The sequence below is a fragment of the Fonsecaea nubica genome, assembly GCF_001646965.1.
Source record: "Fonsecaea nubica strain CBS 269.64 chromosome Unknown Scaff6, whole genome shotgun sequence".
In the NCBI taxonomy this organism is placed as follows: domain Eukaryota; kingdom Fungi; phylum Ascomycota; class Eurotiomycetes; order Chaetothyriales; family Herpotrichiellaceae; genus Fonsecaea; species Fonsecaea nubica.
In genome coordinates, this window is record NW_019173679.1 from 572280 (window position 1) to 636932 (window position 64653).

Below are 64653 nucleotides of genomic sequence, written 5' to 3' on the forward strand. Positions count from 1 at the left end.
CTGTCCTACGAATGACGATGGACTGTTCCGTTACTGAGCTGGACGATTTGGATGAACTGGTCCAGCTCCGACTTTCCAACCTTCTTTAAAAGGTGAGAGGAGACGCGTAAACACAGACTGCCATCTGGCGCGACCTTTTCATTCTTGTTCTTTCGGCCGTGTTTCTCGGGGTTTGTCGAGACTACCTAGATATTTTCGTCAACGTTTGTGCTCTTTCGATCCTCTCGTGGTGTCGAGAAGAAGTGAGTTTGTCACTCGCGCAGAAATGTCCTGGAAACCCTTCTTCACATGCGTGCTGCTCGCAAGCACCGCCCTCGCAGCTCCAGGCTATAATTTCAAGGCACTGCAGCAGTGTGTCAGCGGTGCTCTGGCCGCAGGGGGAAATGTCGCGCAGCGTGTACAATCGCCCGCAAACGCGACCTGGGACGATGCCTATGTCGGTGGCATCATGTGCGTATCTCAAAAGGTTCTTCGTGCAGGAAACTGCTGACTTACCGTCTTCTAAAGCAAGCCAGAAACTCCCGCCATGATTGCCTTCGCCCAGAGTTTCACAGAGGTGGGCGCCTTGATGGGCTGCGCCAACAGCACTGGGTACCAGGCCGTTCCTCGATCAGGACGACACCAGTAAGCACCGTCAAACTCTTACTGCCCACTCTTTCTGATTGGTCGATGCAGTTTCGAAGGCTGGTCGGCACTCAATGGCTCTCTGGTCATCGATGTCTCGTCTCTCAGCTATGTCAATGTCTCCAGTGACCTCAGTAACGCGACAATCGGGGCCGGCACAAACCTTGGCCAAATATACACCGAGTTGAGCGTGGTGAACAAGACGTTTCTCGGGGGCATCTGTCCCACTGTGGCTCTCGGAGGATATCTCGGTGTGGGAGGATACAGCCTTCAGCATCGAGCCCTGGGGATTGCGGTCGATCAGGTGCTCTCATTTAAGGCCATCTTGGCCAGCGGCGAGCTTGTCACCGTCTCCCCCACCTCCCATCCAGATCTGTGGTTCGCTGCCCGCGGTGGTGGCCAGTATGCCTTCATCGTCGAGGCCACCGTCAAGATTCTCACCCTGCCACGATCTGCCATGGTCGTGGGGTTTTATAACAACTCCGATACCCGTTATGAGGTGGCTAGGAAATGGCTGGACTGGGCTCCGACTGCGCCAAAGGAACTCACCACCCAGTTGAACGTCTATAACAACCGCACCCACCTGATCGGCTGGTACCTGGGCGGTTCTACCCAACAACTCCGAACGGCTCTGAACACGTCGGGTCTTTTGGATGTCGCCGACGGTGTCGTGTCCATCGACGGGAATTGCAGCACGGCAAACTCGCGAATGTACTGGCAGGACTCTTCGACCAGGTGCACCGACGATGCATCAGCATACCAAGCATTCCTCAAGGTCTACAATACCGAGTCGATCAACCTCGCACCGATCCAGCCGGCTTTTCGCCTGGACAATACGCCAGCCATACCGTCGGAGCCTGTGGCGGTGCCGTGGCCCCGCTTTGGTGTCATCAGCAAGACATATTTCACCCAGAAGAGCAGGCCCATCACAAACGACACTTTGAAGGAGCTCATCAACAGATCCGCGGCGCTGAGTGACGACGCTGGTTTCTGGGGCGAATGGACCAGCTTCGGCGTCGCGGACCCGACCACATCTTCCTCGTTTCCCTGGTTGAAAGAGGCACAGGCTCTGCTGCGGATCGAGATGAACTCGCCAAAGAACGTCTCCGCGTACAACCAGAACCGGGCCTGGCTGCTGGACTTTGAAAAGTTCCTGCGCCCCAAAGTAGGGTACGTATCTGTTTTCCAGTCGACAAACTCGCGGTGTATCGTTTCAAAAGGGACTCAACTGACTTTCTTGATTCTCGTGCAGAAACGCGAGCTATTCTGGATATGTCGACGTCGACATCAGCATCAATCCGCTGACGGCATTCTACGGCAACAACACCTGTCGGTTGATCAGCATCAAGAAGAAATATGATCCCAGCAACTTCTTCCGAAACCCGTTCTCGATCCCAACAAAGGTACCCAAGGGCATATCGTGCTGAGCTTGGAAGCCGCCACGGTCAAGGTATGCTGGATGTGACAGTGATTTGGCCCTGTAAGATAGCCAATTTGAAATCATGAGGAACAGGCGAAAACGGTCGAGGGTAGACAAGTCAGAATGCAAACTCTGGTGAGATGACAGAAATGCGCACTCAGAATGGCCTTCATGAATCGCCTTGACTTGTGAGACTTCTGCCCCGAACACAAAGCAGAAGCGAGTAGACTCCTGATTTTTAGACCAAGGGAGCTGCTGTTCGTCTACTGTGCAGGTCATTCGTAAAACGGTATCACCGGCTGGGTAGCACGGTCGAAAGAAGGCATCGGGCAATCACCGTGCGGTATGCGCGAAAAAAAAAGCCGTCAGATCGAGGTGAAGCAGTTCCATGTAGCAGGACAACTCCTCACGGCGAGGCTCTCTGATGTCGGCAAAACGTCAATCTCAACAGCGGACCAGTGGCGGATCGAACCAATGGCAATACCAAATGTGCCACAAGGCTTCGGTCACCGTGTAGTGTTTCGGTCAGAAGCTGCCCATGAGACACTGAAGCCAAGAGGCCGTCCATTCTTACAGATTGAAGATATCATAAATATGCCAATGACATCAGCTCCATTCGGACATGAAACTTTGGGATATATCACCGTCAAAATCTCAACTTGAAGTTATCTTTCAGCAAGTCTTTTTCGAGACAGGCACGAGACCATTGTCTTGATTTGTTGATCTTCACCATGACCGACTTCTGGCCCAAGAAACCCTTCTCCATCGCCATTGTTGGCGGAGGTCTTGCCGGCCTCAGCCTGGCTCGGGGCCTCCTCCGCCGTGGCATCAGCTGTCAAGTCTTTGAGGCTGCACCCGCCTTCGCTGATATCGGAGCGGGTCTCAGCTTTGCTCTCAATTCCCTGGAGGCACTAAAGGCCGTCGATCCTGACTCTTACGAATGTTTTCTCAAGCGGTGCAGCGAAATGTCAGAGAAGAAGGACGTGTACATGACGTACCGAGATGGGAACGCAGAAGACAACCACGCGCTCACGACACTGTACTGCAAAGGTTCTGGGCAGCAGGCCGTGCACCGTACCCTGCTGGTCAAGGTCTGGACCAACTTCACACAAACAAGACTGACAAATATTCTGATAAAATTTTAGGACATGGTGTCCCTAATGCCCGATGGTACGTGGCACATGGACAAAAGGCTGACCACCATCGAGGAGAATCTTTCCGGCGGTGTTACCTTGAGCTTCGAGGACGGCACAATGTTTGACGCCGATGCTGTGGTCGGTGCGGACGGAATCAAATCCAAGACTCGCCAAATCCTCTTGGGGCCAGACAATCCCGACGCTAAGCCGAAGTATTCGGGAGAGTTCGGTTACCGCAGCCTCGTGCCCATGGAAAAGGCTGTAGAAGTTCTTGGGGAGGACTTTGCAAAGAACGGCAATGTTAATATCTCCGATGGTGCCCTCACAACTACATACCCCGTCGAAAAGGGGACGATGCTCAATGTTGTAGCAGCACGGAACCAGCCGACCTGGGACGATCCCAACTGGGTCATTCCAGCAAACAAGGAGACGGTCGAGGAAGAATTCAAGGGAACGGGACCACAGATGCAGAAAGTGGTGTCGCTATTGGAGAATCCGCAGAAATGGTCCCTTTGGCACCACCCAGAGGCCGCGACCTTCTATCGTGGTCGATTTTGTATTATTGGCGATGCTGCACACGCGGCCACTCCTCACCAAGGCGCAGGTGCCGGGCAAGCATTCGAAGATGCTTTAGTTCTCGCTCGGCTGTTGGCGGATGACAACATCAAAACAGCTGATGACATTGAGACCGCATTTGCCGCATTCGACGCCATCCGCCGCCCACGGACTTTAAAGATCGTCGATACCAGCAGGGAAAACGGCATGATCTGCATGAAGAAGGGTGAGAAAACCGGCACCGACCTCGAGAAGATCAAGAAGAATTTAGACCACAGATTTGATTGGATCTGGTACGACGACCTCGAAAGGCAGGTCGACGAAGCCAAAGAAAAAGTGAAGGAACTGAAAGGTGCGGAATTCGAGGTAGACAAAAGATCTCCCTCCCAGCGCGAGGCTCTTGACGAGTCGTCTCTGGAAGCCTCCTACCGTCCTGCGATTCTCAGAAATGAGAGCCTTTCGCTGCTTGGGTTTCCGGCAGCAACAGCGGTCAAGGTGTGATTTGGAAAGATTCCATGAAGCCGAGGATTTGTTCTCGATCAGCCTTGAGGGGTTGAGGTCGTTTGGGAAACCATTAGCCATGCCATAGCCACCTCCAAAAGCCCTAGATAGACAATTCGAGATGTCGGACTGGTAACAGATCTTCCCTTTCCCTGACAATGGTCTCATCTCTCTTGCCGAAAGCCAGGCGTCGAATCTCGATATAGGAGCGAAGCCGAGCAAAGTCCAGAATGGCCGAAACCACCCGCTCAAGAAACATGGAGGGCCTGGACCGTAGGATCCGTCATTTTGCTCTAGTCTTGAGCTCAACCCTTACATGCGAAGATATGCCATCAAATCTCGATCCCCAGAGAGCCATCTAGAATGGCAAAAGAGATCGCAGATGTGCATTTCCAAGCATTTGGGATGGATTTGTTCGCCCACACGAATCAAAAAGCCCATGTGTGAGCAGTCACAATGCTGAGAATTGACCGGCGAGCGAAGTTCGGTGGATATTGGGAGTTGCTCGAAATGACAACGATCCACAGGGGGACGAGAGCCCATGAACCACAGTATCTGCGATCCTGGTGGCGGCATTCGGTGTCGTCATATTCTAGATTCGCCGGACAGTAAACACACCGGACGCTTTTCACCTCTGCTTCGGTCCTCTTTGGATGGTTCGCCTGACGTGCTGCATGTGCCATACGCGAGAGATTGTGGAGAAGGTATGCACCTGAGCATTGCTTGAAGACCTCACGAAGTTCATCGATAGGGTAAGTGTCTGCGAAAAGACCAACGGCATGAGACGTCATCGTAGAATGCCCGCTCTTACATTTCCCTGCTCCCCTTGCTGTCTTTTGTCTCCAGTGTTATCGGTGGCCGATAAATCGTAGACTCAGTAGGTTTCGAGGGCTGTTGTGTGAGGCTCCGTCAGTAGAAAAACAGGCTGAAGACGCTCTCTACTCCCATCCCTAATTGTATTCAGCCTTCAGATCATCTGGATTCACTGTCCCCCACAAATGTGTCTGCCATTCTCGCGTGCAGACCTTCCGACCACGATGGGACAGGACATCAAGGTCCTCCTGTTCGGAGACCAGTCGGAAGAAAGATTCGACGAGCTGCGCGAAATAGTCACAGTTACCGACAATCCTCTTCTGAGCGCTTTCATCGAAAAGGCATATTTGGTTTTACGAGACGAGGTTACCCATCTCCCTTCGGTGACGCGGGGCCTGCCTGGCTTCACGAGCATCGAGACGTTGCTGTGGCGGTATAAGGAGGCCGGCGTTCGACATCCAGCGATCGAAAGTGCCTTGGTGTGCATCCATCAGATTGGTACTGTGTTGAGGTATGTACATGACATCCAATTGCTTGAAAGGTTGGAAGTTGTCGTGTTGTGATTTTCGCTCCTCAGGAGGCACGTGACATGCCAAGCCTGACTCGGGTTGAAGCGCAGTTCGGGCTGCGCCTCAAGCAAGAATCATGTTGTTTCATCTTCCTCCACATCAGCCACACTTCTCTCAATGGAATCTCCACTAATCTCTCCCTCAGATACTACGGCGATGGATCAGAAATCTATCCCAAGCCCGAAGATACCAGACTTGTGGCCTCCTGTACCGGGCTGCTCTCTGCTGCCGCCGTCAGTTGCGCCCATACCTATAGCGAGCTTGTCTCTGTCGGCCTCGAGGCTCTCAAGCTTGCATTCCGTGTGGGATCCCAGGTGACCCAGGCGTGTGATGAGATTGATCAGACGTCGCTGCCAAGCAGTTGGGCAGCCATCTTCCCTGGGGTAGGAAAAGAATCAGCTTATTTAGCCCTTGACGACTATTACAAGAAAACGGTAAGCCAATGCAATGCCGCCCCTTCGTGTTGTGACTCGTTTCCTGAACAAAGACTCCTGCTGCAGAACATCCCGCCAACCAGCCGACCTTATGTGTCTGCTACCAGCACCAACTCGGTCACCATCAGCGCTCCTCCAGGAGACTTGGAGAGACTGATTGAAGCTCGCATCTTCAAATCTTGTCGACCCATTCGGCTGCCCATTTTTGGGCCCTATCATGCGCCTCATTTCTACGGTCACGAGACGGTGACCTCTTTGGCTGCTTCGATCGATGATGCGAGTGCCAGTGAGTGGAACGTGCGAATTCCCATCATCAACAATGGCAAAGAGTATGCCTACGAGGCGTCCAATTTCCGCCAGCTTATCGAAGATGTCCTAGAAGACATCCTTCTGAAACCTCTGCATTGGGACAGGCTGTGTACCAATTGTGTAGCCAGCGTCTCCTCGGCGGAACCAGAGCAATGCCGCGTCGTACCAGTAGGCGCGAAGAATGCCTCCGCCAGCCTGGTCAATGCCCTGAACCATAAGGCTTCATTCAAAATCGTGGTTGATACCCGCAAGACGGAAGCCGCCGACAAAACCACGGAACCCAGGCCAATTGGAGGTCTAGGCAAATCCAAGATTGCCATTGTTGGAATGTCCGGCAGATTCCCCGATGCCATGAGCCCGAGCTTATTCTGGGACCTCTTGAAGAAAGGTCTTGACGTTCACCGTGAAGTGCCGCCCGACCGATTTGATGCCCAAGCACACTACGATCCAAGTGGCAAGCGCAAAAACACAACCCACACACCATATGGTTGCTTCATCGAGCACCCTGGCTTGTTTGACGCCCGCTTCTTCAACATGAGTCCTAAAGAAGCAGCTCAGACAGATCCCATGCACCGATTGGCTCTACTGACCGCTTACGAGGCGCTCGAAATGTCCGGCTTTGTTCCTAATAGAACCCCTTCAACGAGGGTTGACAGGGTTGGGACATTTTTTGGCCAGACTTCTGATGACTGGCGAGAGATTCAAGATGGACAAAACATCCAAACATATTTTATTCCTGGTTGGTTCTGTTCTCTCTTTGTTTCGGTATTTGCCCGTTCTAACCCCATACAGGAGGTGTGAGAGCTTTTGCACCCGGAAGAATCAACTATCATTTTGGCTTTTCGGGGCCCAGCTTCAGCGTCGATACAGCATGCTCTTCTAGTCTTGCTGCAATCAATATTGCTTGCAACTCCCTATGGCTTGGAGACTGCGATACCGCCCTTGCCGGTGGTCTGAATGTGTTAACTAACCCAGATATCTTCTCCGGTCTGTCCCGTGGCCAGTTCTTGTCCAAAACGGGCAACTGCAAAACATTCGATGATGCAGCGGACGGCTATTGTCGTGGAGACGGGGCCGGCACGGTCATCCTGAAACGTTTGGAAGATGCTGAAGCGGACAATGATCCAATTCTTGCAGTCATCCTTGGTACAGGTACCAACCACTCTGCTAATGCAGTCTCCATCACCCACCCTCATGCGGGAGCTCAGGAGTATCTCTTCAAGAAGGTTCTCACGGAGTCTAACCTTGATCCTCATGATATTTCCTATGTCGAAATGCACGGTACCGGGACTCAAGCAGGTGACGCCATCGAAATGGAGTCGGTCCTAAATTCATTCGCCCCAGCGGATCGACAGCGTCCTCCAGACCGCCCACTCTATCTAGGCAGTGTGAAAGCGAATGTTGGACATGGAGAGGTATTCTAGAATACTCTTTCCGATGGAAATGATGCTGATTTTATGGGTAGGCTGCTTCGGGTATCACTGCCCTCGTCAAAATCCTCCTCATGCTTGAGCATGGTCTCATCCCACCCCATTGCGGTATCAAGGGCAGTATCAATCATAACTTTCCCGATCTTGGGGCTCGCAATGTACACATTTCTCTCGGTCGTGAGACACCCTGGAAGCGACCGCAAGGTGGCAAACGGAGGATGTTCTTGAACAACTTCAGTGCCGCAGGAGGGAACACCTCGCTTCTCATGGAGGACGGAGCTCTACCTACTTTGGATGGCGAAGATCCTCGCTCCACTGCCGTCGTTGCGGTTACTGGAAAGACCAAGAAAGCTTTAGTGGACAACACAAGAAACCTGATCGAGTATATATCCGACGAAACTGTAGATCTCCCATGTTTGTCCTACACCACGACAGCCAGAAGAGTCCACTACTCCTACAGAACAAGTGTTGCTGGCTCCGATCTGACTGGAATTCTGTCAGGACTTCGAAAATCCTTGGAGTCTGAGCCAACCCCTGTTCCTTCCGGTGTCCAGATGGTGTTTGCCTTCACTGGGCAAGGCTCACACTACACTGCTATGGGCAAAGAGCTCTACGAAACCAACAACCAATTCCAAACCGATCTTCAACGCTTCGATCTTCTAGCTCGAAACCAAGGACTGCCTGCCATCTTACCCCTGGTCGATGGGAGCACTGAAATCGAGAAGCTTAGCCCGGTGGTGGTACAGACTGGAGCGGTCTGTGTTCAAATGGCGCTTGTTCGATTATGGCAATCCTGGGGTATCGAAGCAGCCGCAGTCGTTGGCCACAGCCTCGGAGAATATGCAGCCTTGCAAGCATCTGGTATTTTGTCAATCAACGATGCTATTTTCCTAGCGGGCACAAGGGCGAAATGCCTCGAGCAACATTGTACGATGAACACGCACGCCATGCTGTCTGTTGCTGCCTCAGTCCAGGAACTGGAGGGAGTCGTGGACGGTAAGACACTTGAGATCGCCTGCATCAATGGACCAAAGGCAACAGTGATCAGTGGAGAATCATCCAACATTGACAAGCTCAAGGAACATCTGTCCTCCAAAGGCATGAAATGTACCAAACTAGCAGTGCCTTTCGCATTTCACTCCACGCAGGTGGAACCTGCTCTGGGTGACTTCGAAGCTGCCGCCGCTGGAGTTACCTACAATGCTCCAAAGATACCGCTCATTGCTCCGCTGCTGGGCACCGTGGTCAACGAGAAAGGAATCGTCAACGCAAAGTATTTAAGACGTCACTGCCGTGAGCCGGTAAATTTCCTAGGTTGCATCCGAGCTGCAAAGGACAAGGGGATTATCAAGGATAAGACCCAGTGTCTCGAAATTGGCAGCCACCCAATCTGTGGTGGTTTGGTCAAATCAATCTTGAGCCCGACCACTGTGGCTCTTCCGTCATTAAAACGGGATGAGGATGTTTACAAGACTTTAGCAACGACCCTCTGTGGTCTCCATCAGGCTGGTCTCACAATCAACTGGAATTGCTACCACGAAAGCTTCCCTCGTTGTCAACAGACCCTGAAGTTGCCAGCCTATGCTTGGGACGCATCCAATTACTGGATTGAATACGAGAACAACTGGACGCTCAGCAAGCCTGGCATGGCGCAGATCCCTGAGGGTGAACAGTCCAAGAAGCTGAGCACAACCACAGTCCAGCGTGTCGTGGAAGAGAAATTTCAGGGTCAAACTGGCACTCTTACCACCGAAACCGACATTTCGAAGCCAGAATTGGAGGAAACGATCAATGGTCACCTTGTGAATGGCTCTGCCTTGACCTCTAGTGCAGTTTACGCAGACATGGCACTGACCATTGGTGACTATGTTCACCGCAAGTTGCAGCCCGAACTCGAGAATTTCGCGTTGAACTGTGCCAACATGGTTGTGGAGAAGCCTCTCATCTTCAAGGGTGGCGAGCAACTTCTCCGCGTCGACTGCAAGGCAGATCTTACCCAGGGTGTCTGCTACCTCACCTTCTACAGCGTTGGTCCCAAAGGACAAAAGCTCATGGAGCACGCCCATTGTGAAGTTCAATATGGCGATGTGGAGAGATGGTCTACCGATCTGGCTCGACAGAAGTACCTCGTGCAGAGCCAGATTGACCGGCTGTTGCAGATGGGCCAAACTGGTGCCCTCAGCCGACTCCAGCGAAAGATGGCCTACAAGCTGTTCTCTGTCCTAGTTGACTACCGGAACGCTTATAAAGGCATGGCCGAAGTCATTCTTGACAGTCCATTGCGTGAAGGCACCGCCAGAATTGAACTTCAGACGGGCAGTGCTGGCACATTTTACATGGCACCGTATCACATCGACTGCCTCTGCCATCTTGCGGGGTTCATTATGAATGCAAATGACGAACTGGATTCTTCACAAACCCTCTACGTCAATCATGGATGGGACTCTTTGCGCTTCTTTGAGAAGCCGTCACCGTCGAAGCGTTACCGTTCCTATGTCAGGATGCAACCTACAGGCCCTGGCTCCAAGGACTACTCCGGGGATGTGTACGTCTTCGACGAGGAGGGCAACATTGTTGGCCAGATTGGCGGCTTGACCTTCCAATACTTGCCCAAACAGGTACTTGATCGAGTTCTGCCACCAGCTAGTGATGCAAAGGCCGCTGCTTCAACCAAGGCAATCACCGGTGAGCCAAAGAAAGCCGCCCCCAAATCTGCTCCCAAGGCAGAGGCAGCTCCTAGCGAGCCAAGTGTCATGAGCCGGGCATTGGACATCATGGCCGAAGAGCTCGGTGTCCCTGTCGCAGACCTGACCGATGATACTGATCTCAGTGCCCTTGGTGTCGACTCGTTGATGAGTCTGACCATCTCAGGCAAGTTCCGCGAAGGATTGGACATCGAAATCCCGTCAACCTTGCTAGCCAATTCAGAAACATTCAAACAGGTCAAGGACCTTTTGTCTCAATTCGAGTCCCAGGATGCCACGCCGCTATCGCCATCTACAGTGTCCTCGGTGGGGTCGACTGAACCGTCGGGAAGTTCGACTCCGACCCAACTTGATACCAACTCCACGATATCGGACCCACAGAGTGATGAGAAACAAGCTGGAAAGGACGGTGAGAAGCTTGAGGCCATCCGTGTTGCCATTGCCGAAGAAACTGGTATAGACCCCAGCGAAATCACTTCCGACATGGACCTGGAAGCCGTCGGCATCGATTCTTTGATGTCCCTTCAGATCTTGGGCTCCTTGCGTGAAGACAAGGGTATCGACCTGCCGCCCTCGTTCTTCACTGACCACAGCACCTTTGGTGACGTTGAAAAGGCGCTGGGTGGAGGTAAAGAGGCTGCGAAGCCCAGGCTCCCGGCCAAATCCGAAGAAATGTCGACAGAACAGGTGGTTGCGGAAATGCAAATAAACAAGGGCCACAAGCTGGCTGAGCCGTCAAAGGAGCGGTTGCGCACTCCGGCCTCTGGCGCCAACAAGGCTTTCAAAGCATCATCGGTCCTGTTGCAGGGAAATCCGAAGACTGCCACCAAGACTGTGTTCATGTTCCCGGACGGTTCGGGCTCGGCGATCAGCTACGCTACGATCCCTCAGATCTCACCGAAGGATGTTGCTCTAATTGCCCTCAACTGCCCGTACATGAAGGAGCCAGAGGCCTTTGAGGGAGGTATTCCGGGAGTCACAGCACTGTATCTGGAGGAAATCCGTCGCCGCCAGCCCAAGGGTCCTTATATCCTGGGGGGTTGGTCAGCTGGAGGCATCTGTGCCTATGAAGCCTGCTTGCAGCTCTCCGCTGTGGGTGAGAGTGTTGAAAAACTCATCTTCCTCGATGTACCGTGTCCTTTGCCACCACAAGCGCTGCCATCTCGCTTGCATCACTTCTTTGACTCGATCGGACTGCTGGGCCAGGAAGGCGAAGCGCCGGGCTGGCTTATCCCGCACTTCACGGCGACCATCGAAGCGCTGAGTAGCTACCGACCGCGCCTCATGGACCCTGCAAAAGAAAAGATTCCAACCGTATACACCATCTACGCGCAAGATGGTGTGTGCAAGAATGACAACGACCCGCGGCCCCAGCTGACCCCGGATGACCCGCCACACATGAACTGGCTGCTCTTCAACCGCAAGGACTTTGGACCTATTGGGTGGGAGCAGCTGTTTGGCGGTTCCGACAACATCATCGCCCTTGACCCTGTCCCTGGTGTCAACCACTTCACCATGATGCGCGAGCCCATGGTCGAAGAGCTACCTAGTCGCATTCAGAAGGCCCTGGGTGTGACTGGCGAGTGATGCTCATATCACAGGCACGTCACTACCAGGGCGAAGGGTCCCTTTGTAAGTAAAGGTGCCAGAAAGAGAAATGATTTCAAAGAAGAAAATCCACGAAAAGAGGAAAAGCAAAACAGATGTAATCAGAGCACCCCTGGCTTGGATTGACTTGAGACTGCAAGAGCATGTCGTGGGTCCAGCTGAGTTAAGACCAAGTCAGCCATTGCCCACCTCTCCTCATTAACCCGGGGACTCTCACGGTTTATTCAGGGTTTAGAATTTTGGCACTGGGAAAGCCATGGCGGTCGCAACAGCAAACGAAAAGATTGCCATTTTTTGACACAGTTGGCGCTGGAGAAGGAGTCGTTCGGTATGGGAAGGAAACGAAGCTGGTATCTTTCTTCCTTTTCTCAGCCTCATCCCATCTTTTTTTGGGGGGGGGGGGCCTTTCTTCCCTCGCTTTACTTTGTTATACTCTCATCCTTCCCCATCCCCTCACTTTAAAGGCACTGGGTGCATCTTGGCTAGACACCACATGTCCTCTCCTCGGCAGTATATGGTCAGATTGCGCAGTTAGTTGAGTCGAGTCGAGTCGAGTTGACAGATGGCTTTCGGGTTTTATTTCTGCTTTTTTTTTTCTTCGGGACACTTTCGATAGAATTTGGAGAGAATTTCAACGAAACGTTGGGAATTGAATTCGTTCTTTTCGTCCTTTGACTTTCTAAAGAGCTTTTGACCCTCGACTTCTGACTTGACTTGACCTGACTTGACTTGACTATCAATGATGGAACCTGTTCACATCCATGCATGACCTCGTCCCACATTCACGTCCACTGACGCACCCACTTAGCACAAAAAAAAAAAAAAGAAAAAGAAAAAAAACTCACAGAACTCACGCATTGCACGAAAAGTTTTCGGAGTCGAGGATGTATGCAGGATACGATGTACGATATGCAGTACACAGTACACAGTGTGAGTGGGAGCTCGTATTCGTATTTCGGTCATGGCAGTGATGGTGATGGTGATGATGACTGTGATGTTAATGGTGACAGCAGAGGGAGTAGTGTAGTGTAGTGCAGTGTAATGCACTGGCGGGGGGAGATCATCTTGTATAGCATACGAGTACGAGCAACGAGTTACAGGCTAGATGCGATGAGGGATCAAAACCAAACATGGCATCTATCCAAACAATGGAAAACTGTCGGCAGACACGACAGCCTGTCCGTTGGTCCATCTTCCATCTGTCCTTCGATCCCTCCAACCCTCAATCAGTCGACCAGACGGACATCGCTGTACGGATCAATTCCCCGCGAGAAATGAGGTCTTAAAATCCAGAAGAGGAAAGGAAGAAAGAGGGAAAGGGAAAGGTGGTCACAATCCACGGAAAAACAGGCTTCGTTGTCATGGAATACACGACGAGAGACAGACAGAGAGAGGGCAGCCGCGGCGTCCAGGACGACAAGCATTTGAATCCAACTGTCCGGCCTTGTCGTGGTCGTTTACCTTTGCTTTTTTCCCTCTCTTGGCATTTCAGGGCAGCATACGACGTTGGGTCAGGAGTTCTTGGTCTGGGCGATGGCAGCTGTGAAAGAGAGCATCATATCAGCATCAAACAAGAAGATGGTCGGTGACACGCCACGGGGTGTGTCCTACCCAAGAACCGGATGGACCCAAGTCGCTCTCAAAAATATCTGATATCGTGGGTAGCCAGGGATTCAAGGCGTACGAGGTATTCCAGTGCATATCCCGAGGAGAGAGAGCGAGATGCCTGTACCGGAATGAGTACCGAGTATACCTTTCGATTCACATCGCCCAATGAGACCACACGTGCCTCAGTGCTGTCGGGTGGGAGGAAGAGGAGATAACAAGACCCAAAGCCCTTTTGACATGTGAAATTGACCATCGGAGGCATCTCCTGGTTGATCCCACTCCGATCAAGCCTGGCACCAAGCTTCCTCAAGGCCCAGAGAATCCTTCGCGCATTCTCCATCTCAAGAATACAAGAATAAAGGCAGGAATATGCCATTCCGGTAGCAGCAGGAGGAGTAGATTGGGGAGGATCGTTGGAGGCGGGGTTGACCACCTCGACTGGCCGTGAGGTACGTGGGTACATTGGAGCGAGGAGGCGCCGGGGAATTGGCGGACAGTTTTCATACCCCTGTCTAGACAATGGGGTCTCTGTTCTCTGTGCGAATGTGGCTGACCTCTCGAGATGTTGTGTCGGCTTTCCTCCTCACAGATCGAAGCAGCCCGCTACTTACACAGGCATAGTAATGGTCGCCCCTGTCAATGCTCTGCAACGGATGTGTTGCTGCTCCTGACTGCCGACGGAAGAACACCATCGCTTATTCGGTTGATGGTCGCTGCTAGTATGCCTGATCATCGTGTCCTACCGGGAATCCTGACAGCCTATCCACGTCGGTTAGACTGGTCCCTGTCATCGAGTCAGTCCTTAGTCAGGGCTGGTAGTGACTGGGTTCGACACAGGGTGGAAGCGACTTTCTGTCGTGTCCTGTGTCCACATATCATCTATTGATCGATAGACCTCGTTAATATAAAGTTCCAGGCGTGTCCTTGTCGAACCGATCACAAACAAACTGTGAGCGGCCCTAATCCTCCGGCAATCATGGGTGTCGGTAACTGTTTCATGGTGGAATCATCCGTCGTACAGGCACAAGGCGCTATTCCGAGAGAGCATGGCTATCTCCAAAGACCTAATCTAGGTATGATCTGCACCACCAGGACAGCGTGCGGCCGCGGGGGGTTTTCTGGACCCTTGGCGAACGTGGGATATTCGCTAAAATATTGCCCTGATTTGTGGATCGGCCTTCAAAGTTGTCATTCCTTCTGACGACGTCCTGCTACTCGTTCCGGTTTCTCGAGCTGTGTGCTGTGTGACGACTCGAGCAATGCTGGATCGCCGGCGACCAAGGTGTCTCAATTAGAAGTCATGTCTGGTCGCTTTTTCCTTCGGGATCGTCTCACTGATCTTCTAACCGGACGATCATCCACTGGTTGTTCTGCAACCTACGCGTGCCTTAGCATAGGACTTTCTAGGGCAGCGAAGAGCATCCAAGCGCAACTGTGGGACTCGTAACCCATGAAACATATGTCATGCTGATCCCGGTGCTGTCCTCGTATCTTCTGTCATACAGCAAGGCGTTGCGTCAGGTCACTGCCTTTTCCTTGGTGTTCCTGGTGGTACAAAGCTTCCGGCCTGATGACGCTACCTGGTGGCCTTCGGTGAGATCCTTGTGCTGTCCCAGCGCTCCAGAACGATCTGGCAAAGGCTTTCGGGACCTCGATCCAGAAGTAGCTATGAGCGTGAATCCCGATAACCAACGCAAAGCTAGCCCAGTCACTAGTAAACTTTATTACTTTGCCTTTGGGTAAAGCTCACATATGTCGGTCGCACTGAATGGGATTTGAACAAACTGCTAGCCTCAATTACCTGCATGACGATAGTCTGTCCTCAAAAGAGTGTTGCTTCCTCAAGAGCTCGGGCCCAATTCGCCGTAGCATGGGCGCCAGGGATGACCGGCTCTCTCTTGCCGGGGGTGGGCCAGTCCTCTAGAGCCGATACATCGTCCACTTGCTGGGGGCTGCCCCCCCTGGTGGAAGGAATTTGTTCATAGTTCTCCCCAAATCGATGTTAGGCCCCATGTTGTTAATAATTTTAACCATGTAGGGTGCTGAGGTGAGCTCCGAGAGAGAAATCAATAATGGTGACAAGGTTCTGCGCATACCATTCGCATTTTTGTGTATGTTGGAAAGATCTTCGAGGTTGCTGCTGCGAGCGAGGTTTGGACGGGCATACCTCGTACAATTCCCCATCTCCCTTCGATAGCAGGCCCAAAAGTCATGGGCAGCACGGTCAAAATCGTTGGGCAAGGCATCCATGCACGACACTTTGGCTTGCATGGCATCCAGATGAAAAGCATATGCAAAGCATGGACACTCACACTCGTCGTTCACCACCAGCCTATCGTACCTGCTCACTTATCAGTTCACTAGACCAGACCGGTTACGATCGACGAGGCGCATGTTCGCCGACCCTGTCCAGTGGATCCCTGAGGCTCGCCAATGCTGCAGTTTAATGGAAGTTAGTTGTACCCCCATCGCCAGGTACTCCAACAAAAGTAGATTCGTGTTGCCTGAGTCTTGTTTATGTCGAGTTTCTTCTTGGACCAACAACTTGAGCTCTTCACCCAGGTGCCCAGGGTATAGCGGAAACGGAGCAAAGGGTACGGTCTCTGTGGTATGCCGCAGCTCATCCGGCTCTCCCCTCGGCTTATTCCTCCACAACAGTGTAGGTTTAAGACAGAGCTTGGTGGAGCCTTGTTCCAACTGGGAAGCACCTCCTGCAGCCCCCAAATGTGCGCCAGTTGTGGGCAACTGTGGGAAAGTGGCGGCCGTTAGGAACTCTCCGGAGTCTATTTTCGGGTGCGTTGTCTGCTTCGCTCGCTTTGGACCCCAGGAAACGTGGTCTATGCCAGCGTCCTGCCTCGACATTTGGTTGTTGTTGTTGTCGTTCAGCCACCAAGTTTGCGGACCACGGTCAAGGCAGATTGAAAGCTAGCTTGACAGAAGAAAGCGTTTGTATCCGTATTTTCCGTACTGGCAGCAATCCACAAGCCGAACCACTGCAGCCAGACCGTTTGAGATGCACGTCAGACGGTCCTAAGCCTCTTATATGTAACGCCCAGCGCTGATGGCTTTCTGCCCGTTCAAGGTTGTCCACCACAAAAGCAATTGCCCACCCTCCGGCTCCTTTGGCCGCAACGCCTGATTGACGGAGGATGATGTATGAGACTTCCGGTTGCGATTCAGAGGCAAGAGCCGGCCCTCGGCGACCACTCGCCACAATAAGAGCCTAAGCGGTTGATCGACATTGTGGTGGCACAGTAGGCCTCGTAAGCAGAGCGAGGACCACAGGCAGCCAAAACATCGGTGCACTTTTACATAAGAAAGTTTCTTGTGAGACGTCTCGAGAGGCTTTGTTTCTGTCAGATGCTGGGAGGGCAGAGATTAGTGGCCACATCCGAATCTGGCAGTTTCGGCATGAATTAAGCACTGCCTGAATCGTAGCGCTTCAATTTGGTAACTCAGGGGGAGTATTTGCCATTGACACATATCAAGCTGACCAACATTGGTGGGCAGATCTGAAGGAACCCCTGGTCATCCAATGGACTCGACCAATTGAGTTTGATCATCAGAGCAGGCACAGCTGTTTTGAGGACAGTTGACGTGATACTAGCCCCCCCGGTGAGATCAGTAGTTATCTCCCCTGTTACCCGTCGAGGAGCTTCCGGATACAGGCTGAGTGGTTGAACCACTTTTCTTTTCTTCTTGGACACAGGATGGCATTGCAACTCTATCACGGAGTCGGTGCCAATTTGGCTGCCAAAGCTTCGCGCTGGACAAGTCTGAGAGGATGTTGGCGGCACATTGGACAGAGGCCGACAGGAATTGGCACAAAGGCACCCAAGCGCTGCCCATACATAGGCCGATGGCAATTTCGATTTGTGGCGATATCTCTCCCAGCTGGTGTCCCTTACCCCAGAGAATGGTGGGGAAGGAGGTGCATGTCTGGTCTGCAATACGTGGCTCCGTTCAGCTGCCCATGTGGCTCAAGCTGAACGACGACCATGGTCGTCCTGCAATGTCGCTCGTCATGCACATGGTACTTGCTTCGCCATCCCATGAAAAGGATGCTTGTCAAGTTGCATACAGGTTTTGCCGATCAAGGCCTAGCTCGCCAATCGCCATGATATACGATTGCCCGAGGGGCCCCGAGTTGACCGTTTGGCTCAACAACCACTTCACTTTTTCTGCATCCTTCGCGAATCCTTTACTCCATATCGCTCTGATAGTGAAGTCTGCCGCAGGCACCCCAAATAACTGATCGAATTTCACTTTTGCATGCACTCAGCCAAGATTGGGCATCCTCGAGCAGGCCCGGTCTTCATTCTCAGCACATGTTACCTCCCAAGGACATGTGCGAGGCTGGATATTTCAAGCCCAACACACAGGCTGAGAATGGAACCACCTCCCTCGCGAGTCCCAAGACGATGGACACCAGAGGAAGATGCGGTCCTGCGGACAGAGGCAACCTACCAATGTAAGTTGGGACGTTCGCATCTGATTGGCCACGAGACCCTGGAAGCTGATAGAAGACCAGTAATCGCTGCTGGCTCAGTTAGAGATTGGAACAGAATTGCAACCAAACTTCCAGGTCGGATGAACAAGGACTGCCGCAAGAGATGGAGCAAGATATCGGAGAATGTGAGGAAGGGTAACTGGTGTGTATCGCAAGATTCGACGCCAGCACCCGTACTGTACTAACACTGTCGTTTAGGGCAGCAGCTGAAGATGCGAAACTCAGAGACGCTGTTGCTGCAATCGGAACAAGGTTCGCAAGACTCGATGTCCACCCACAAATATCTCTCCGCTAAAAGGTGTCGACAGATGGACTCAAGTCGCAGAAATGGTTGGTACTCGACATGCTGATCGTAGGTCGCCTTCCATCTCTAAAGTCGGCTCCAATGTTGAAGCACGAACATTGACGACTAAAACCTCACAGAATGTGCCAAGCGCTGGACCCAATGCCTTGATCCTTCCATCGACCACAGTGACTGGAGAGAAGAGGAAGATAATAGGCTGCTAGCAGAGGTCGCTGCTTCTGGTCGAAACTGGAGGAAGATTGCAGAGTTGTTCCCTGGCCGTACCAAGTTGGCACTCAAGAATCGGTGTGACCAAGACTGCCCCTTCAATTGGCTCTTCACTTGTGCCTGCGACTAATTCACTCCTGCAGGTACACGGCTCTCAGACGAAAGCAGCACACTCAACAGATAGCAAGCAATAGCCAGAGTCCTCAGCCGCACCCAAGTTTTTCCTCCCAGGTCCATCGATCAGGGAGAGACGAATTGATGCAATTATCGGACGAACTTCCTTCGAGTGAGGAAGAGATCTGTTCTTCGATGGGATCGACGAGGCCGCCATCGCGGTCCTCGAACCACAGCAAGAAATCTCAAGGCCAGGCTGACAATTTCAATATGGCCATGGATCCGTTATCGGGTCTGACCACTCCGGCTAGCCATACCGACTCAAGCGAGTTATTTCAGTACATGCCGCACACTCCGAATCAGAACTTCGGGTTTCAACATCGCCAAAGCATCGACCATTCGCTTCTGGACTCAAGCAACTTTTCACCCTTGAATATGTCGATGAGCGAGCCTATGTTGACACCTCGACCTGAATACATGCCAACGTCCATGCTCGATGCCACGTACCCGGTGCATGCTTCAAGTCTCCCAAATGAGTGGCTTTCAGGAGGTCCGGCGTCGAACCAACACATCCATGGCTTTCCATTCCCCGAATCTTTTGATATTTCGTCCATGAGTGGTAGCGATCGACATTATATACCTCAACAAACATCTTCGAGGAAGACTACCATTGTGCTCGAGGATATCGAGGAGACCACGTTGAGCAAGGTCATGAATATCCTTATCCAAGAGAAAGCAAAAGTGAGGATGGAGACAACGCACTCGGACCGATCTTTAGAACGCAGGTAAGGAGAGGAGGGCACATGGTGTGACGAGGATTCATTGTAACATGATCAAGTTGCTTCAAGCCCACTTTTGGGTGAAATAAAGTCGAGCGTCGGCGTTTGGGAGCATTGCGAATTGCCAAACGGCAGTCGGATATATGTGTATCCCTGGGTTCTTAGTGGATTGAAACTCGGACTGACGTCGTCAAGACCAAATCGGATTGCTGGGGGGTCGGAAGACATGCAGCTTGCTAGTCAACATGGCAATTCAATGATCTGCCGTGATACCAGGATATTGATGCTGTGACACATCCGACTTGAGGTCAAACAAGGACGTGGTGATCCCGACAAAGGGCTTAATAGGTTTGCTCCAGAACAACCCGTGTGCCACAAAGCAACGAAATAGGTGGCTAGTTGTTGACATGACTGACCATGGATTGCCGGCAATGGTCCGAAACCCGGTTTCCAGACAGACTTGTACTTCAGTTGCATTGAGTGGAAGCCGTGGAAGCTTTAGCCAGGCAGACCGGGGTCAATTCGACTCACTGTTGAAGGTACACACAAGTTGACAGGGATCACAGCATGTCGGCCAGGATATTCGGACAGGGAGCGCAAGAAGCCAACCTAAGTCTGTTTGGGTCTATTCCCGAGGAAGGCTGATAGATACCAATGGTCGGAACAAGACGCGGCACTTGTCCAGAGTCCGCTATTATGGAGGAAGGCATCTTCATCTTCTTCTTTCAGTAATCTCCAAGCGAGGCAAGGAAGAGGCCTGAGCACTCCTTGTCGAAGATGAAAATGCTCCTGTCCTATCAAATGTTGAATGTTGAGCTTGTCTATGCTGTAGACCTCATCGCAGCGAGGCTGCACTCCACAAAACGAAGGGCGTCTCAGAATTTATATCTCCGCTTTCACGAGATGGTGGCAGTACAGATGACGAAATCGGACAAAATGTACTCTGTAGGTACTCATTGACCATACGGGACCCTTTTTTTGGTGAGTCTTGTCGCATCGCATCGACCAGTTTTCGAGCAGGGTTTTGTCGATGCGAGCGGCGCTTGCTCGAGTCAAGATTCAACTGTCTTCAAGGACGATGTTCAAGTGCAAAGTCTCCAAGGAAAGCGACACTGGGTTTCCTCCGCAGGTGTTCGAGGACCGTTTCTGGTAGATAATCCGGATCTGATGAGAGGCTTGAGATGGGTTTGTGGGGAAGACGCCAGTCAACTATTAACTAGCTCGGCTCGCCAGCCAGATGGAGTGGTGGAGTGAATAAACGGTCGAAGGAAGAGAGAGGGCTCAGGTCCCGTGTGGTGTGGATATGGAGGTCATCGCGATTCACAAGCAGTTGTGCATTTCTTGAAAGCGGATTGTCAGCAATGCCCATAGGGAGGAAGGGCGATCTAATACATGAGTGGTGGTGGTGGTGGTGGTGGGTGATGGGTGATGGATGGTGATGGATGGTGATGAATGAGCCCCCCCTGGTGGTGGTGATGGGGCGTGGCTGCACATCAACTGCTGGAGGATGCGATCACGTGCGGACCTCGACCGTTGAACCCCTCCCGTCCACCAGCCTCGCTCTGTGGATGCTTTCAAAAACGACCTTGGAAAACAAAGACAATGTCATACGGGATACAGACACCAATCAAGGGAGGAGAGTATGTACTATATATTTACGGATTGCGTACGATTTGGGTTTACGCCAGTCCAAGGCGCCTAGAACTCTCCTTGCATGCGTGGAAAGAAGGGGGACACAGAAGAACAATTCGTGGGAAACAGTTGATTGATAGGGGCAAGTCAAATACCCCTGCTGGTCTAGCTTGGCTATGGCTATCTCTCGCTGGATAGAAGCAACACAATGCCACTGACCACCACACCAAGTGCCGAGAGCTCCATGGCTGCTGATCATGTTTGTCACCACCTGCTCGTCGGTGGAATACATATTCGACCTCGCAGTCCCACTTTCTGCCTCATGGATCCAGCTCTCATGCTGCGCAGCAGTTCAGGCTCCAGACCACTGACGAGGCAAATCTCAACCTCGATTACGACAACATATAGAGCAAGTATTGTGGCGCTGAAAGTGATCGACTCGGGGCTGTGCAATTCCAAAGCAGGGGAAACGGGTACTTTGCACCAACAGACGCCTTGTCCAAGGGTTCAGCATCTTGTTGCCCGAGAACCGCAATCTGCTGGGTCAGATGATGGGAAAGAATCCAAACTCCGGTTGTCTGCAGGGCTCGCCGATCTCTGGTCAGTGACATGCCTCTGACTGGAGAGCCTGCAGTTTGTGCCGCCTCTGCTAGAATAACCGGTCTTCGCATAGTTTGGACGCGCTGAGAAATCCAAACAGGCACCACAAACTTCGGAGCTCACTCAGGCCGAGAGTCGGGCCCCCGCAACTTCCGCGTCCCCTTTTTCGTTCTCGTCAATTGAAAATCATGCCTCCACTGACATGGAAGAGCTGGCCCGTGACGAATTCGGCCTCTGGACTCGCGATGAAGCTGATCATGTGGGCGATATCTTTCGGCTGACCGTACCGCTTCACGCATTGCTTTTCCATGGCCTTGTCAAATATGGGTTTCGCGTGAGGAGAGCTCCAGGTGGTCTCTGTCATGACGAGGCCTGGAGACACGACATTGGCCGTCACCCCCGGACCGGCCTCGGCAGCGGTGGCCCGTGTAAAGGCAACAAGGGCACTCTTGGATGCCGCGTAGGCCGCCAGGCCAGGTTCCGGGTGCGAAACGGTGCCAGAGGCTATGTTGACGATCCGCCCATAGCCTGCTTTCTGCATGTGTGGAAGCACCGCGCGTGTCAGATAGAAGCAGCTGTCCATGTTGACCATCATGACCTTTTTGTACTCTTGCGTCGATTGCTCCAGGAGGGGGCAAAACGGGTAGATGCCAGCGATGTGCACGAGGACATGGATTCCGCCCAGTGAGGAGACCACTTCGCCGATCATGGAGCTGACTTGTTCTTCCAACGCCAGATTGGCGACCCGATAGGTCACATTCTTGCCTTCAGAGATGAAGTCTGTCTCGACCTTTTTGAGCTGTTGCTCATCCAGGTCGCCAAGCACCACATTCGCTCCCTGGTTGGCAAAGAGGGCCGCAGTAGCGTGTCCTATCCCATGCGCTGATCCGGTCACAAGCACCACCTGGTCGGTGTATTTGTCGCCGTAAATTTTAGACGGTGGTATATTAGCTCCCTGTTGTTCCATGTTGGCTAGCACTTCCTCAGGTTTTGAAGGTCAAGTTCCAGCTCGTCCTTGGTAATTCGAGAGATTTGCGAGTTCCATTGTGCCACATGTCCTTCTGCAGCGACCTCATATTGCAAAAGTATGCCGCCGTCGGTGACCGAGGCTGGAGGATCGTGCTGCTCGTGCTGCTCGTTTGGGTCATCGCCACCTCTTTCGTCATCTCCTGGACATGCATCTGGACCGACAAGTCCCTGTTGTCGTTTATGAAGGCCGCTGAGTCTGGGATTCGATGGATCAGAGGTTGGTACTCGGTACAGAGACACTTTTGGCGGTTAGTCGGCGAAGTGATCTGCGAGGGAGTGTTTGCTTGGCGCAGGATTGTTGGTTACTAGCCATGAGCCTTAAGAGAGTCCAGACCCATTCGGGGCTTTTTGTTATTAAGCCATCGACCTCTGGGGGGGCTACCTTGGGTGCTTCCAGCAGGGCAATAGCCGCGACTCCAGGTGGAAACATTGCCGAACCTCTTCCCTCTGGGTGCCCTCAAATGTTATGTGCTGTTTTACTCGGACGTAGGTCGGGCAGATTCAGCCTCGTCCTGTGAGAGGCCGACCGGACTGATGTCCATTTGTATAGATGCATCCTATACATGCTCTCAATAATGGATACAGGAAGCTCCTAAAAGGGCCTTGACATATGCAGCCAAATTGATTTGGTCACCTAGCTGTCATTCATTTCATGCATTTTTACGGCTGACAAACCCTTCAACAAGCCCAAAAACTACCGAGTACATTGCCCGCCCCCTACAACTGCTCATTCACAAACAGACCTGCCATACCCTGTCCCGTGCCGATACACATGCTGGTGACGAGGATCTTCTTCTTGGTCCGTCTGGCCTCGCTCAATATCGTGCAGATCTGTCGCGCTCCCGTGGCGCCCAAGGGGTGACCCAGGGCAATGGCGCCACCACGGGGATTCATCTTCTCGTGCTCGAGGCCGAGTGTGTTGAGACAGTAGACGGCCATCGAGGCAAATGCCTCGTTGATCTCGAAGATGTCAATGTCGTCCTTTGTCAGGTGGAATTTGCTGAGCAGTTTGGGGATAGCGGCCGTGGGTCCGATACCCATGATCCGTGGGGGAACGCCAGCGACGGTGGCGCCGCAGAATTTGGCCATAATGGGTTGACCGAGTTCGAGAGCTTTGGAGCGTTTCATGAGGAGGATGGCGGCAGCTGGTTTTGTCCCAGATCACGTCAGTCTCTAATTCACCCGTCCTATCGTAGGGATATCAAACGTGGGAAATGCTTACCTCCATCCGTGACCTGACTGGCATTTCCACCGGAGGTCTTGTCGCCGAATTGCGGCATGGCGGGACGAATCTTCAACAGACTGTCGAGCGTGGTGCCGTATCTGGGACCTTCGTCCTTGGTCAAGGTGATCTCATGGACCTCTCCCGTCTTGGGATCCTTGACCTTTGTCGTGATGGGCACGATCTCATCCTCGAACCAGCCGGCCTTCTGGGCGACCTCGGCCCTCCGGAAACTCTCGCAGGCGTACTCGTCCTGCATTCTGCGCGAGATGTTGAAGTCGTTGCCGACGTTTTCCGACGTCTGGATCATGGGCTGTGTGCAGTCGGCGGCTTCCTGGTTCGCCATGATCTCGGGGGAGAAGGGGGTGTCCTTGCCAGCGGCGTTGCTCATGGACTCACCGCCCATGGCGATGCCGATGTCGATCGACCCATTGGAGATCTGGTTGGCGATGTCCTGCACAGCCTTGAGGCCCGAGGAGCAGAACCGGTTGACGCTCGAGGCGGCGGCGGTATGGGGGAATCCTGCGGCCAACATGGCAGCACGGACCTTGTATGCAGCGCGCGGGTCGCCGACCTGTGCATCACGAAAACGGTGTCAGCCTTCTACTCTTCTTCTGTTCACCCATTTCCCGGATTTTTCCTGGGTTGTCATCTCTTACATTTCCCAAGCAGATATCCTCGACAATGGCAGGGTCGATTTTGCTCTTCGCAACGACTTCCTTCAGCAGCGCCCAGACAATGTAGTCGAGGTCGGTGTCCTTGAAGCCGCCCTTCTTGCCCTTTGCGAGGGGTGTCCGGATGGCGAGGGTGATGACAATGTCATCGGGGTTCTTCTGGGTGCTGCATGTTGACAAAAGCGCCACTGTCAGCGACTGCACAATCAGAGAAGCTACACAGGTAGCTCCAGAGCTGAGTTGGGTTGGACTGGACTGGACTTACATAGCAGCCACACCGGTCTTTGAGGAGGAGAGGTGCGAGAAGATGGAACCGAGTCTCTGTGTCGCCATTGTGATTTTCTTGCTCTGGATATACAGCTACAGGAGCAGTTTCAGATATGGAAGAGCAAGTAAGGAAGGATATGGAGAGGGAGAGGAAGAAGAAAAGGGAAAGAAGATGACAAAAAACGGTGACTTGACTGATTTGATGATTATGATCCCCAACTTTCAACTTGTCCTCCTCCTCCTACTCTTGACATTTATCGCCGGTGGACGATGTTTGCCCCAGATTATCGCCGCCACTTGACAACTTGAACCTCGGCATTATGTTCGATTATTTACTACTTGGGCCCTCCCAGACTCTTTGTCTGTTGTTACGCCCCGCCCCGGGGGTGTCGGGAAGGCCTAGTGGGCATTATACATGCCTAACATCGCCTAGGGGGCTGTCTGTCCTGTAACTACGAGTACGAAGGACCTTACCACTCACCTCGTATTCCGTAGGTACCTGCCGAGTACTTGCAGTTGCTCGTCCTGGTAACCCATCGTTGCCTGCCGCTTTATCCACACCACTCCGACCTCTCAAGATCCGGTGGAATCGGGACCCCGGTCTGATCACAAATCTCAAACATCTACCACCACCACTCATACACCGTCCTGTCAAGACGTTTGTACTGTAGACCTTCGTGCGTAAGAAAAAAGTAAGAAGCCGGGACAAGGGCGGCCACCGGTGCTGCCGAAGTCAACCCCTCCGTAGATACCATATGTACCTTGGTTAAATTACTTCCTTCAGTCTTCTCTGGCTACTGCTCGGCAATATCCCCCTCTCTCTCTGTGTGTAAAAACTTCCATTTCATGTCTTCGGTATGGTTTCTCATTGGTCAATCTATCATTTCGTGTTTCATTCTAGTTTGCAGATGTTCTTCATGGGAAAGAAAAAAGGACAACTTCTGGCAAAACGAGACACATCCCCAGTTGATCACGCTGTCTAGTATTGGTATTGACTCGCCCTGAGGCTTTCTTTCCATCCCCAACGCCTGAAAAGAAGATCGTTTTCCCATTCGCTATGCATGACACGTTCCACGTACGTCCATCCATCCCTCATAAAAGCCGGTGGCCCAGGGTCCATGCCCGTAGACGTGGATGGGCCATCCCATCTATGATTAACCCGCGTCCCAAGTCGCGTGCGAAGACAAGATGCTGTATTCCGCCCAGAATCGGTCCGACATTCTATTTCTCCTCAACGCTGTCGGGCTTGATGGCCTCGCCGTCTGCATCTTTCATCTCGGTATCTTTGGGCTCGTCTGATGGTGCATCCGCCCCTTTCTTGGCCTCCTCTTCCGCCTTCTTCTTGGCTTCAGCCTCTGCTCTCTTTTTAGCCGCCTCCTCCTCTTGCGCTTTGAGAATTGCTTGTCGCTCCTCTTCGATCTTGTCTTGGTAGCGTTGGATCACGGGACCTGCAACGAATCGGATGTCGTCCATCTTGGCCACGTACTGTGCCTTGGTGGCATCATCCCCTTCATCGTACAGCCAATCCTGGCAGAAGTTAGCAACAAGTTCGGCTTCACAACGAAGCGCACCGGACGGGAGGGGGGAAATGCTTACCTCTGTCTGCTCCAGCTTCTCTCGGATCTTGTCCTTCTCTTCTTGGCTGGCAAAGTCGGCGTATTGTTCTTCGATCTTGCCCCGGAGCTCATAGATGAATGCCTCCAGCTCGTTCTTCTTGTCTTCAGTATCTGTCACGAGCTTGTCTTCCATGTACATGGCATTTTCCAATTCACCAAGTCGAGTCTTGGCTGCCTCATCCAGCGACGCAGTTCCTGCGACCAGCTGCAGCTCGCCTTTGCGCACTTGCTTCTTGACCTTACGCATCTTGGGCTTGGCCTGTTCGGCAGAGCCGTTGGGTTGATCTGTCTCCATGGCGTCGCCGTCTTTCTTTGCTTCCGGCTCAGGTTCCTCCACTTCGACATCCTCCACGTAGTAACCGCTTTCGAGGTTGAGGATGCCGTGCAGGTTCAGCCGCGCCTTGAGTTTGCACACCATGAAATCGTCCTTTTCGTCAGCCTTGACTCCTTTGACGGAGAAGCGCCCGATCCAGGGGTTGATCTTTCCGGGAAGCAATTCCGGCTTGGCGTACCGAGCTTCCAGATCGAAGGGCTGTTTGCGGTAGAAGGTTAGGATCTTGGTCGAGGGCATGACGTTGCCCTTGTTAAAGACGGTCAAGCTCGTATCTTCATCCGGAATATCCGGTGATTGCTCCCAGGTGAACTCGATGGGGTAGGTGACGATGTCGTGGACCGAGAAGTCTCGGACACGGAAGACAGGTGAGAGGATGGCGCAACTGAATGCACAGCCCCGAGCGATAGCTTCGTCCTGATTGAGAGTGAACGAGAGAGGCTTGCCAAAGAATTTGCTGATTCGGTCCTTGATGGACGGAACGCGAGTGCACCCACCCACCATCTCAATGGCATCGATATCTTCGATCTTTACCTTGGCTTCGGCCAGGGCCTGTTCAAGCGGGGCAGTAACTCGATCGAGAAGTGGCTTAATCAATTCCTCCAATTCGTCACGCTTCAACATGGCTCGGACATCCTTGTCATCCATCAGAGACTCGATGCTGAGAGGGGCCTGGGCATTGGCGGAAAGGATCTTCTTCAGCTTCTCGGCAGCCGCGGCGACACGGGTGATGGCCTTTGGATTGCTGGTGATGTCGAGCTTGAACTTCTCTTTGAATTCCGCCGCAAAATGGTCTACGAGGGCTTTGTCGATGTTGCGTCCACCGAAATGCCGGTCAAAGGTGGTGGCCTTGACAGCCAGCTCACCCTTGCGGAATTCGACAATGGAGCAGGTGTAGTCGCTGTAGCCAATGTCCACAAAGCACACTCGACGTGGCTTAGCCTCACCGTCAGGAAGGTCGGATTTTGTGATACCGTAACCCAGGGCGATGGCCGTATTGTCGTTGATGAGGCGGAGGAGTTTGAGGTTGGCAATCTCGGCGGCATCGAGCATGGCTCTTCGCTGGGTATCGGTGAACCATGGCGGGCAGCTGATGACCACGTCCGAGACGGGAAGTTTTAGTTCCTTGCTGGCCGTGTCTCTGATCTTCCCCAGATACATGGCAATCAATTGGACAGCCGTGAATTTTTGCTTCTCCCCGCGGTATGTGACTTCGGCTCCCACCTGGCCATTGACATCCACCAAAGGTGCAGTAATGTACTGCTGCTCGATGGCGATCTCAGGGTCATTTATGGTCCGGCCGGCGAGGCGTTTCAGCGACGAGATGGTGTTTTTGAGATTCGAGATTTCCTGGGTCTTTGCGGCTTCGCCCAGGTATCGACTCTTCGGACCAAAGCCAACCAAGGATCTAAAAGGGCGGAAGTCAGTCTCTGCAGTCGCCTTCACGGTAAGGCTAGGTCCAGGGTACTTACGGTGTAGATCGGTTCGACGTCTCATTTGTGATCTGGTGAGCAGGTGGGTTAGTTATTTGTGTTTACAATTTGAGACTGGTCTTCTCGAGAACAGGGCAAAGGACAAGAACTTACAATGTCGATACCTTTGTTGCGCGCGACACCAATCTTGGTGCTCTGGGCCCCAAAGTCAACGCCGACGACGCTCATTGTCAATGGCGCCTCAGTTCAAAGTAGAGGGGGGGAAAGGTTTCTCGAGGTATCTGTGTTGGTTGCGGTGATGTGATGGGAGGGATTTTGAGAGGAAGTGAAATCGTGGGAGACGAAACAGGGTAGAATTAAGCAAAGAAGAGGGATGGTGATAAAGCCACTGTCTTCTTTCAACAGAAAGACGGCGACAGCAATTGACCTAGAGGACAGATACAAATCAGACCAAAAATTTCACCCGCCCAAAGGGACCATTTTTCGCAAAGGGCCAAACAGCAGCCTGCCTTGTCCAGCCGCCAACCGCCTCCCGCCCTCCAGCCAACGACGAGCCAGTGAGCCAGGAGCACCAGTAGCTTCGCGCAGCTTCGATGGTTGTCTTTTTCCCTTGCAGCCAAGCCCGCGGACGTCACTCTCCCACCCGCCGCTGGTGCCGCAGCCCACAAGCACCGCATCTGGCAATCTGGCATCTGGCATCTGGCCCGCCATTTGCCATTTTGCACACAAACTGCGCCCACCGCAGCGACCAGTAGCCTCCAGCAAACATCGTCCAGCAATCCTTGGCCGGGGCCTGGTGAGGCTGGCTCAACGGGTAACGCCTTATCCATTGTCTCCCAACCCAACCCCGGCTTCCTTCAAATCATCCTCAGACACGACATCCGCTGGGCAGCAATTGCGCTTTACCATGACTTCATCTCCGAGATAAACCCAACTCCCAGATCGAGAAAATGAGGCGTCAGTCAGCGTATCCCCTCGATCCCGACATGGTGGCGTGAGGTGGAAAACATCAAGGATGCTTGTGGTAGTGTGTGGGGCGCATGAACAATAATACATTTGCTAATGTTTACCTACTTGTTATACATATACGGAGTACAAACGTCCTCCGTCCTGGATTAAGAGATAATGATGTGAAACATCTTGTCTTGTTTCCTCTCCCCAGAAGGCCGCCATTGCCGTGGATTACACCATTCTCCCTGGACTTGGACTTCTCTTCCGCAACCGCTGCTTTTTCAAAGACTGTCGCTTGGCCTTCCCTATGGCCTCTTTTCCGTCCATACCAGAGAAATCTTCCTCAACAGAGGCAGCCATCATGGGACTGTTTCGCCCCAGAGGACTTCGGTTGTCACTCTCGTGGTTTCTCGCCGTTTCTTGCCGACTGTCGCCATGTTCTGCAAACGTGAACATGTCTCTTGAGCCTTGCAAGGCTGGAATAACTCCCGCCATATTACGTGTTGCCAAGTGACCTTCACCCAGGAATCGCCGAGTGTCTGCGACCATGCTCCTCGGTCTTGACTCCATGTCAACTGCTCGACTTGGCCGATGCCTTTTCTCATTGTCTTCGCTGAAGCTATTGATCCATTTAGGCGTGTGTACCGACAAACTATCCGAATCGCTCATGTCAAGAGATTCATGCTCGTAGCGATGTTGCTGTGTGTTGAAATTGACATGCGATGGTGTCGGTGAGGCCATTTCGTTGTCCGGCATCTGTCCAGGCTCTTGCTCTGCAGAAAAGAAGCGGCCCTCGACGCTGGACGATGGCTGGAGTGCTGAAGGTCGGGTGCGGCGTCGACGGAATTCAATCGCGGGCTTAAAGGTCTCTGGAACAATATTCAAATCGTCTCCGGTGGCGATGGCATGTTCGATTGCCTGTTGGGGTGTTACCTTTGCGTCTGCTGCTCCTGCATCTGCTCTCGGCCCGCCCCAAGTTCTTTGTCCTGCCGTGAAGACACCATACACCATATAAACCCAGTTCAAGAACGGGTTGAGCATAAACATCATCGGATACAGAGCAGCTTTCCAGCGGTGCAGCCTGATGGCAAAGTAAAACATAAGCAACCAGTTCAAGCCGCACGAGATGCACATGAACTCCCAGGGCAACGAGTCCACCCGTGTGGAAGTGCTTGATATCGCGATAATGGTGATCAACAGAAGGAGGGCCGTCGTTCGAATGCTAACAGTGGCAAAGCGAAGAAAGCAGAGCATGGGATACTTCCTCCACAGACGGCCGTCTGTCAACATGCAAACTTCATTGGTGATAAACCCTAGAAACCACCGACGCCTCTGCTTGAGTAGAGATCGAAATGTCTGGACCGCCTCGGTTTTGCAAAAGGCGCTGGTACTCAATTGGATCTGATACCGCTGTTTGGCACCGAGCATGAACAAATGTGTTAGCCACCGGTCTTCGCCGAGATGTGTTTTGGCGTAGTCAAAGAGATCCTCGCATTCTTCCGCCTTGTCCGAGAAATAGAACCGTGCCATGTTTCGAAAGGCCGAAAATCGAAGCAGAGTCAAGGCTCCCGGCAGACATGTAACGGCTCCACAACCTGATTCAACAGATCTTTCGAACAGCTGCCCGTGAACATACTCCATGTCCTGCAACAAGGTGATGAACGAATGCTTCTTTGTGGAAGACGTGATAATACCAGTCATCGCCAGCATATTGTGTTTACTACCGGGTCTGAGTTCCATGTCGTACATAAAGTTCTGTATGCACACAGGATCCAGGATGCAGTCCGAGTCGATGAACAGGATGAAGAGGTCGTCCTTCTCCTGGAGGTATCGTTTGTAGATCTTGTCGATGAGGAGAAAGGTCGCCTTCTGACAATGTCGCTTGCCCCCGTGGGGAAACCTCGACACAGTGACTCGGGCCCCATTATACGCTACATCAATGGATTTGGGAAAGTCCTTCAATGTAACTGGTACGCCTAGTCGATCGACCGTCTTCAGGTAAAGCTCGTCAATGTCGTCTCCGTCGAAAGAGACAAACACGTGGATGCACGCAGCAGGGTAGTCGCAGCTGACTACCGAATTCAGTGCTGTCCACAGGGAGTCCGGTGGCTCCTTGTAGACCGGCATGACCACGACCACCTTTGGGGCGGTCTGCTCATTGAGAGTATATTTGACCCGCTTTTGCCGTCCAAGAGGGACAACAACTAGTTGATAGACGCAAAAGAGCCAGGGGATCACCAGCATGGCTGCAAAGGAGTAGAATGCAAACTCCTGGAGGATGGAAGTCATCAGAGTAGGGAAATATTGTGTGAGATGCTGTGGTAGAGGCAGCGTCGCAATCATCACCGGCAAGAATATCCCCCTGTATGCAATCATTAGCATTATATGCTCTCGAGGAAAACAGCAACTGACTTGCCGGAGGAGGGTGAACGCCACCATCAGGAGCACAGCCAACACCTTTTGCGACCAGTGATCTGCCTTCATGTATGCCTTTGCAAGGCAGTAACAAAACGCTGCTACCCACAGAAACGATTCGAGAAAGGCTGCGAGAATGATGGGACCAATGAAGGCAAGGGAAATAATCTATACCATCAGCAAGAAGTCATCGCTGTGTGGCACGAACGTTCTCACTTCGGGTACCGTCCAGGGCCCACTGAGAGATTCATGCTCGGCCATATTCCTTGCGTCGGTGACACACCGTCCAAAGCCAGCTGACACTGAAAGGAGCCTTGATCCAGAGATTGCTTTTCTGTTGAGAGGAGTGGCGGTTAATATGCTTCAGCAAGGGACACTTGATCAAAGTAGTGTGCTAGTAGTGATCACGACGTCGGGATATCAGAGTTGTCGAAAGTTTCAAGGTCTCAAGTGATGGACGAGAGAACCAAAGGGAATGAGCGATAGACTCTTGGATTTCGGCGTGTAAAGTGACAGCCGTGAAAGCAACCGGGGAGCATCAAAAGGGAGTTTCTGGGTTCTCGCACGGAGAGAAAAGTGATGGACCTTTGGATCAGTGAATGATATTCAATTCATGAAGATACTGAAACGGTGGCATGGAGGCCGTCGCCAGAAAAGTACTATGAGTCGGGGTGCGCTGGATGAAGTCGAGCAATGAGAGGGCAAGCCAGTAAAGAAAATGATAATGAGGAAGCAAAGGCCGGAGAAGGGGAAAGAAGAAGAGGCAGTTGCGTTCACAGTGCCAGCTTCCGCAAATCCGGCTGGCATGGTGGTGATTTCCAGGTCGATCATGCTGGTGAAGGACGGATGCCCAAGCAAAGCGTAGGAGAAGCAGTCGAATCTGCACGATGGCAGCTTGCAGTTTGTGGCCCACAAAAGCGAAGGAGACGTCGTCACAATGAGGCGAAGCAAAACGATGCTCAAAGATGGAACGTACTAGGAGCGCAGTTAGAACAGAGAGACAGGTTCGTGGTTACCATATATCATCCATCTCTTGAGCAACGTTTCACCAGTATCCAACAAAGCGATATGCTCATAAAAGAACCAATAACCAGACTCCAAAGCCACACCTTCCGGCCCAGTGCCTTCTACGGCCGCAACGTGCGTGTATTTACAAGTGGAAATCCCCGCTAACGGTGCTGTCAACGTCGGTCCAAGCGCTTGAGGGAGTACGTATCCCATCTGCAAAGTCACTGAGGATGTCGTCAGAACTGTCTTCTGCCTCACTGGCGTTGATATGACCTGCACTATCAGCCATGCTGGGCGTCGCCGAGGCTGGGGGTGTTGCATTCAGAGGGGCTGCACCAATGACAAAAGTTCGAGATGCATCTAAATATGTGCTCTGGACAGGGAGGGATGCTTGCGACTCATGTTCGGAAAGCGTATGCGACGAGACTGAATCCGCCACAGAGAAATACTCTGATCGATCTTGTGGGCGGCGAAGGTAATCGGCAGACGGAATAGAGAAGTCCGGATCAGGAGCACTTTCCGTCGTGGGTGTAAGCTCAAGCAGGCTTTCTGAAGCATGGCTGGACAGGATTTCAACTGGTCGTTCAATCAAAGGTAGATTCCATGCTTCGCGCATCTCCCGCTCGTATCTTGACTCGAATGGATTTGGAGGAGTTTCATCGAGCGCCCTCGCAGAAACGGGGGCGGCGGTCGACAGATGCAGAGTGGGCGGTGACTGATCTGGTTGCAAAGGGACGAGTCTCTGCCGCAGAGTGGCGGACTGCGCTGAGGGTTCGGCGCCAGAGAAGTGTGTTGCTGGGGCTGTTTGTTCATCTTGTGCCGGTTGCAGTAGAATACCATTCTGGTCCACCAGAGTATCAAAAGTCGGGCTAGACGGTATTTCCTTCTCTTGATCCGTGAGCCTTCTTCTCTTCCTCCTCTCTTCCATGATCCGTCCTCGCTCCATGATGTCAGCGATTGCTTGACGTCGACGCTCTTCGGCCAGTTCGCCCTTCTCTTCATGCATCGAGACGTCTGTCGAAGTGCGTCGAGGACGGGGTCTCGGGCCAATCTCGTCGCCGAGGGAGTGCAGGCCCATGGCTATCCTGTGTCTTGTCCGCTCTATCCATGCTCGCACTTGAGGGTTCTCATATGCCGCTATGCTGGCTGCCACCAGAACAGAGACAGTGATGATGATTCCTATCGGAGGCATGGTGGGTTAGTGTTGCCCGCGAGCCACAAGAGAAATGAGCATGAGGAATCCTTGGACAACCCTCAAACATGAGCGTATTTGTCGTTGGCAGATGATGTAAGGGGAGGATGGCGGTATGCAAGGAGGCACGGGGACACTCACCCTTGGCTAGCGGAGCTGGCATTTTGAAAATAAACCTGAGGGTGTTTCTCTGAGTAGAGAGTTCTCAGAGTGGAAGAGAGAGAGGAAGGGTGCAGGCGGAAGGACGCCGTGGTTGAAGACAACCTCCGGGGTGTCCAGGGATATCTTGAAACCGGGTCAGCCTGATTGTACCAGCGTCAAGGATCATACGAGGCACACAGGTGAGGCGGCAGCGGTTCGGAAGGAGGGAGGAAGAGGGAACTGGGCTGCGCCACCCACGCCATTTTTGGAGAGGGGAAGAGGAAGAGAGGGACGACGAGGCATCAATATTACTGCCACCAGCTGCAACTGTACGTGCCCCGCATGGCTGTTTGGTGGCTCGGTGGGACTTGGTTGGCAGCGTGGGAGCCTTGGATCCAGCCTCGGCGCGTCCATATCGGCATATCGGGCCACACGCGACTCCAAATTGAGATCCATGGAAGTTATACACTGCATAACCCACAACACACCTCAACGACAACGCATTCCAGAATGTCTCGAGCAAATTCCGCTGCTCAGCCAAGAGCCTTGACATTGACCGAAGAGCTCGAGAAACTCGAACAGTCCATCACATTAACACTGCAAGGTTGGCTTAGACCAGAAACATGTTTCATTCGCGCACAATCCATTGACTCGTACACGTTGCAGAAATCGATCACAACTTCAGTCGAGCACACCGTATAGTGACGTCGAGCATTCTGCCCATCGTCGAACAATATGCCACACATTCAAAGGAGGTCTGGGAGGGGTCAAGAGTGAGACACTCACACATTTTGGAAGAGACAATGCTGAGACCAAGCGCAGTTCTGGAAGCAATTTTTTGAATCGAGCGCCAATGTGTCCCTGTCGGGCTACGAAGAGCATCAGTCTCACCTGGAACATACAGACACCACAGTGACCGAAGACACCCACACCACCACACAGAGCACCTTGGAGACGTCGCAGTCGTACGAAACTCCTTCGGCGCAGCACATCTCCACAGACTCAATACAGGACTTGGACCTCTCCAACATGACCATCTCGCCCTCCAAGAGCAGCACACCGCGACCGAATATCACGCAAAAGTTTCAACAGCAAAGCAATGCTACCTTTGCAGACTACCCATCGCCTTATGAGGTCCTGCGGCAAGAAGTCCACAGTACAGTTGTCGACAACACGTCCCTGACCCAACCGACCATGCCCGAAACCCCTGGCGGCCGACCAGTATTTGCCATGGACAAGATTGCCGTAGAAACTCCCCAGTCCTCGCCGTTCCTCCCTCCACGACCGACCTCGATCCCACGCCCATCGACTGCCCGCAAACGGACGGATCCTCTGCTGCACCGCATCCTCGACCGAAATTACCGCGTCCAAGCGACACCGCTCACAAGTGAGCATTATGCAAATTGGCCTTCGACAACTCGTGGAACCCCCTCGACTGCGAGACATGCTCGATCTGCCGCCACACTAGGCAACTCGACTCTCTCGTCGAGCCCAGAGGCGCCTCCACCCGAGCTCCACCCGGAGATATTCTCCTCGCCCGAACGCAGGAGACCAATTCCCGGAGTCAGTGTTCTGACACCGTCACGGGCACGATCCAAATCCCAGCCCTTGAAGGCACCCGCCCGGACACCGGGGGTCTGGGACAGTGACGATGACGATCTCGACGACGACATTCTCTTCGACCAGTCCCCCCCTAAGACCATGCAGTTCCACGTCCCCCAGAATCGCCTGTTGAGGACTCCAGCCAAAGAAGCATCGAAGCGGATAGTCGAGGACATCCTGACCAATGCCGGGATAGATTACGGGGAGGAAGAACTCGATTTCACACAGGACATTGAGACCGAGGGGTTCGAAATGGATGGCGATGGGGAGCCGACCAGTCCGAGTGTTGTCTGTAGGGCCATGAACATCGAGGATGAGACATTTTGACGTGACGTGACATGACATGGTAGAGGCGAAAGATGCAGTCGATCTGCCCCAGTACGCGCCCATGAGGCGAACATAACACGATGCGAACCATATACAAGAACAAGTTATCATGGAAGAGATCATTCAACGCTCGTTGACGGCCTGATATTTTGCTCGCTCCTCACTCATCCATACCCCAGGGTCACGATATTCATTTTAATTTATTCGTCTTTCCATCCCCCCCTGCATAATTTCATTCGTCTTGATTATCGTGCTAAGTAGATCATTAAAGCCAGGATAGCTGGTATGTAGTAGCCCATCACGCCCATGTGACTGACTGACCGACCAACTGACTGACTGACTGGCCACCTATCTGATTGACTACCCAAATGACCGTATTAGATTCCTATCTAGATATCTACATGAGTATCTAGATGTATCATTACTCAACTTCGTATTCATTTCCCTTCTCTTCCTTTTCGCTTCCTTCGCAAGCAGCAACAACCACAACGACAGACAAACAGAAACACCGATGCTCAAGCTCGACACACATGTCACACGCTTACCTATTTTAGAGAGGTAAGATCCAGCATCTCACACTCGTATTTTGTGTGATTCCACAACTCTTCTCCTTGCTTCTCTCTCTCACACACCCTCGCACCCTCGCTTCTCCACAGTATCATCTCCCTTCCCGCCCACAATCGTCAATATCGTCTATGAGACACGACAGGAGAGGGGAGGGTATCACGAGGTCAACACCAGAGCGACCATGACGCTGATAGCGAGGACGAGGGACTTGGCGATACCCGCTTCGTGGATGGCGGCGCCGCCTGTGTATGGTGTGATGGGCGGGGTGAGGACCTATGTAGATTTCAATGCCCGGCGGTCGGGCGGGAACGGTTAGTAAAGGAAACAGTACAATGCCACATAGATGCACAGACACACACACACAATGAGTCTCTCTCGTAGACTCAAATAAAGTGTGGCCGTATGAGAGCAAGAGCCACGCATCCAAGGAGGGGCTGGAGAGACATACCGTATCAATGACGTGAGCCACTCCGTTCTCCAGAATCAGATTCGACGCGACGATCTTGGCGTTGTTCACAAAGTAATCGTCGCCCTGGACAGTCACCGTGACGGTCGTGCCGGACTGCGTCACGAAACTTGCCCCGTTGCTCAGGCTGGGGAGGTAGCCGGCAAAGTCCTGCACGACGTGGCCCGCCAGGACGGACTGGATGCTGCTGGGTGACAGGGACGGGGCGATGTTTGCGGCGGCAAAGGCCTGGTTGGTGGGGATGAAGACGGTGATGAGAGGCGTGGCGTCCAGGGTCGCCGACTGGTTCGACGAGTTGGCCAGGGCAACAAAGGTCGATTGGCCAGTGGTCTGGGCCGTGGTGGACAGTGTGGCGGGCAGGGTGAAGAGGCTGTGTAAGTGTTCAAAATATTAGCATATCGGTAATGGTGGATTGTCCATCTCGAGGACGACCCGACCGAGGTACACACATATTGAAAAGAACCGAAGCCCAGAGATTCAAGATCTGAGGATCCAAACAAGTGATATGAACTCGCTCCACTTACCCGTCAGTAGTATGAATCACTCCACCAGCGAAAGGAATGTCGGCCGTTATGACCCCAACCGAGTTGCCCAGCCCTGAAAGGATATCCACGAGCGTGTCCGCCGTGTCCTGTCTGGCGAGGAGGGTCGGGGCCGATCGCTTGCTGGATGTCGTCTTGGTGCTGTTTTTCGGTTTCGAGACGACCTTTTGCGTGGCTCCTTTGAGGTTGGCGTTGGTGTCCTTGGTCGCAACCACCGCGCCAGGTGGAGTCCTGAGGCCGTTGATCTCGCTCTGGCTCTGCGTCGCGTGGAGAAGCAATTGCTGCTGCTGTGCTGGGGTGAGCGTGTCGCGCTTCCTCCGCCGCGTTGCGTTCACTGTGCTGCCAATGAATTGATCGGTCGGAGCAAAGACGGTAGGAACTCCCGCGGCGTAAGCAGCCGAGACTACAGGGTCCGATGCAATTAGAGCGGCAAACTTGGCGGCCCCTGCCGCGATAAGAGCATCGTTCAATGATGGAAGACTTGGCGTTGGCGATGGCGACGGCCACACGGTGGTTTGCCACGACTGCCACGTGGGAGTCTCGGACGGCCAAGAGTGTGGTGAGTAAATGCTTGTCGGCCATGAGGACCACGGCAAGCTTTCCGAAGACCAGACGTGAGACGAGTAGCTAGACGGGCCCCAAGAGCTCGAGTGTTCTGGCCAAGTAGGTGCTGAGACAGAGGGAGTGTATGTCGAGGGCCACGGGACGACGGATGACCAAGTGTCCGAGGTATAGACAGTCGGTGTCCACGCGGGAGTCTCCTCAGACCATGACGGCTCAGCATAGGAACTGGGAGAGGGCGACCAGGTCCAGGTCCAGGACGGGCGGATAAACGAAGGCACAGTCGCCGGGAAGTGCTGGGCAGCGACCGGAGAAATTCCCAGCCCAGACAGGGCGATAATGAGTTGAAACGACATGATCAGGCTGGGAGCTGCGGCTCACAGAGTTGGAAGGCAATGGAGACAGGAGGAGGCCAGACTGCGTGAGCGAATGTGCAGGATGTCGAGCCTACTTTGGCACTTCTCTCTCTTTCTTTTCTCTTTCCCACCAAAGTTGGCTGCAAACGAGCGAGCATAGATTCGGCAGAGCCTCACCTTGCATCATCCAGAGGAGAGACGGGGTGTGACTTACCTATATGTCCGTCTTTCGACGGACCTTTCCAGAGTGGACGAAGCTTGCTTCCAAAAAGTCCGGCTGGCCACAAGAACTATGTAGAAACTGGGATCGTCGATGGAGGCTTGGGCGGAGAAAGCACGTTTTCAGCCTGCCATATCCAGGAATGGTCCCTCTCCTCTTAATTGTTCTTCTGTTCGCTCGATGTCCCTTCTGCAGAGGCAGCAGGAGCTGCAACGGTGCAACGGCGCGGCGGCGCAGATGGTGCCATAGTCGAGTAAAGCAATGCAGTGTGGTGTGTGGGCGTGCGTACGCCGTACTCAGGGTGCTTGCTGGACATGCGTCAATAGCGCAAGTACAGTACCATACCTGAAGAGTGAGAGCAAGGGTACGCGGCGAACTCGGTAAGAGTTGTAGGTTCAGGGTCGAGATGAGGCTCCAAGGGTTACTCAAAGCAGTCTCGTGCAGGGGAATTTCACACGGCTTGGATGGGGATGGCCCGCACCTTTCGCCAGTCTCGTATCAGTGGACGCGAGTTGGGCAAAAGGCTTGCAGTTTTAGGCTGTTGTTTGACGTAAATAGGAACAAGCGTCGGACTGTCGACTCGAGACAACCTCCAAGGGCTAGTGAGGCTCGTCTGTCTGCTTGGTCATGGGCACTGTGGGTAGGCACTGACGCTGCCTGGTAGGTCGACGAAAACCCCGAAATCCGGGGTCGTCGTCAGAGAAAGCTTCTCAGAGGGCGGAAGTGCCCGAGTTCGCCGGACTTTGGTTGTCACCTCTCTGCAGTTTCGAAGTGACCAATAGGGGGTAATACAGTACAAGGTGGGTCCACATATACAGCTTTCTGTGCTTTCATTGGCTTTGGTACCCACTGCACAACCCCGACATCCACCAATAGGACAGGCTATAATGCCACGCTGTGGGTCCAGTCTTGAGCCTGGAAGCGTCGCTGTCCTCGTCTCTCTCCATCCATCACACCAGAAACACCCACCACGATGGTGGCTTGCATCGACACGCTGGCAGCCCGACCCATCATTCGTATTGACTCTCCTCTGCCCAACCAGAGTGGCGTCCTTCTCGAACTTGTGACCGTTGATTTCGATCGTCAGTCAACATTGTTTCTTTGGTCCCGGCTGGAACGCTCTCGCAGATACCAGCAGATATTGGGGCCACCCATCAGAGTCGACTTGTTGTCGCAGCGGAGCTCTTGTCGCCGATCATGCACCGACTCGAGAGAGCTCTGGCTCGAGTGGGAATGCATCTCCCCATCTGGCCCCCAAAAGGTGCATCGTTCGCTCTCTTTTGGGGTAAAGGTTTCTGTCAAGCCATGCATGTGGCCGCGGGAAAGGCAACCAGAAGCTCCCTCAACTGCAGCCGCATCTCCCGGATCGGATGCATTTAGACACCAGTTTAGCCAAAGGACTCGCGTCGGCGAAAAACGCATCCTCTTCTGTCCAAGCATGAGAGCAAACCTAGACACCAGGGAATGCTAACTTCCCCTGCCAGCCTTGCACGCTCTTCCTGAGACTCTCCTCCAGCTTCGGGAGCAGCCACAACTCTTCAAGAACAAAAGGGAGCCAAAGAAAAAACTCACCCGAAGCCACAACAGTCATGGTTTTCTCCAGTCTCGATCCGGGGCGCCAAACCTATCACCTGTGGCGCCGCTTCTCCATGCCCACTGAGCACGGGTCCAGAGACGCCATCGCGGTGCCTGCCAATGTCGCCAACGAACTCAACTCGGCATACACCTTCATGCTACAGTTGATCATCGTCGACTTCTGGGTCATTCTGATTCTGGCAGGCGTTGTGCTCTTCCTGGGCAAGGAGAAACACAGCCATAACAGTGGGGTGATAGCCACGGGAATCTGGAATTCCAGGGACTCACCAAGCGTCATCTGCAAGCTGACCGGCTCCTATTTCCTCAAGATCAAAGACCGACGGCGTTTTCATCTATTTTGGTGGACGGTGCTGGCAGCCGGCTTTGTGGTCGCCATCTATGCCATTCCAATCAAGGTCGCGCCGTATATCATCATTGACAATGCCGCACCCGTAGCCGCCTCCGCCGTCTATGTTCCATCACTGAGTAACACCCCGGACGAGAAGAACGGTGTGCAGATCAACGCGCTCGAGGCGCCATCGGCGTTTCGCGCTGCAGGAAGTGTCTTGGTCGCCAACTCCACGGGCCGCACGCATGTGTTCATCGATTCGCCCGAGACGCTTCAAGACCTGGGCGACGGCGAGGCAGTCATACGCGTTGGATACAACTATACCATCACTGGCGTGGACTTTGGCCTGCAACATTATCCTGACCTCGTGCTGAGCGTCCAAGGGTCGTGCCAGACGGACTATTCCTGGCTCCTGGCCGAGTCGGTAGATGATTCCAACATCATCAATGACGAATACCTGCTTTTCAACGATCCCAATGAAGGCACCCAGAATGTATCATTCTACGATAGCGCCAGGCCACTGGGGTATTTTTTCCAGGGACTTCCCTCACCCACAGGACCCGCCGGCAATTGGACCTGGGGTGCACTAGTCTCCTCTGTGCAGCGCCAGAGCATCACAGCCGGCACAGATCCTTGGTATCTTACTGTTGCTGATGGCGGCAGCGACGTGGGATTCATAGTCAAAGGCGGAAGACCCGCACTTTCGTGCTGGCAGAACGACGTCTGGTCGTACCGTGGGCATCAAAGCACAGCTGTGGCTCTCGATTCGACGTCTCTGCCTGGGCTGAATCTCTCACCAGGACTGCAAAACGTCTTGGCTCGCTTTCTGTCGTTGCCCAAGATCGTGACATTGGCCACTCGCCTTGGGGCCTCAGCGCTGGTGTCCACTGACACTTCGCTGGGTGAAAAGTTTGACGCTGGCGCGTCTAGTTTCCACGACGACCTGCAGCGGCTGGTGTTCGCCTCATATATCGCCACCATGAACACGCTTACCGATACGACCCTGTTCTCCACAAACAATTACGGCATCCCGAACCAGGTCATCGGGACTGGCGGCAGTCCCGACCCCGGAGTCGACGCGTTCGTCATCTGGAGCAGCAAAGTGTCAACATTGTCAATTCTTACCATCATTATCATCCCCGTCATGACAGTCGTCATGAAGTTGATCGTTTGGGCTCTCACGGACCTGCCCTTTTCCTGGTACCGCATACAGGCTTTGCAGGCGACGGTGCTGTATAGTTGTCTCCACGAAAAGGCAACAGGAATCAACGACGTCGAGTGCAACCGACAAGGCGATCGGCCATGGGTCAAACAAGGGGACCACGAACAGGCTGTTTTCAGGCCGCGCTTCGACCGAGAGAGTCGAACACTTAGCTGGGGTGCAGCAGAGTATGTTAAGTTTCAAGTTTGTTTCTTTCCCCTGCCATTTCCCTCCCTACTAGCACTGCTCGCAAGCTTCCTTGGCTGCACTTTAGTGCACATGCACGAATTAAAAACCAGTGACTCACCCATTTATAGGCATAGGGAAGTGACCCTCGGGATCGGGCCAACGCCGCTGACCCCGAGAGGCACCAGCAACCTCGAAGTACCAGGGACCAATGGTAGAACAGAATACTTCCAACCACAGCCTCAGAGCCAGGCTGTAAATGAGAAGCCAGCGTCGGGTGTCGAGTCGCAGATCTCCAGCGTCCTCACTCCATCGTCGGTGAATCAGCCGCTCCTACCCTCAAGTTCTCAGCCTCGATAGACCTTTCATCGAAGCAAATGTCGATTGGTTGGAGGGTCGTCCTCACATCCCAAGAGAAACGAGATGTTTGGGGGCTCCGTTAGGTTGCACTCTTGCTAAGGAGCACTGCCTCTGGGAAAAGGCCCAAGAAAAATCCATGCTCCTCTTTTTCCGAAACACTGGTCCATGCCATACGGTCAACCGCAGGAGTTACAATAATGGTGATGCCGATGACAACGATAACAACAAAGGTTGCAACGGGCGTTTGTGTTCTTGTTGTATGTAAATCAGACGGGTTACAGGAAAAGGCTGCCCTCGTCTTGAGGATGTTACCGTTGATGAAGGGTGGGGTAGCCTGGAGCTCTCAGTAAATGTGGATATCATTTCATAAAGGTCTGATAGGTAGACGGGGCAATTCAGCCTATTGGCTACTGACACGAACCCTGAGTCTGCAGCCTGGACATAATGACGACGATCAAAATAAGGTCTTGAGCGCTCTTGTGGAAGTTGTAGTCTATCAGTAACGCTTCCGCCAAATAGAGAGATTGCCGTTTCCCATCTCCATTCGACCAAACATGGATAACTTGACGGTAACGATGCCGGATTTGGGCGAGATCGGTAGAACACTTATGCTCGTCTTCGGTGCAGTCGTACTGGTAAGCGACCTCGGCGTCAAAGTTGATGGAACACTAAGGAGGGAAAGATTGTCGTTTGTTGGCTTCTGTACAACCTCTTCCTTCATCCACTCTGTCATTACCCAGGTCCAATCTTATGGCGAGCAACCCGTCTCACGTGGGTAATTGCGCTTCAGCGAGGCTGTTTACATCGAGATCTCCTTCGACTGCATGACAAATATGGCCCAGTGGTCCGAACTGCTCCTGATGAATTGTCGTACATCGACGCCCAGGCATGGAAAGACATCTATACCTCAAGACCAGGTCACGCTCCCATCGAACGAGGCGGAGTATGGTTTCGGAAGACGCGACCAGACGAGCCTTACAGCATCATGGGACACGACGAGGACCATCATGCTCGATATCGAAGAGCCTTCATGGGCGCTTTCAGTGAGAAAGCAATCAAGGATCATTCAACACTGATTGAAAGTTATGTCGATCTGATGATGCAGAGGTTTCGAACCATGACTACCCAGGATGGCGGTGCAACAATCGATATCGTGTCTTGGCTGAACTTCGTAACGTTTGATATCTCGGGTGACTTGTCGTTCGGTGAATCCTTCGGAAGCTCGTCGACAGGAAGTCCACACCCTTGGGTTGACATAGCTTGTCGCTTTGGGAAGGGTGTAGCTCTGGTGGCCTCGATCAACCATTATGCACCACTGCAGAAATTGCTGAAATGTGCCTTACCAGCCAAAGTACGCCAGAAGATGATCTATCACCGAGAACTGAGCGCACAAAAGGTCCGTCAAAGGCTCCAACTCCAAAAGCAAAGGCCCGACTTTGTCAATGCCGTGCTCAGATACAATCAGGAGAAGGCGGAGAAGGTGACCCCGGAAGAGCTGGAGCTGAACATGAGTGTCTTTGTCTTTGCTGGCAGTGAAACAGTGAGCTCGGCGGTTGCAGCAATATTATTCGGACTGTTGGAAGCGCCCGAGGCAATGTCACGGGTTAGCCAGGAGATCAGATCTGCCTTTGGTTGCGAGCAAGAGATCGACGTGGCCACCGCATCCAAGCTCGAGTATCTAACCGCTGTGATCAACGAAGGCATGCGGCTTGGTCCACCTAGCGTCATAGGGGTTCCTCGCACCGTGCCAGCTGGTGGGGAAGAGATATGTGGGAAAAGGGTGCCTGGCGGAGTAAGATGTTTGCGTCCTTTAGTCTGCTGCTCTTGCTAACCGGTGTTCAGACATTTGTTGCGGTCAATCAATATCCAGCATTCAGATCTGCAACCAACTTTCTTGAACCTGACAAGTTCATTCCAGAGCGGTTTCTCAGGGAGCAGAGTGGAGGAAACAACCTGGCCGTCTTTCAGCCTTTCCTTGTAGGACGACATATGTGCATTGGACAGAAATTGGCCTGGGCGGAGATGCGGCTCATACTGGCCAAACCTATCTATGTCTTTGACATCAGCTGGAACACCACACCATCCATGCATGATTGGGGAGAACAGGAGACATTTATTTTCTGGCAGAAGAAACCTCTTGAGCTTCGTTTGGCGCGCAGATGAGGATAGTTCGAAGGAAGATCGTATGCATTGTTACTGCTGACAGGGGTAGATTGTTCCGTTCTCACAGGTGATAATGGACGAGTCGAGTCGCACAGTCTGTGGCCATGGTGAACATCTGCTAAGAGGACACCAAGTCGGCCGATGTGTAGTCAGAATCAAACACAATATACAAGAACTAAACTGTGAAGACGCTCTTCTCTCGATCCGAGGACTTGTTGGTTGTGTACATACATAGCAGACACGGCAGCATGGTCAGATGTCAGGGCCAAAGTGAAATTTCTCCGCACCCATTCGCCGCACTTTCCGAAAATGGTTGTTACAACTTTTTGTTGGAGAAAATTATTTTCCAAGGTCAAGTGCGACCGTCTCACGGTCAACACCTGCCATTGTGAATTTTGTCTCACTTGTCCTAGACCTTCTTACTCGATGAACTAGGCTTTGCTGTGCTTCCAGCACTCAGCTTAGCACTCTGCTGCTTTCCCCGCCGTTACGCGACCGCTGACATCGCGAGTCAATTTTCAGTGCTTGTCCAAGATGAAGGCGCCCTCAACAGAATCCAGTCGCGACGCATCCAAGCCGTCTACCCAGGTTCTTTCCCTTGTATCCTCGTTCCTCGCTGAAAATGGATTTCACTCGGCTGTCAAGGCTTTTCAGAAAGACCTCAAAAGAATGAAGCAGTCGGTCGAAGTCCTTAGCGTCGCAGATTCACAAGATGGTGTTAATCTACAAGAGATTGTTGATAACTGGATCAAGCAAGAGGCGTTACAATCTACACAGCACTCTTCAGATAGCACCACCTCGGATTCGAGCGAGGACGCGACGTCAGGGTCAGACTCAGAGTCTGGCAGTGCAAGCAGCAGTCAAGAGAGCGATGCGGTCAAGAGCAGCGAGGACACATCCCCTTCAGAGTCCGAGTCCGACTCAGGGACAGATGAAGACATGTTGAAGACAAAGCTAGCGTCTAAATTGAAGAGAGCCAAGGCCAGCAAGAGAGATTCGTCCCCGTCAAGCTCTTCATCGGTATCCTCCGACAGCGATGCCGACGATGAGCGAGAGATTGGTGCCAAAGCAAAACCCAAGGCACCACGGAAGAAGTCTTCAAACACCTCGAACGAAAGCGGAAGAGCCCCGACTCTCAAGCGGAAGGCACGATCCAGCTCGCCAGAATCGACGTCTTCGGATTCGGACTCGGATCCAGATTCAGATGATCGGCCGTCAAAGCGAGCCAAGATTGAGGCCAACGAGGACGAAGACGAGAGTTCCTCAAGCGACGTATCCTCCTCGAGCTCTGAGGAAGAGTCGGGTGATTCCAAAGACTCATCCAGCGAGGCAGACGAAGTGGAGAGCGGAGCAATGAGCACAGATGTATTCAAGGGACACGTAAAACTCGATAGTGCCGCCGACGGTCTATCTGATTCATCATCGGGAACAGTTACAGGAGATGTTGTTGAGCCAGACGAGTCATCTGCCAGACAAGCTGACGCAACGATAAACCGAGGGAAAAAGCAGGCGGTAGCGACCAAGAAGGCGCATGAAGGCGCGAGGCCAACTCCGCTGGCACAACTGTCAGCCCAGGCAACGGCAGATTCTCATATCAGCAATGCCTACCGAAGCTATGACTACGCCGAACGAGCATACAAAGACTTGTCTGTCACACGAGGCAAAGGGTTCACCAAAGAGAAGAACAAGAAGAAGCGGGGCAGCTATCGTGGAGGAGCCATTGACATAAGTGGTGGAAAGGGGTTCAAGTTCGACGACTAAAACCATAGAAGATTCGACCCGGGGACAGGAAAAAGGAAGCAGAGTATTTCTTGGGCCTAAAAGCATGGAGTTTGGAGGTGGTCATATCATGGATACTAAGATAAGAACTAACGATAGATCAAAACCAAGAATATGTAGTTGCAGAGGGGCTGTGATGGGATGATGGATAACAGATGGTGAGCTTGTCCCTACTACTGGTTCATGCTGGCGGTTTTCTGCAGATGGTGAGGGGTGATGACGAGTTTGACGATTGCAATCCCAGTAACAAAGAGCCTGTTGTTTCCCAAGAACCCTTTTAGGCCACCTTGTTGAGCTGTCGAGGGGTTGACGTGGTAATGAAGACACTGTGGCACATCCACAAGTATCAGATACCTGAAATTGGTAATGAGTGTCACCAAAACCGAGGTACCGTATACCTACCTGTCTATTAGTAGGTACGAGGTACGGGGTATGTACCCGTCTGCATGTACCCCCTCCGTCCCCTGCAGCTTCCCAACCATTTCCATCGTATCTCGTATTTCCCCCCAAAATGCTGCAGCCTGTTGCCTGCGTCTGACACCTCGGCTCACCTGGAGTGCGTCCCGTCCAACTACTTGTATTCTTACTGGTGTAGATTGGATCCGCGGGACAAATTTAATTCTGGGGAAACGCATCCACGCATCCACGCACCAAAAAAACCCGCGATTTTTCTTTGTTGGGGATCTGACTTGGCGTCCCAACCAAACTTGAAGCCCCCGATGGTGCCAATGCATTTTTCTGGCTTCGAAGCTGCGCAGTCAGTGCCACTCACCAATCACATCCCGCAAGGCAGAAGCCGACGACGCCAATTGAACCCCCTGCGATCGATCAACATCTTCAAGCTGCATACCGGGTCCCATCTACTTGTTCCCCATGGTTCCTCTCTTCGTCACCGACTCTTTATTCTCCCTCTCGCTCCCTCATACGCCTCCCTCTCTGTCTTTCCCCCAGAAAAGAGCTCGGGAAAACAAAGGACTTGTTGTGATTTGTCCCTGCGGCGCTGCTCATCTTCCCTGCCTAATCACGCGCCACAAACTAGACCGTCGATTTTCACATCATCCGGCGACTCTCACGCACCAGCAATTGAACCAATTGGTCTGGGTGACAGGGTCTGGTGGTGGTGTCTGTGGAATTTAACGCGTCGAATGCAACTGCAGGTCGAGATCGGGCACAGACTGATCAAGTTTTTTTGCCCTCCTAGCGTCAGGGCTCACCGGGGACAATTTCACTGAGCCTAACAGTCACCAGGAAACAAGCGACAAGCTACCCAAGCCATCAAGGCACCAGCAAACTACAAATTACTGGAATCATCCGCCACATCCGCCTCCACAGTTCAACTCCCTCTCCTCAAAATCCTTTTTTATTTCCCCGAGATCTCGAATCGAGCTCTTCGTATAGCTTTGAATCTTTGCGGGGACAGTTCGTGAGGCTCTATTCGGTCTATCCTTGGCTCTTACAGTCTTGGTACTTGGGCTCAACTACCCGAATGAATCTTGGAGCTGAGTCACGGTCTGACCAAAAACGAATCCCGGGTTTTTGAGGGGGGAAAATAATTTCCCTTTCAAAAAGTCGCCAACGTCATCCGGATTTCCCCTATTGACCGACTACAAATTCAGCGGCAGAGAATCTTTGGAGCTCTGGGCTTCCTCTCCGTGTCGGCGACGTTCCACAAAGAACTAGGACCCCTTCAATCAGTACATGACCAGCCGGATGATCATCCTGGCGGGAGCTCCCGAGTCAGCGAAGCTCGACTGGAGCGAGAAATCCCTTCTGCCGGCTTCTACCCACGTCGAATCTCTCTCCCACAAGAACGAACTACCCAACTCGCAGACCCCGTTATCGCCCTCATCCAAAGCGTTCGGTGCCCAATGGCGACAGATTACAACGCAGAAGCTCCAGATGCGCCCGATTTTGCCCAAACTCAACATCGATGCACGCCCGACGGCGCCAGGCATTGCCTTCCCGCACCCAGGCAAGCAACAGGATGAGGCCAATGAGGTTGACCAGAGCGGCGCCGAATTCTTTTCCTTTTCCGAACTACTCGGCGCATCTACACCAAGCAGTGACATTAGTGAGGCCCAGTCACAACCTTCACTCTCCGGCGGCTCCTCGTCTATCCCAGACACCGCTTCCAACAGCACAGGCGCGTTCAACACATCCGAAGGAGGGCCTCTATCCGAGTACTACGACCATTCCTTTTCCATCTACGAAGCCATCCCATCATCCCAACTTTCGCACTTCTCCGACTCCATCACCCCTGGCACGCCCACCTATGAATCGAACGAGGAAATGTTTTCGGCACAGCAGGTACCCGGTACCCCTGGGGGAATAATTCGGACTCCTTCTCAGAGACGATTAAGTCAAGCGCCGCGACCGAAAACGCTGAGTGAGCTGCAAGACATTCCGAATGCAAGGTACTTGCAGACCATCTCGCCGCAAACCATGACAGTCAACTTGATTGTGGGCATTATTTCCATTGCGCCGCCAAGAACGGTCATCACAGGGGCCAAATATGGCCGACCGAAGGAGGTGGACCTGGTGGAGATGATGGTGGGTGACGACACGAAATCCGGCTTTCCAATCTCCATGTGGTTGCCAAAAGAAATGCGGGTGAACTGGAAGGACGGCGCCAATGCGAACCCGGAAGGGAGCCGAAGCATCCTACGTCGAAGTTTGCGGTTTATGAAACCTCGTGATGTGGTGTTGCTTCAGAACGTGGCACTTAGCTCGTTCCGAGGCAAAGTACACGGGCAGAGTCTAAAGGGCGATGTCACCAAGATCGATCTGTTGTTCCGCAAGAAAGTGGATGACGACGATTTGGCTGGTATATATTCGGTGAGCAACCTCCGGACAGCCAATGTGGGAAAGGACCCGCAGGTGTTGAAGGTAAAGAAAGTGAGGGATTGGCTAATGGAGTTTGTGGGTGAACGAGAGGGAGGGATGGGGGGTGGATTAACACCACCAGGAGGCAAAAGAGGGAGGAAGAACAAGGCTGGATACGGCTACGCGTTCGTACCTGAGGATACCCCATGAATGGGAAGAAGACGAGGACCACGAGGATCTACGAGACAAGAGATCTGCTGCGATCTTTGACGAAGGCTGGGAACTCTGAGCCTGGAGGATGTAATAACAGCAACACAGAAGGACTGAGATGGCAAAGGGGGGATTTGGGAGGTTCTGCTCTCGCCCTTCCCGTGTATTGTAGTAATAGTCACGAGACATGACTGCATTGGATGGGTTTTGGTATCATTGTGCGGCGTATGTATAGTCTATAGTGGTGGTAGTAATACTCTGCCGGCGAAGAAACATTTCGAGATCTGGGTGTACAAGTCATGTTCTTGTGCCGTGACCCTATATACAAATATGTGCATTAGGTAGTATTATCAAGAGAGATGATTGAGGAAAAATAGCAGAAGGAATTAATTCCCTCAAGAGTGAGATGAGTGTATTTTACGAGTACTCTGTCCAAGTATGAGGGAAGAGAAGGTAGCCAGTGTTGACGAATCGCATCGCGACGTTAGAGACATGAAGTACAATGTTATTATTGGTGAGTGGCGAGTGCTTGACACTAAAAATACCATCAAACTCTTTAGACCAAGAAAAGAAGGACAAGACGAGGAGGAGACGGCGAGACGGGTAAGTAAATGGCCTCGTGACCAGCAAGTGCCAAAAGGAGAGAAGGACTCGTGTGTCTTTGCTTTTTGTCCAAGTCCAAAGTACCGAGTAGCTTATGTGCTTGTCACCTTGTGGGTTGTGAACCAAGACAATCCCAATTACCGCCTCACGGGCCTACGGGCGCCTTGCCATTTCATATACCATCACGAGGTACAAAAAAAAAGAAGCCCACGAAGCGGTCAAGTACTCGGTACTCAATGCAGCAGTCAAAGACCAAGCCAATCGCACGAGCGTCTGGGTCGGCGTGTTGGCGTTATTGCGTGACGAGTGGACTGATTAAGATGTGCCTTATTTCTAGGTCTATGTCCTCGAGCCTGCACTTGTTTGTACTCGGTAGAGGGCATTATAACTAAAAAGGGGGAGAATGAAGGAAAAAAGGGGCCAAGGGTTCCAGACTTTGTATCTTGAACATTGGTACATGAACGAGGAAAAAAAGGGTCCCGCATCCCGAGGCAGAGTGCGAAATTGCATGCAGACACGCACGAGATTTGCATCCCCGGGAGGGCTCATGGTGGCTCAACACCACTTCTCACTTCTCCTTGGCCACCCCGAGAAGTTACCACCAAATGCCTCATAAGGACTGACTAAGTGCTCGCAGATTTCAGGGGGTCACTTTACTAGACACCTAGGAGGTACTCAATGGGCGTTTCCGCTAAGATTTGTTCAACCGGGTTTAGTCGTAGTTGACTTTTAGGTGCTTGCCGAGCTGAGCCTTATCGATAAACTAAGGGGACGATAGAATTTTTTTAAGGGCTTCTCTCTCGCGTAGGGTACACGCGTTGGGAGGTCGTGGAGGTACCTCTGGCATTACTTTTGGCATGCCTGGGCTAACAGTCGGAGAACTGTTGCAGGGATGTCCACCCTGTCCACCCCACCTACTCAATTAACCTCTTTAACTAAAACCCATCCGCGGCGGTGGCTTGGGTAAACCCAAAGCTGAGGCTCACCACCCAACTGGCCACGGTGGCCTTGGGGCCCTGGCACTAAGTCCCTAGTTGTACAAGTGACCCAAGGTGGGGGGCGCACGGGGGGCGTCACTACTGACCGCGCGAGTCGTGACCCTGCACCCACTACTATTGATTCACCCTTCCCTTTCCCAAAATCAAACACTGTGGCTGATTTGGAACACAATTAATTCTTGAGTGACATTGAGCAAAACGCCGCACAACAACGCCCTCATATAACACCACCCTTCCCCCAGACTTTGTCAAAAGGCTTTCCCTTCTGCTCTTTGAACCAGTTCGTCTCTCTCACAACACACATCACCAGACCCGCCTGCACACCGACATAGTAGTCTTTGAACTACGTTTCATTCGTTGTTGACCACACCAAGACCGTTCACTACCTCCTGTCTTCGTCGTCACCTCGTCCCCAAGTCAACATGAAGGGTAAGCCATGCCATCTCATCTCACATCCCCTTATCTTCTGGTGAATGTTACTGACTGCTCGTGCAACAGCCCTCATTCTGTACGACCACGCCGCTCTCCCCCCTTTTCTTCCACCTCGACTAACCCTGTCCTTTACAGCGTTGGTGGCTTCGGTACCAGATTGCGTCCTTTGACCCTCACTCTCCCAAAGCCGCTGGTCGAGTTTGCCAACCGACCCATGATCGAGCATCAGGTCGAGGCTCTCGCTGCCGCTGGTGTCACCGACATTGTCCTGGCCGTCAACTACAGACCCGATGTCATGACGAATGCGTTGAAGAAGTATGAGGATATGTACAATGTTAAGATCACATTCTCGGTCGAATCCGAACCCCTGGGCACTGCCGGTCCACTGAAGCTGGCCGAGAAGATCCTGGGCAAGGATGACTCCAACTTTTTCGTACTGAACTCGGATGTCATTTGCAACTACCCCTTCAAGGAACTGGCTGCTTTCCACGACTCCCACGGCGAGGAGGGCACCATTGTCGTCACAAAGGTCGAAGAGCCCAGCAAATATGGTGTCATCGTGCACAAGCCCAACCATCCTTCCCGAATCGACCGATTCGTCGAGAAGCCCGTCGAGTTCGTCGGCAACCGCATCAACGCCGGTATCTATATCTTTAAGCCCTCGATTCTCAAGAGAATCGAGCTGCGCCCTACCTCCATCGAGCAAGAGACCTTCCCTGCCATCTGCAAAGACGGCCAACTGCACTCGTTCGACCTGGACGGTTTCTGGATGGATGTCGGTCAACCCAAGGACTTTTTGAGTGGCACCTGCTTGTACCTGTCTTCGCTGGCGAAAACAAATTCCAAGAAGCTGGTCCCTCACTCGGAACCCTACGTCTACGGTGGAAATGTCTTGGTGGACCCCACAGCCAAGATTGGCAAGAATTGCCGTATTGGCCCCAACGTCGTCATTGGACCTGGCTGTGTGGTCGGTGATGGTGTTCGCTTGCAGCGATGCGTGCTGCTGGAGGACAGCAAGGTCAAGGACCACGCCTGGGTCAAGTCCACCATCATCGGTACGTATTTACCAGTTGGAGATGTCTCGAGACTACGAGCTAATTGAGTTCCAGGCTGGAGATCAACCGTTGGTCGCTGGGCTCGTCTAGAGAATGTCACTGTTCTGGGTGATGACGTTTCCATTGGGGACGAGATCTACGTCAACGGTGGCAGTGTTCTCCCCCACAAGAGCATCAAGGCCAATGTCGAGGGTAAGTCGTGTGGTGGAAACCGAACAGGACAATCGCTAATCAGACTTCTCCAGTGCCTCAAATCATCATGTAAATGCCCTCGTGGGCTGTTTCATGTTCATGTGGATTGACCTAGGGCGTTTGTAACTCCTCACTCTACTGTTTGAACTTGACATTTCTGCCCTTTTCCAACCATGTCTTTACTACGAACGGGATCTCCGAGCATGGCGAATCTGATCAGATGGAGCTACAAACAAAAGAAACACAGGCGTTAGGGAGCGAGCGAGATGTTGCCGACTTTTTATCACGTTTCTGTTCCGGCGCCGACCATGAGACCATTGTGGGGATTTTTCAGAGATCGGGACTTTGCGCGCGGAAATAAATTTATATCACATCCTCATATTAGAGGGCCCATGCATGACACGAGCGGAAGAAGGGAAAGATGGTTGAATTGATTTTGCGGGTTGACGAGTGGCGCTGCCGCTGGGGACGAAGATCTATTTCTCCATCTCTATCCGCATTGCACGATAATGGAACGTCCGTTGTACTTGTAATAATATTCGCGAACCAGCGTCGATCCGTTTCTATCGTCACGAGTGATGGCGGAGATAATGAAAGAAGAAGAAAAAAAAAAGAAGAAAATCATCTTGTCAGACTTGACGTATTGAATCTAGTCTCCTCTATCTTTGTCGTGCGCCTTGATGAGGTATTCCGTACGTGTAGGGTTGTGTGTGGACTGCTGGTTCCAGGTCGGTTTTGGAGGCTGGGGACGACAGATATAAGTTCATGTCGCTCAAGGGCTTGGTGAAGGCGGTTTACAAAACTACCACACGCTTCGCAAGGTCAATACCTCGCACATCAACGCCTCGGAGTAGATCATACCGTACTGTGACAAAACCTCCCTCATACGCTCTTGCTCGTTGTCCGGCCAGATAAGGCCTCAGGGGAGCTCAGATGCGAGAGGGAACGGCTGAAACATAGAAGGCTCAGTGAGCATGGTCGGTCATTAGACAACTTCGCACCCGCTCGTGCTGCGCTGAATGTGTCAGTGAGGGAAGTGTCCGCGAAGCCATTTGGCAGGTCAACCGGGTTTATCCACATGCATGAGGCGGTTCGCGTCTTGGTGGAGAGAAGTCATGAGGCACATCCATCTTGTCTTGAAGAATGTGGTCTGTTGCCTGTCCTGCCACGCCTGTACAAGTACTATTTTGAAAGTGCGGCTGCGGGCTCGATGCGTGACAGTACCGCGAGCGCAAAAAGTTCAATGCTCCACCGTAGCGCATCTATTCATTTTCGTTCTCTCACTCAGCCTCGTCGCAAACACCCACCACCCATTCCTCGGCCTGTTATCCTCTGAAGAAGCTCCAACAGTAGTCTCCCTATCATACCAGCGGGATCGGTAATGGCGTGTCCATTGAAATTCTCTATATATATGCACTCACAGATGGATAAGGAGAATCAGAATAAGAAAGTAGTGAGCATAAAAGGCCGGGGAGGATGTCAACGGCTCAAGTAACGATGTGTCAAAATTTGTCCTCCTCGGACATTCAAATGCCAGCGCGAAATCACATCATGGCTCGCCTTGAACTGCCGTGTCTGACCAACAACAATCATTTCATCAGGCTTTGTACAACGTATCCAGGTAGGCCACAACGAGCTTTTCGACGATGCTCTTGTCGGGCAAGCTTCCCGCAACGCCATACAATTGGGCGCTGGTCCCTTTGGTCTTGTCCTTCTTCACTACAGCACCACCAACAACTCCGCTACCGGTAACTTGCTGGCTGACAATCTTCTCCTTCTCTTCCTTGACCACCGCGACGAGATCATCGATCAGCCCGTCCACAGCCCCGGGTCTCGTCATGGGTAGGGTCACGGCGACGTGCACTCCCGGGGGATCTTGGAGCGAGTTGAGATGCCACTGTCTCTTAGACATCCCGTCGGCGACGTCGTAGATTGATATTTGAGGGTCGAGCGATTCAAACGCCACCACACTAATCATCGGTTTGCCCAATATCCCCAAGGCCGATTTCAGGATAGGGTGTTCCTTGATGGCGTTTTCAATCGTTTGTTTCGTGGTGACGATTTTATTCGTGGCGTCGATATAACCCTTCTCGCCCACGACCATCATACTGGCCCAGCATCCAGCTATCAGCGCTCCAGGCCGAGAGCCAGCTATGGAGGGACTTCCATAGACACCGCCGGACCACTCCGGACATAAAAAGTATTGATATTCTCGTAGCTGCCGGTCTCTGTATAAAACGCACGAATTGCCCTTGGGAGCAAAGCCGTACTTGTGCGTATCCACAGATATGGATGTGACTCCCGGTTGGCGGAAGTCGAACCCTCCCTCCTCGGCGAAGGGTGAGGGAAACCCAGCTTTGGAGAGGTGCGGCATAAGAAAGGATCCCAAACAGCAGTCCACATGCAAGGGGATTTTGTACGTCACGGCAAGTTTCGAGAGAGCCGGGATGTTGTCCACAACCCCGTGCGGGTAGTTCGGGGCACTTCCCACGAGGAGGATTGTGTTGGGGTTAATCAGTCGGCGAACGCGATATATGTCGACCATGTACTCTGGCGCCGAACAGTGGACAATGTGGAGCTTGATCTTGAAATATGATGCTGCCTTGTGGAACGCAGCATGCGCGGTATGCGGAACGATCATTTCCGGCTCTTTGATGCCCTTCTCTGCATAGCCCTTCTGCCTTGCCGACAGGCAGGCCATTAGGATTGACTCTGTACCGCCCGAGGTTGTCACCCCAGCACCTGTCTCGGGGGCATTGAACATGGCGAGAACCATCGCCACGATTTCAGCTTCCATCTTGCGGACAGCGGGAAACACGTCGGCATGGATCGGATTGGCCACACTGAAGGACCGCATGGCCTGAAACTGAATGTCCAACAACTCCTCTTCGCCGTGGTAGACTGCGCCAGAGACTTTGCCTTCTTCCCACCTCGTGCGTTTCATCGATGCCAACGTCTCCAATTCGGTATTTAACTGATCCTTGGTCCATGGCTCCTTTGGGAGATGCAGGTATCGGTTCACACCGGGATCGTTGGGCGCCAGTTTATCTTCGAGGTCCTTTCGTGCCGCCTCGAGTTGCCTGGCGACCTTTGACCGCACGCCGGGGAGGTTGAGGAAGATTCTGTAGAGTGTTTTGTGCGTGGTGTGGTAAAGCAGCGCGAGAGAGCCGAGGAGGCCGTGGCCGCGGAGGAAGTAGAATGATCTCCGAAGGATGCGGAGGACGAAGAAGATGAAGATTACATTACGGAGTCTGCGCAGGTATCGGGAATTAGTTGACTGAAATTGCAGAACATCCAGCACAGCACCATCTCAAGCAGGACATACATGTTGAAATTCCCTTGGTAGTCCCTCAGCCGAGCCAAATGACCAGCTCGAGCTCGCTGGAACTTGCTCTGCAGACTGAGGGGAAGAGGAGACGAGCCGCCCATGATGGGACCGAGTTTCTGGGTCATCGACGAGACATAGAAAAAAGTTGGATTGCGAGCAATTTCGAGACGAGGACCGGGAGGGCAGCTGGCGCTTTTTCCGTCACAAAAATGTGACGACAGCCACGGCGCATTTTCATATGTTCGCTTCAACGTCCTTCTCCGCAGCTTGACGTCGCTTCGTTCCTCGTATACCGGATGTCGGCAAATCGATTTTCCGGGAAAGCCCATCTCGTATTTCGTTAAGAGCGTGGTTTCCGTGTACTCGGTACAGCTATCAAGTATAAAATATTCCCCAGACGCGATACGCCCAGCCGGTCATGAGACCAGACCTAATGACTGGTCAAAAACATCTGTATCATTGACGTACACTCTCGTCTATGGAGACCTTTTTGTTCCTGTTTTGCTTTATTTTCCCAAGGCGAGCTTTCAGCTGTCGTTTAGGTGGTGCTATGTGCAAATCCAGCTGGGCTCTGACAGATTTTCAATGCATAGGCGTCCTCATCTCTGGAAATAACTCAGGCCGTTTTCTTCAGATAACCTAAACTCCGAAAAAATATGCCACGCGTATCCTTTTCCATCCGCCGTCTATGCCGAAACACCCGTCGTTCTGGCCTTCTTGACAACCTGCTCAGTCGCGATCTGGTCGTCAACTGTCTCCTCTAAGCGCCTCTTCTCCGGTACTGCCTGATCTTCTTGCTGCTTCTCCGCCAGCAGTCTCTTTTCCTTTTCCGTCATATTGGGCAGTTCAACCTCGTTTCCGGGGTTCTTCTTGCCCAGCTTGACATTGCGGTGGTAAGCGTGGATAATCGAATCCGCATCGTCAATAGCAATGGGTCTGATATCAGCCAGTCTCTTGATGGCTGCTGTGACTTCCTTGTACTGTGCGTCTGTCATCTCAATCTTGAGCTGCTGTGCTCTTGACTTGATGGCGTTCCATCCGGTCAGGCGAGACGCGAAATGGATATATCGTCCAATACCGAAATCTGAAGGGTCAATTATTTCGTATGTGCTTGGGTTGGCCAGAATAGCTTTGGCGTGGATCCCGGCCTTGTGGGTGAAGGCACAGAAACCGGTGATGGGGTTGTTGAAGGGGATGTTGACGGCGACCGCTTCGGCAACCAACTCCTCGATATCCTTGATCTTCTCCAACTTGTACTTGCTCTTGACGTAGTCGCGATCGGCCGTGATCATCCGTGCCATGAGCCCCCCAAGCGTAGTAATGCCGTTTCGCTCGCCAATGCCGAGGACTGAAGTATCAATGTGAGTAGCACCGGCTTCGAGGGCGCAATAGGCATTGGCAATGGCACACCCAGTGTCATTGTGGAAGTGGGTTTCAATATCGCAGCTGACAACACCGCGTAGTGTTCGGACGAGGTCATAAACTTGTCTAGGAGAAGCGCATCCGACAGTGTCGGCAATACCCACCCGGTTCACACCAACCTTGTCAACGGCCTGGTAGAGCGACAACAGGTCGACGAGATCAGATCGGAATGAGTCTTCGCTGGAAAATCGAATCTCGATGCCCTTGGACTTGACAAAATTGATCACCTCGATAGCGGTGTTCTTGATGTAAGTCATATCCTTGCCGTGAGAATGCTCTCTAAGGAAGGATGATGTGCCGATCACAACGTCGACGCCGTCGACACCGGTCTCAACAGCTATTCTCGCATCGTCCATGTGACAGCGGATGTGGGTGAGAATCTTTGACTTCAAGCCGAGCTTGCAAATGGCCTCGCAGTCCTTGCGAGACTGCTCCGAGGCAGCAGGGCTGGTGAGTTCGATATAGTCTGCACCAAACTCGTCCAGAGCCTTTGCAATTTCGATCTTCTTGGCGGTGTCAAAGTAGGCATTTGCGAACCTGTTTGCAGACAGAATCAGCATCTACCCGTTTTTCAAAAGGGGAATTCTTTTTTCAACATACTGCTCGCCTTCTCTTAATGTGCTCTCGATAATCTTAAATCTGCCAACGTTGCTGAGGAAGTCGCCCACAGGCATGTAAGGATTTCTGGCATTTCGGGGAGTGGGGGTTGTGTTGATCCCAGTGTAACCCGGGTGGCCTGCAACTTCGTTAGCAAAAGAAATCACTACGCAGGGGAGTGGGTTGGCATACTGGCATTGCCATTCACGCGATTTGCATGACCATTGGTGCCGTTGGTCTGTCCGTTGACGCCGTTTGATTCAACCTCGTCGGCTGAAGGACACATCTTGGACGGTGAATGAGAGAAGCGAGTATGCAAGCTGTCAGAGAAAGGATTTGGTATCTACCGAGAGCAGGTGAGAGATCAGAGTAGAAGAACAGAAAGTAAGGTGAGCGGTGAGGAGGGAGTAAATGTAGGTCTGGGGAAGAGGAATAATGAGTCAAATTGGCGAGCCGGTGATTTGACGGAGATGATAGCAGGGTAGACCAAGCAAGAGAGAAAAAAAGTGGGAGTGAATTGTGGATGCAGACTGTGTTGGAGGGGGAAAAGTCTGAAGCTGCTCGCAGTTGCGGGGAGGGCGCATCATTTTTCTTCGTCTCCGGTCTCGGTCCTCACTAGTAACTGGGCTTGCTGGGCAAAAATTTTCTCTTTCTCTTTTCAGCTCTTTCAATGGCTCATTATGCTTATCCCACGCTTTCCTGGCGCTTATTATGGATTTGAAGTCCTCTTGCTCTCACTCTACCCGTCGTAATGATTCATCCCGCCTATTCATCTCTCTCTACCTCTACTGTGCGCATGTTTGACGTCACCGGATTTCAGAGAGCTGTCGTCGTCACGTGATGCACCCCAACCTCGGGATTTTTGACGAGGCTGAGATTTTGCTTGCAGCCTTGTTCTACCAGCCTCGAGACACTTGTCGAGAATGTCGTATACTCCATGGTCCTGGCTCTATGTTGCTACAATGGAGGGAAAGTACCGAGCTCGGTTATATATCAGAAATGGCACGGTGAAAAGACTTACTAGCTGAATCACAAACTTGGTTGTACAATTTGAGGCTGATGAAGGTGTACGCGACGGATCCGTGTAACATGTAGAGTTGGCAGCGTTTATCCAGGGACGCCTGACGCAGGTTTGATACTATCTAACCGGGCGCACAAGCACTTCCATCCCGAGAAAAGACCTCCAGGTATACGTCCAAGCAAGAGAAATGACAAAACTCTCGTTCTTGTTCGTGCCTGGTACGTACGAGACACTGATCACACTCCATTCTTGCGTCTGACAGACAGGACTGTAGATCTCATCAGGAGTGGCTCAGGAGAAGAGCTGTCTGTCAAGTGACAGGTACAGCAAGTGCTCGGAGCATTTCATCCTCGCCATGAAAGTAGCCGGCGAAGTCTATAAAGAGGCAGGCACGTGTTGGTCTGTAACTGACCAAATCACGGATCGATTTCTCCTTTCTGCTCCCGCACCATGGCATCAAATCTTGCTTTGGTCAGGGCGTACAGCATCGCCGTGAGAGGCATGTCGACTCCCCATTTCTGCCCGAGTCGGACGGTGTTACCCACGATCGCTTCCACCTCGAACAGCCGGCCCTGCTTGACATCCTGCACCATACTCGTCTCCCTCCCCTGCCGTATTTCTGCCCGACGTGTGCCAATAGCCAGCTTCTTCTTCGCAACCGTCTCGTCCACGTTTGGGATTCCCATCTTCTTTGCCAGCTCGATGATTTCTTTCATAATGGACCACACCAGGTCGTAAGAGTACGGAGAAGACGAAAGCAGAAAGTCCGCATCGGTAGACATTGCAAGAGCACAGGTGGGACTCCAGGCACAATTCAGCATGATCTTGCCCCAACGAGCGATCTGAATATCATCGTGGACTTCGGCTTGACCTCCGCCTGCAATGACCAATTCCGACAACCTGACTGCGGCTGCTTTGTGGGATGCTGGGGCGGTCGAGGGAAAGGTGCCAATCTCAAGCAGATTCAGCATCTCAGGATACTCAATTATGCCCTGTTCCGTCTGCGTGGCCGGGAGGTAGACAGCACAGCTCAGCAGCGGATTTTGCGGATATGCCTGAGCCACCTCATCCTCGATGTCAATTCCATTCTGAGCGAGTACGATGACAGTCTGAGGTCGACCATGGACGGCAGGACGGATCAAGTCGCTCAGAGACGGTGTCGATCCGGGAAACGATTTGGTGGCAATGAAGACAAAATCATAGGCGACATCCTCTGGACACTCAGCTACACTCCTAATAACCAGGTCTGGACGAAACTGCACGTCTCCAAATCGCTTGCTGTGGAGCTTGAAGCCATTCTGCTTCACTGTGTCATAGTTGGACCGACACACTGCTGTGACCTGACAACCAGCACGCTGGAATTGATACACGAAAACGGCCCCTATGCTTCCAGCCCCAAAGAGGAGGATTCGAGGTGAGTTATCCATAGTCCCAGCAGAGGCCAGTCCTGCAAAAGGCGTGAAACCGCACAAGATCGAAAGTCACAATCAATGCCCACCAAAAGGACCCGGAGATTGGCCGATCGAGACTCCGATAACCCCTCTACCGACCATGTTTTGTACACAAAACCCACCAGTCCGCGTTTGGCGGATATGACGGCCGAGAGGGGGCCTAACTGGGGCTCTGGGGACTTGCTGACTGATATCAAGTACCTCGTACTTATACAAGGCTGAAGGATAACCATGTGCAACAAGAGCGACAACCAGATGCGGACCGGAGTCTATGTACTCAGCCACCCTCACCGAATTGCCACCTCGGTTCAAACATCAAAGGAGATAATGGTTACGAATGGGAAGACTAATCGGTGGTGGTTCGACGATGCTCGGCTCAAATAAAGGTCCGAATTGCGATCTGACCCCACCAGCTAACTAACGCCGGGGCTTGGGCATGCTTTGGAGACACATGGTGACATGGTATCGACCTTGAAGGAAGTGCAAAAATGCTCCCGGGTCCCCGTACTCCGTACCGTACCAGTGGTAATGGACCAGGTGCCAGATCGGATGGATGGCTGGATTGCTCGGCCGTGATTCATCTCACCTTTGTCCTAACCCTGTATTTTTGAAGCAGGCTACGAAGCAGAGAGATCCACAAAGGCTGGCTCTAAGGACAGGGGCACCTCCCAACGACGGTCGATCTTCCGAACTACCAACATTCACTAGGAAAACAAGATGCAAAATCCGTTGCTGTGAAGGAGACGATGGGCCATCCGCCCACCAATGGGCCAGCCTCGCCTCCCCTACAGGCCCAACAACCTGTAGAAATCAACAAGGGCGCCGGGTGTAAAAATCATGACGTGCTAAGCTTTTTGTGGGTTGTTTAGGGGGCCAGAAAAGGACGTTCGATACGCAGTCGCTGCGGCCATGGTGCCGTATACCCGAAATCTTGGAGCGGGCCAGGGTTCACATTTTGGATATATCTTTCGTTATGGCGTGCTCCATCCCTTATATACTCTTTTGACATCCCCCGTTGGCTACCAGAACGACCACTACCGCCCCAACCGCACCACCAGCCATGGAGACGATAGAGAGGATTCTGTCCAGGCCTGTCGCTAAGCCATACCGTTCTCGAAAGATTGACCCCACCATCAAGCCATATCTAAACCAGTACGGTCAGGTCGATTTTGCCCCCGGCGACATCGAAAACCCCAAAGAATGGTCAACCGGCCGCCGATGGTATTGCACAATCGTGGCCGTCACTCTGGTCTGCAATGCCACATTTGCTTCGTCCAGCCCCTCGGGATGCCTGCGCGGGATTGCTGAAGAGTTCAACGTGTCAATGACCGCGGCTGGTCTCGTCATCACTCTATTTCTGCTGGGATACGTGGCGGGGCCGTTAATATTTGCTCCCCTGTCGGAATTCTATGGACGGCGATATGTTTTCTACGTGACCTTCACACTCTATGTGGCATTCAACTTTCTGTGCGCTTTTGCACCAAACTTTGCGTCCTTGCTCATTGGACGCTTGTTGACGGGCACATTCGCCAGCGCTCCTTTGACCAACGCCCCGGGGGTGCTTGCCGATGTCTGGGGACCTGTTGAACGCGGCAATGCCATGGCGCTGTTCAGTATGATGACCTTCATCGGCCCGTCTGGAGGGCCTGTGATTTCCGGCTTCCTCGAGCTCACTAAAGATTGGAGATGGTCGTTCTACGTGTTGCTGTGGTTGGGCGGAGCGACCGAATTGTTGTTGTTCACCATCCCCGAAACGTTTCCCCCGGTCGTTCTGATCAACAAAGCCCGTCGACTACGGGCTACTGGAGTGCCCGAGTATCAACAACTCCAAGCTCCTGCCGAGGCAGAAGGGCGCCGGCTGGCCGATGTGTTCAGGGTGGCGCTGATACGGCCGTGGCAGATCCTCTTCGACACCATCTCTATCCTCTGTGCCGTCTACATGTCGGTGGTCTATCTGCTGCTCTATATGCTCTTTTCCATCTACCCGATCGTCTTTCAGGAGAAGCGAGGCTGGAATTCTGGCGTCGGGGAGCTTCCACTGATCGGCACAGTTATCGGGGCATGCATGGGTGGTGCCATTGTTTTCTGGACCTCGAAGCGAGACCGGAAACGACTTTTGGCAGGCATTGCGGGCAAACCCGAAGACCGGTTGCCAGTGGCCATGATTGGTGGCATCATGTTTGCCGTCACCATGTTTTGGTTTGCGTGGACGGCGAACTTTAACAGCGTCCACTGGATTGTTCCCACCATGGCGGGGACCTTTTTGTCTACTTCGATCCTCCTTATATTTGTGGCTTACATCAACTACCTCACGGACACGTACTTGATGTACACGGCCAGCGCCATGGCGGCCAACACCATCGTTCGGTCAGCGTGTGGAGCTGCGGCACCGCTCTTTACGAGTCAAATGTTCAACGCCCTGGGAGTAGGGGGTGGCGGGTCGTTGATTGGGGGCGTTGCGTGTCTTCTTGCACCGATTCCCTTCGTTTTCTACAAATATGGCGAACCAATTCGACAACGAAGCCGATTTGCTCCTACCGGTCCCCCTCCACCGCGAGACGAGGAGAACCAGGACGACAAGGCAGAAGACCCTATTGGAGTGGAGACTTCGTCAAGTTCAAGCTCCGGGTCGACGAATGTTAGTATCCATTCCGAGACGGAGCCACACCGGGGCGACGATGATCCAGCTGTCCTTGAGAAAAGGGTGAACGAGTCGGAAGCAGCACCTCGCCACGAAGCAGGAGACACTGCGGGCGACAAGAAAGAATTTGCTTAAAAGATGTCGAGGTTTTGGTATACGAATCAAAAACGTTTGACTCGACGAGTTCTACTCTTGAGAATGGAATTTGAATTACTATCAAACAAATCTGCGAGGAGAGTTGACTGGATTTTGGCAGTTGTAGGGCGCACGTTGGACATTGTCACTAGAGGATTGGATGGAAATCAAGAGGCGGGTACATGGATACCCATTTTGGGCCTGTAAATCTGAGCATTTTGTCTCATGTTCATCTAGCGCTTGGAATTGCCTCTTTGTTTGGTCTCTGCATGGCGATGGCGCAATGGGAAAGCGATCATACAGGACGAGAGACGGAATCTTCCATAGCTGGTGTGGGTATAGATTGGGCATGTACTGGGTATGCAGGTCCTCGGTCTGGACGTGCATTTTGTATTGATGCATACGATATGACATGGGAGTATGAATAAAAATAGAACCACTCGGCCATTCTGTTCACCAGTGAGGTACGTCAACCTCACGTTGGTGTCGTTTCTATTGAATCCTTGTCGGGGGATGACGCAAGCTGTGCCTCACATGTGCTGTTGGAGTGTTTTATACCGAGTATGTACATGCATATCAAACTACAGCGTACGAGTACCGCACCAGGAGGAATGGCGCGGCTCTGGAGACGAAACCAAGGGGGAACCACTACACTCGTAGATGCGCAACGTAAAACCAGACCCGCGGAGAGACCACCTAGAGTACAGCCTCGCATTGCAACCCTTGCTGGACGCGTATACTTGAGGTTCGGCTTCGGTCGTGGTGGAGGTAGCGGCTCGCGTTCTCACTCGCCCCGATATGTCCGGGGGTTTCCAGAGTCGGTCTCGGTTGATCCCGGTCTATTTTTCTGTGACTCTGTGTTTGGGATATCGTCATTCCTTGGGATACACACAACCACACGTAACAGACACGTGCAGACATCGGGGTATCTGAGACATTGTACTCGGTATCGGTACTTGTACAGAACCAGAACGTAAATGGTTACCTACCTATCTAGTACCTCACCGACCCAGGTACTTATTTAGCTAGGTACATAGTTTTATGTATACACACATACGTCATACATACATACCTACCGAGTACTTGACCTCGTGCTTCCCTAGGTACCTACATAGGTATACTTCGAGATACTGAACCCCTCCCTTTTCGTAATCTCCATCTCCTTATCTCCGTCCTACTCATTCATCTACTTGTTATCCACATGGGTGAGGTGCACCGAGTTAGCGAGCAACTACCTAGGTCAACCACGAGTACATCTCCACCCATTCACCTCCCCTTTTTTGACATTGCATTCCAGCTTACGAGTGCAGTGCCACAGGGCGGAGAAAGGGGGAAGGGGGGGGGGGGAAAAGGG

General features: G+C 52.6%; 19 protein-coding genes across 19 annotated transcripts; 10 read left to right on the forward strand and 9 right to left on the reverse strand.

Moving 5' to 3' along the window:
• Positions 1-265: 265 nt before the first annotated feature.
• AYO20_01601 (hypothetical protein) lies at positions 266-2051 on the forward strand (the record flags this gene model as incomplete). Its single annotated transcript, XM_022639907.1, has 4 exons — positions 266-450; positions 508-624; positions 676-1794; positions 1877-2051. The coding sequence occupies 4 exons, from the start codon at positions 266-268 to the stop codon at positions 2049-2051; spliced, it is 1596 nt and encodes a 531-aa protein (XP_022504295.1).
• Positions 2052-2775: 724 nt separating this feature from the next.
• AYO20_01602 (hypothetical protein) lies at positions 2776-4236 on the forward strand (the record flags this gene model as incomplete). Its single annotated transcript, XM_022639908.1, has 2 exons — positions 2776-3135; positions 3190-4236. 2 exons carry the CDS (start codon positions 2776-2778, stop codon positions 4234-4236), a joined length of 1407 nt encoding a protein of 468 aa, XP_022504296.1.
• A 1037-nt stretch (positions 4237-5273) lies between these two features.
• AYO20_01603 (hypothetical protein) lies at positions 5274-12083 on the forward strand (the record flags this gene model as incomplete). The annotated part of the gene is made up of 5 exons (XM_022639909.1): positions 5274-5560; positions 5764-6052; positions 6119-7100; positions 7154-7776; positions 7827-12083. The coding sequence occupies 5 exons, from the start codon at positions 5274-5276 to the stop codon at positions 12081-12083; spliced, it is 6438 nt and encodes a 2145-aa protein (XP_022504297.1).
• A 6018-nt stretch (positions 12084-18101) lies between these two features.
• On the forward strand, positions 18102-19636 carry AYO20_01604 (hypothetical protein; the record flags this gene model as incomplete). Its single annotated transcript, XM_022639910.1, has 6 exons — positions 18102-18183; positions 18298-18364; positions 18421-18474; positions 18531-18574; positions 18646-18811; positions 18877-19636. 6 exons carry the CDS (start codon positions 18102-18104, stop codon positions 19634-19636), a joined length of 1173 nt encoding a protein of 390 aa, XP_022504298.1.
• Positions 19637-22033: 2397 nt separating this feature from the next.
• Positions 22034-22825, reverse strand: AYO20_01605 (hypothetical protein; the record flags this gene model as incomplete). The annotated part of the gene is made up of 1 exon (XM_022639911.1): positions 22034-22825. One exon carries the CDS (start codon positions 22823-22825, stop codon positions 22034-22036), a length of 792 nt encoding a protein of 263 aa, XP_022504299.1.
• A 779-nt stretch (positions 22826-23604) lies between these two features.
• Positions 23605-25116, reverse strand: AYO20_01606 (hypothetical protein; the record flags this gene model as incomplete). Its single annotated transcript, XM_022639912.1, has 4 exons — positions 23605-24032; positions 24110-24683; positions 24769-24949; positions 25049-25116. 4 exons carry the CDS (start codon positions 25114-25116, stop codon positions 23605-23607), a joined length of 1251 nt encoding a protein of 416 aa, XP_022504300.1.
• A 1155-nt stretch (positions 25117-26271) lies between these two features.
• AYO20_01607 (hypothetical protein) lies at positions 26272-28658 on the reverse strand (the record flags this gene model as incomplete). Its single annotated transcript, XM_022639913.1, has 4 exons — positions 26272-26577; positions 26647-28405; positions 28470-28501; positions 28584-28658. The coding sequence occupies 4 exons, from the start codon at positions 28656-28658 to the stop codon at positions 26272-26274; spliced, it is 2172 nt and encodes a 723-aa protein (XP_022504301.1).
• A 954-nt stretch (positions 28659-29612) lies between these two features.
• AYO20_01608 (hypothetical protein) lies at positions 29613-32057 on the reverse strand (the record flags this gene model as incomplete). The annotated part of the gene is made up of 3 exons (XM_022639914.1): positions 29613-31652; positions 31794-31964; positions 32013-32057. The coding sequence occupies 3 exons, from the start codon at positions 32055-32057 to the stop codon at positions 29613-29615; spliced, it is 2256 nt and encodes a 751-aa protein (XP_022504302.1).
• An 889-nt stretch (positions 32058-32946) lies between these two features.
• AYO20_01609 (hypothetical protein) lies at positions 32947-33996 on the reverse strand (the record flags this gene model as incomplete). Its single annotated transcript, XM_022639915.1, has 1 exon — positions 32947-33996. The coding sequence occupies one exon, from the start codon at positions 33994-33996 to the stop codon at positions 32947-32949; it is 1050 nt and encodes a 349-aa protein (XP_022504303.1).
• A 651-nt stretch (positions 33997-34647) lies between these two features.
• On the forward strand, positions 34648-36066 carry AYO20_01610 (hypothetical protein; the record flags this gene model as incomplete). The annotated part of the gene is made up of 3 exons (XM_022639916.1): positions 34648-34741; positions 34804-34910; positions 34960-36066. 3 exons carry the CDS (start codon positions 34648-34650, stop codon positions 36064-36066), a joined length of 1308 nt encoding a protein of 435 aa, XP_022504304.1.
• Positions 36067-36789: 723 nt separating this feature from the next.
• Positions 36790-38558, reverse strand: AYO20_01611 (hypothetical protein; the record flags this gene model as incomplete). Its single annotated transcript, XM_022639917.1, has 3 exons — positions 36790-36906; positions 37082-37469; positions 37624-38558. The coding sequence occupies 3 exons, from the start codon at positions 38556-38558 to the stop codon at positions 36790-36792; spliced, it is 1440 nt and encodes a 479-aa protein (XP_022504305.1).
• Positions 38559-40367: 1809 nt separating this feature from the next.
• On the forward strand, positions 40368-42449 carry AYO20_01612 (hypothetical protein; the record flags this gene model as incomplete). The annotated part of the gene is made up of 2 exons (XM_022639918.1): positions 40368-42091; positions 42221-42449. 2 exons carry the CDS (start codon positions 40368-40370, stop codon positions 42447-42449), a joined length of 1953 nt encoding a protein of 650 aa, XP_022504306.1.
• A 554-nt stretch (positions 42450-43003) lies between these two features.
• Positions 43004-44612, forward strand: AYO20_01613 (hypothetical protein; the record flags this gene model as incomplete). The annotated part of the gene is made up of 3 exons (XM_022639919.1): positions 43004-43220; positions 43292-44241; positions 44292-44612. The coding sequence occupies 3 exons, from the start codon at positions 43004-43006 to the stop codon at positions 44610-44612; spliced, it is 1488 nt and encodes a 495-aa protein (XP_022504307.1).
• Positions 44613-45146: 534 nt separating this feature from the next.
• Positions 45147-46373, forward strand: AYO20_01614 (hypothetical protein; the record flags this gene model as incomplete). The annotated part of the gene is made up of 1 exon (XM_022639920.1): positions 45147-46373. The coding sequence occupies one exon, from the start codon at positions 45147-45149 to the stop codon at positions 46371-46373; it is 1227 nt and encodes a 408-aa protein (XP_022504308.1).
• Positions 46374-48089: 1716 nt separating this feature from the next.
• Positions 48090-52777, forward strand: AYO20_01615 (mannose-1-phosphate guanyltransferase; the record flags this gene model as incomplete). Its single annotated transcript, XM_022639921.1, has 6 exons — positions 48090-49277; positions 51361-51454; positions 51524-51533; positions 51593-52512; positions 52567-52704; positions 52758-52777. 6 exons carry the CDS (start codon positions 48090-48092, stop codon positions 52775-52777), a joined length of 2370 nt encoding a protein of 789 aa, XP_022504309.1.
• Positions 52778-54301: 1524 nt separating this feature from the next.
• Positions 54302-56133, reverse strand: AYO20_01616 (hypothetical protein; the record flags this gene model as incomplete). The annotated part of the gene is made up of 2 exons (XM_022639922.1): positions 54302-55955; positions 56030-56133. 2 exons carry the CDS (start codon positions 56131-56133, stop codon positions 54302-54304), a joined length of 1758 nt encoding a protein of 585 aa, XP_022504310.1.
• Positions 56134-56718: 585 nt separating this feature from the next.
• On the reverse strand, positions 56719-58337 carry AYO20_01617 (homocitrate synthase, mitochondrial; the record flags this gene model as incomplete). Its single annotated transcript, XM_022639923.1, has 3 exons — positions 56719-57991; positions 58055-58190; positions 58244-58337. The coding sequence occupies 3 exons, from the start codon at positions 58335-58337 to the stop codon at positions 56719-56721; spliced, it is 1503 nt and encodes a 500-aa protein (XP_022504311.1).
• Positions 58338-59488: 1151 nt separating this feature from the next.
• AYO20_01618 (hypothetical protein) lies at positions 59489-60499 on the reverse strand (the record flags this gene model as incomplete). Its single annotated transcript, XM_022639924.1, has 1 exon — positions 59489-60499. The coding sequence occupies one exon, from the start codon at positions 60497-60499 to the stop codon at positions 59489-59491; it is 1011 nt and encodes a 336-aa protein (XP_022504312.1).
• A 1084-nt stretch (positions 60500-61583) lies between these two features.
• On the forward strand, positions 61584-63299 carry AYO20_01619 (hypothetical protein; the record flags this gene model as incomplete). The annotated part of the gene is made up of 1 exon (XM_022639925.1): positions 61584-63299. One exon carries the CDS (start codon positions 61584-61586, stop codon positions 63297-63299), a length of 1716 nt encoding a protein of 571 aa, XP_022504313.1.
• Between the last annotated feature and the right edge of the window lie 1354 nt (positions 63300-64653).